The sequence below is a fragment of the Capricornis sumatraensis genome, chromosome 16 (genome assembly GCF_032405125.1).
Source record: "Capricornis sumatraensis isolate serow.1 chromosome 16, serow.2, whole genome shotgun sequence".
NCBI classification, from domain to species: Eukaryota; Metazoa; Chordata; class Mammalia; order Artiodactyla; family Bovidae; genus Capricornis; species Capricornis sumatraensis.
The window spans coordinates 67,537,173-67,609,261 of record NC_091084.1 but is presented as its reverse complement, the minus strand read 5'-3'; the positions used below and the strand labels follow the sequence as shown (position 1 = coordinate 67,609,261).

Below are 72,089 nucleotides of genomic sequence, written 5' to 3'. Positions count from 1 at the left end.
AGCTGCAGCACTGCCCCCACTCCCAGCCCAGCCCCCTACTCTGCACACACACACATGCTAGTACTTGGTCCACAATCCCTCCTCTTAACGTCTTTGGTCCCCACACAATGCTTGAGTGACTACTGTGTGCCCAAGCGTGACCCCTTGTTGTCACACCCGTTGCACTCATTCTTTCATTTATTCATTCACTCCACAAATAACTATTGTCTACTTTTTGCCAAACACCAACATCAAAAACCTGACAGCATCAAAAGCCTTTTTATGTCTCAAGGCATCTACAAAATGACCTGAAGATTCTTGCTCTTCCTCCAGGCAAATTCTTGCTTGAACTACTTCAGAAAGAGAAGTGCACTGTCACAGCCCCTGTTCAGGAATCCTGCTCACGAATGTAACCTCTGGGTAGGGTCTCTACAGTGGCAGTTCTCAAAATTGCCATGTGCTAGCATCACTAGGGAGCTCGTGTGTTTTAAAACAATGATGCAAATCATCAAGTCCCAGAGAATCTGATTCTCCATCTGGGACAGAGTCCATAAATTGTATTTTTTTAACAAGCATTTCAGTGGCACTGCTACTAGGGGCCCGCAGGTCATGCTTTGGGAAATACTGGTCCCCTACTTAATCTGATGCAGCTCAGGAAATTCCTGGCAATTCTTGGCAAATACCTGGGCAAGTACATATTTCCTCCAACCCTGAAATTTGTTTGCTCCTGATTATTTTTCCTGCCTGGATCAGCACAGTACTTTTTCCAAGAGACTCACTCCTTTCCTTCTGCTGATTCGTTTTGCAAATCCTTTCAATAGGCACTACTTGGGAAATTCCTGGCAGTCCACTGGATAGGACTCTGAGCTTCCACTGCCTGGGGCACATGTTTGATCCCTGGGTCAGGGAACTAAGATCCCCATAAGCCACACACTGCAGCCAGATAAATAAATGACACACTCCCTAAGCCCTTCCTCTGCCTACAGCCCTCATTTACAGTAATTCGGATATTTTGCATCTTCTCTATGAACCTACAGTGTCTTCCTCAACTTGGTCCTTGTTCCTTTCTTATTTTAAGCACATTAGAGAGAAAAACCAAACATACGTCAGCTTCCCTCGATCCCTCCTCTCATTCCCCACAAGGGAAAAAGCCCAGGTATTTCTAGGTAGCAACATAAAAATATAATAAATACTGTGACTCAAGGCATGAAAGGCATGAGTGTTACCTTGCTCAGCAGGCTGCCTGGGCAAAGTGTTGGGAAGACTGCAACTCAGTTGTTATCACTTGATACCAAAGAGAAGGCAGAGGGTGCTCTCCTGTCTTTCAGGCAGGCCGCTGCATTATTTATCAGTCTCCACTGCCTTTCCCAGCCTCCCCCCACCACACAGGGCTAACCACAAGTGACGGCAGCCAATCACAGCCCGTGAGCCCCCTAGCTCCAGCTGGCACCTGGTTCTTCAGGAAGCTTAGCTGGGGGACCTGAGTGTAGAACCACATGCTGGTGTGTGCTGGAGCCCTGCCAGAGCTGCCAGGTCACTCCCCAAGACTGGTTGGAAGTGATCTTGTCAACATAATTTTGGACTTCTGCCAAGGTTCTATACCTGTGCCTCAGTTTCTTCATCTGTAAGATGAAAATACATATACCTCAAATAGTCAGTGAGCTTCTACAGTGAGAGTTATCATAGGAAAATACTTGCAACAGCATCTGCCCTTGTTGTTTAGTCTCTTAAGTTGTGTCCAACTCTTTGCAACCCCATGGACTGTAGCCCACCAGGGTCCTCTGTCCATTGGATTTCCCAGGCAAGAATACTGGAGTGGCTTGCCATTTCCTTCTCCAGGGGATCCTCCCAACCCAGAGATCAAACTCACGTCTCCTGCACTGCAGGCAGATTCTTTACCACTGAGCCATCTGGGAAGCCCAGAGATCTGCCCTTAATAGGTACTTATCAAATGCTAACTCTGTGATCACTTTTATTATAATTTTGAAATGACCTCAGTAAGGGAAGTCTGTGCTCCTCGAAACAGCACTACATTTACATCACTAGAGTTTTGAAGGAACAGACCAGGATCTGTGCCTTCAGTTGCTTTGGGTCTTGGATATATTACTGAAATCCAAGTAACAGATTTATGAGATGCTATCTCCTCGTCTACATCCCAATATTGATTATATTAGCCCCATATTATCCAGAGCAATAGGCCAGGCTTCCAAGCGCTTTACTTTACTTACTATCACTTATTTGTCACCACAACGCTGTGCATTTGACATTATTTTTTCTAAAGAGAAGCCACAGAAGTTTAAAGCAATGGAGAAGCTTACCCATGGACACACACCACTAAATAGTGAAGTGGGATTCAAAGTGCGTGTTCTCAACCACTTCACTATTCTGTAAAAGGAGAATACTGAGCGCCATCAGCAGCAAGAGTGTGAGGATGACTCAGAAACAAACTTCAGTCTGCCTGCAAGGTCTCTGTTTCAAATCCCCTTTATATTTCTTAGACCAAGTACCCCTGTGCTCAGCTAATATGTGAGGGGCGGCCTTGTTCTCATCTTCAGCAAAACCTGTTAGCATCAGGAGCGAGGATTTCTCTGTGCTCTGCTGCCCTCTCTAGACATTACTCAGTTCAGTTCAGTTCAGTCGCTCAGTCGTGTCCGACTCTTTGCGACCCCATGAGCCACAGCACGCCAGGCCTCCCTGTCCATCACCAACTCCCAGAGTGCACCCAAACCCATATCCATTGAGTCAGTGATGCCATCCAGCCATCTCATCCTCTGTCGTCCCCTTCTCCTCCTGCCTTCAATCTTTCCCAGCATCAGGGTCTTTTCAAATGAGTCAGCTCTTCGCATCAGGTGGCCAGAGTACTGGAGTTTCACCTTCAGCATCAGTTCTTCCAATGAACACCCAGGACTAATCTCCTTTAGGGTGGACTGGTTGGATCTCCTTGCAGTCCAAGGGACTCGCAAGAGTTTTCTCCAACACCAGAGTTCAAAAGCGTCAATTCTACGGCGCTCAGCTTTCCTCACAGTCCAATTCTCACATCCATCCATGACCACTGGAAAAACCATAGCCTTGACTAGACGGACCTTTGTTGGCAAAGTAATGTCCCTGCTTTTTAATATGCTGTCTAGGTTGGTCAAAACTTTCCTTCCAAGGAAGGACATGTCTTCCAAGACATTCCTAGTATGTTGTTGTTGTTTAGTCAGTCTTATCTGACCCTTTTGCAACCCCATGGATTGTAGCCCGCCAGGCTCAACGAGATTTCCATGAGATTTCCCAGGCAAGAATACTGGAGTGGGTTGCCATTTCCTTCTCTGGGGGATCTTCCCAACCCAGAGGTCGAACCCATGTCTCCTGCTTGTCAGACAGGTTCTTTACCACTGAGCCACCTGGGAAGCCCCCCTCCTCATGTATCCCCATTGTTTTTTACTCAGGCTGTCCAACCACAAAACAGTCCTGGGGGACACAGTTTCCGCTCATAAAGACTGAGCAGGAGCCATTGCAATTAATATTGGGAGAGATGACCTGAGTCTTCCAGGAGCTTCTGTGTTTATACCCAAGATTCAAATGCCATCATGAGGCTAGGCAGGTGGAAGCTGAGAAGTTCCTGGAGAACGAAGCCCATGTTCAAATCAGCAGGAAGCAGGGCCTCCAGGATGTGACTTATGGTCTCGATGTCCTCTTTGTATGATGGGGTCATGTAGAGCGGGGTCAGAGCATCGCTGATGCGGAGGGAGTTTCCCTCCCCCTCCACGCTCCCACGCTGTAAAAGCCTGCATCTCCACTGGACTCACAGAAAGAGGAAGGGAGGGCCACCTCACCTTACCTCACCTTGAAGGAACCAAGGAAACAGCCATGTCTCACAGAACTGGAACAGAGCAGCAAGTCCCGGCTTCCAAGGGTTGGCTTCAATTCCACAGACCCACTTAGAATACATGTAACACTAGAGGGCCCGTCTGTTCCACTCTCCTGGAACTTTCCTGGGTTTGGCCCTGAAAGTCCAAGGCAAGCAGAGTCGGTGGGTCATTCATCCTTCAACCCCAAACCAGAGCTGGAAAATTTCTCTAACCTCAAATATTCATAAATACAATCCTTTTCAATTGTTCTTAGGAAAATTAGATGTTCAAAGAGACTCATTAAAGACTATCCATCAGGCCATAGGGACCAGGGACAAACCAAATTATACAAGAGCTTTATCTTTTATCATATTTGCCAAGGATTTCTGTGTTTTTAAGTTTTTATCAGTCATATGTCTCTTTAAAAATAGAAAAAATCAAGATATACAAATAAAATATTAAAAATTTAAAACAAGGCAAAATAAGATATTGGGTACATGTAAAGAAACACTTCTAATTTTTTATATTTGAAAATCTAGATTTTTATACATCAGATTCTTCAGGGACAGGATTTCCAATATTTTCCTGTCCCTCCCCATTACACCTGGGGACCTCTTTTTCCTATCCATGTTGAAATCTTGAGGCAGTCTCCTGTTCTCTGCTGAGAGATGACACCTCCATTGGATCACCAGGAAAACACGCTGAGCCATGAATGCATGCCCCCTTTCCCTGGCCACTAAAATTCCACCCACTATTCCCGTTTCAAGTCTTTGCCATGTGACAGACCCCCACCTGGAACAAACCTTGATTTCCATCATGAAGCAGCAAAGTCAGAGCTGCCAAGGCTTCCACGTTGTTCCAAGCAGATTAAAAATAAAACATGCCAGACAGATCTTGACCAAGTTTATCAGGAGGAAAAGAATGAAAAGGGCAACTAAAATGAAACTAGAGTTTGGACAGTTCAAGGCCAGGCAGGTCCCAGCACTGAGTAGAGCCCTCCTGGCTGAGAGACAAGCTGTGGTTAATCCTAGAGATGTCGAAGGGGCCAGCACTGGCCCTGCTCTGTATGGTGCACAGACACCCTACTCTCACTTCACCTGCCTCTCCACCCAAGCCCCAAATCCTCCTTAGCAGATTGCCTCCACTCATTCCCCTGGATTCCCTGCAGGCCCTTTTAAAAGACCTTTTCAAATTCAATTTCCTCCCAGACTGCCGGGAGCTCCAGTTGCTGATATCAATCAAAATCTACTCCTGCAGCTGTGGTCTGAGTGTGTGAACACTGCCTTCTCTGCTCTTATCATAACCCAGCAGATGCTGTTTACCGACACGGGGATTACGTATATAAGCATGTATCTGCGTATCTCCAGCTCACAAAACTTGTCTTCCAACATCACTGAATCGAATGCCAGAGCTGGAAGGGAAATTAGAGGTTATCTGACCCAATGGATGTCTCTTAAAAGTGAGAAACAGTCCCTGAAGGGCAAAGTGTCCTACTCAATGTCATAGAGGGAATGAGAATTAATAGCAAAAATAGCATTACAAACGGGTCTCTGGAGCCCTAGGACAAGATTCTTTCCAGTACATTGAAAAGGGAGCATCCCTCCCTCACCCACCCCTTGCCTTCTTGCTTTTCTTAGCCTGGAAAGGAACTCCAGTTGGCAATGAAGCAAAACCGTAACAGGCCACTGCTAGACTAGAGCCTTCAGTGATAATGCAGAATGTCACAACGCCGGTGGTGGAGAGGTGGCACCCCACCCGCTCATTTCTCCCCCACTTCCCCAGTCTTGAAATTGCTTTCTAATTAACTCAATGTGGATTATCCCTGTTAGTAAATTTTCTAATACATTATTAATTGCTGTAAACGTCAACTGCAGCTCATTCCCCACAAATTCACAAGTGCCTTGGCGGGCTTTCTGGCATTAGCTAAGCTGTTTTCTAAACAACTAGTGCCATCGTGTGGGCAAAAAAAGGCTGTATCATTGAGCAATCAGAAAAAGCCATCAGAAAAAGTCTCAAGAAGTTCATGAACTGGTTCAGAAGCAGTTTGGTTGTCTTCTCTCTTCACGTGTCCCGACTTCTGTCTTCCTTACCCATCCCCTTCACTATCCCCTGCCTCTGTAGGAATCTCCTGCAATTCCTATAGACTAAGAAACATCATCAGAAGTTGAGATGGTCAAAGTAACTTGCTCCGAGACCTCAGACCTAGTTAGCTCTAGTCTTCCACCAAAGTCAAAGCTCTGACGTGGAACTCCACTTTGCTACTGCTAACTGGTCCCAGAAAATATTTAATGAGTGCCTTCTCCCCCTTCCTCAAGAAAGTGAAGACCTCAGGATCGTGTCTTCATGAGGGAGTTTGAGGACTGAGAAGTGTCATCCAATGTTTCAGACTTTATTAGATATCCTTTCTAAACTGGAGACACCTGTTCCACCTTCCAACCCCAAACATAGAAAGGCATTTCTTTCTGCCTCATCTCATTCAGCTGTACAGGGTCTAAGAATGAGTTCAAACATCAATGTAGGATGAATTTGATCCAAGTGTCCAGGAGTTAGAATTCAAGTCTGAGGAATGAGCTTTCTTAAGCCTAGAATAAACATAATGGCTTGAAACCACTAATTGCAGGACAGCCACAGATATGTTTACAAAAAGCCAAACTGGGCATCTGTCTTAAGCTCTAGATTTGGGGGCTCCAAAAATTTTATAATTGTTTTTGGAGAGTGAGAAAGGAATACTCTTAAATGAAGGGAATTTAACTGTAATTTAACTGTGTGTCTATCTAGAGTTACTATGTAGCTTAACTTTTTATCTAATGAGAACAGTTGCGAAGTTTTTAATAAATTTTAGTTAAAATTATATTGTTTTTCAACTTATGAATAGTGTTTTGGAAAGACCTAGGTAGAATCAGCTTCTAATTATATTTGTACAAAAAACTGTCATTGACTTGTCTATAATATGTTTATCAAAAAAGTTGAAAATTTATATGATTTAAATGTATATCTTATAAATTTTTTTCTGGGACATTTCTCCCACTCAAAAAAGGGTACTGTTTTCAAATGCAGATGAAAGCACACTTTACCACTATCGTTACAGAAAAAAAAAAATTGTATCTTTATTTCTATATCTGAAGATACTGTTTTCAAATGCAGATAAAAGCACACTTTACCACTATCGTTAGAGAAAAAAAAAATTGTATCTTTATTTCTATATCTGAAGATACTATTATTATTACTCATTTATTTATTTCATTATATAAGTTTCTATTAGAAAGTCTGGATTCTATTCTTTCCTGTCCACATGTCAATTTTAAAAAATAACTCTGGGGAATTCCCTGGAGGTCCAGTGGGCAGGATTCCATGCTTCCACTGCCTTGGATGGTTTAATTCCTGGTCAGGGAACTAAGATCCCACAAGCTGTGTGCAGTGAAGCCAGTAATAATAATAATATACATTTTTAAATAATAAAACTAAAACATAACTTTGCTTTGTGATAAATAATGGGAAACCAGCTGAATTCAGATTGAATTGAGATTGGCCATGCTTTTTACTTTCATCAAAGCAGAATTCACCTTCATTCTCCTCAGGCCCCCCCTCAACTTTTCCAGTCTCTCGAATGCTCCCCCTACAATTCCCCAAAATCACCAGCCACAACAAAACCCATGAATACCTCTAATATGTACATATTGCAGATGTTATACTAGAAAAAGAGAGAGGTTCTCAGTAGCATGACATCAGAGTAGTGCTCAGACTTCCTTCGTGACTTTGTGGCTTCTCTGTTTCTCATGGACCACAGACCATTACGTAGAAATTGCTGTAAGTTTCCAGGCATCTCCCCCCCGGGTTCCTGGGCCTTTTGGCCACCTGGACTCACAAATCCCTTTTTCTGACAAAGCTATTCCTCCAGGTGGCAATCAATAACAATATAGTATAATGCTGAAGTAACCTGTGGTTTGTGTCTGTCAATTTAAACGTGGGCTTTAGATTGAAATGTGGATGTGATTGTGCTGAAATGTTCACCCCTCGTACCTCAAAATGTGACTAGACTTCAAGACAGGGTTTTGAAAGAAGCGATTAAGTTAAAATAAGGTAGCCGACTTATCCCTGGGCTTCCCTGGTGACTCGGTGGTAAGGAATCCTCCTGCCAATGCAGGAGACATAGGTTCGATCCCTGGTGAGGGAAGATCCCACGTGAGGAGGAGCAACTTAAGCCCGTGAGCCCCAGCTACTGAGCTCTAGAGCCCGGGAACTGCAACTACTGAAGCCAGAGCCCATGCTTCACAAGAGAGGCCACTGGACCGAGACGCCCACACATCACAGTGAAGAACAGCCCCTGCTCGCCACACTGGAAACAGCCCTCGCAATGCACGAGGACGCAGCACGGCCAAAAATAAATACACAAAACTATATGTTAAAAATTTTTTTAGAGTGATCCCTAATCTAATCTGACTGATGTCCTTATGAGAAGAAATTGGGACGCACCAAGGCTCCTCCGTCCATGGGATTTTCCAGTACTCTTGCCTGGAAAATCCCATGGACGGAGGAGCCTGGTGGGCTGCAGTCCATGAGGTCGCGACTGAGCAACTTCACTGTCACTTTCCACTTTCATGTATTGGAGAAGGAAATGGCAACCCACTCCAGTGTTCTTGCCTGGAGAATCCCAGGGACGGGGGAGCCTGGTGGGCTGCCGTCTATGGGGTTGCACAGAGTCGGACACGACTGAAATGACTTAGCAGCAGCAGCAGCAGCAGCAGCAGCAAGGCACATGCAAGCACAGAGGAAAGACCACGTAAGGGTGCCAGGAGAAGGCAGCGTCTACAAGACAAAGAGACAGGCCTCAGGAGAAACCAACCTGAGGGCTCCTTAGTATAGACCATCCAGCCTCCAGCCCTCTGAGAAAATTAGCTTCTGCTGCTTAAGCCACCCAGTCTGTGGTATATTGCTCTGGCAGCCCCAGCAGACTAAGAAAATAGGGATCAGTCTCTCATCTTGGATATTCCTTTCACCCTCCCTGTGTGTCAGGCATTACCATTATGAAGGTCCAAGCAGATGCCACGGCCAAACTCAGGTTACTTCTGGGGCAGCCTCTTCTTCCTTTGGGGCATCCTAGTCATAATAGATCCACACATGTGTGCTAAGTTGCTTTAGTCATGTCCGACTCTTTGTGACTCTGTGGACTGTAGACCCCTAGGCCCCTCTGTCCAGACAAGAATACTGGACTGGGTTATCATGCCCGCATCCAGGGGATCTTCTGACCCGGGGTTCGAACCTGTGTCTCTTAAGTCTCTTGCATTGGCAGGTGGGTTCTTTACCACTAGCGCCACCTGGGAAGGCCCAGTCATAACAGATGCCACTACTCAATGGCCTCGTCTCTCCCAACTCAGCCTCTCAGTGAAACATTACAAAAGAGGCCTCTGTCTCTTCATTTGTAGAAGCAAAGGGGAGGGAATGGGATAGCAGTATCTCCATAATTTCACTCTGACCACATTCACGACTTTTGCCTTATCCAAATACCACCTGCACTATAATTTGTTTAATATTTGTCTTTAAAGGAAGCCACCTTCTTTACTTATTAATTTACTTAGAGAAGGATTTTTATAAGCTATCAAATGTTTGTAGCAGAAATATAATGTAGAAAAAAAATTATCTCTGTGTTAGAAAGGAAGGTTAGTGACTATAAAGATCTACCAAATAGATACTTTTTCCTTCCCAAATTTAGACGGATTGAAAGAAAACAGGAAAAGCAATTCTACTGTTAACTTGCACACAAAGCTACTGTCTCCACCTGAAGTCATCTCATGTGCTACCTAAACTCATTTCATGCTCCGAAATGAGACTTTTCAGGACACCAAAGGATGTGATATTTAAGAATCTTCCCAATTCCAAGAAGCTGCGACTTGTGTCTTACAAATCGTGACACACCTGTCACGGAGCAGCTGACTGTGAAAAGTCAGTTCAGGAATCCGCCCAGTAGGGGGCAGGGTTGAGACAGTGCCGCAGATGGAGAGCTTTCTTAATATAGCGTCGCTTGTTTACAGCTCTCAGCCTGCTCTGCCTCGGCTCTTCCTCCTCACCTGCTGTTTGTCTACATCTGCCTGGAGGTCCCGGAGGAAAACAACAGACCAGCACATCACTTCATGTGGAAACCAGACTGGGGACTCCAAAACACTCACATTTGCTGGAAGAAGCCCTAGGTCCCTCAGTCCCCACGGAATCTGCCTTCACCATCTAAACTGGGGAAACAGGATCCCTGTACCCTGGAACCAATCGACCAAATCTCCAGCACTTTTAAGCATAAGCATTGTGTTAGACAGAGATTACAGAATTTAATAACCTGCTGCTTGCAAGCTAGATTAATTGGGCGGATGATATGAAAGCTGTTGCTATTAATGAATGGAACAGATAGGGCATAACTTCTAAATTGGATGCTAGAGAACATAAGAAATGTGAAGTGTCAGAGGAGATTAAGGGAAGGCCAAGGAGACCCTTCTCCAATGCCCCCTTGAAAATGCCCATGAAAACATCCAAGACGAGAGAACAATGTCAACAGGACCAGATAGAAGTGATAAAAATTAGCCTTATCCCACGATCCCCAGGAGAAGTCTCTTTAGATTAGGAGAATGACAGGTAAAGAGGGTTGCATTCGTTTGCTAGGGCTGACATAACAAAATACAAACTGAGGGACTTAACCAGTAGAAATTGATTTCTGACAGTTCTGGAGGCCGGAAGTCCCAAGAGCAAGGTGTCATCAGAATCAGTTTCTCCTGGAGCCCCTCTGCATGGCTTACAGGCTGCCTTCTTGCTAGATCCTCACATGGTCTTTCCCCTATGCTTACAGATTCCTGCTGTCTCTTCTATTTCTGAAAAGGACTCCCATCCTATTGGATTAGGGCCCATCCACATGACCCCATGATCTCTGTGTAGTTGTTCAATCACTAAGTCATATCAGACTCTTTGTGACCCCATGGACTGCAGCACGCCAGGGTCCTCTGTCCTTCACCGTCTCCCAGAGTTTTCTCCAATTCATGTGCATTGAGGCAGTGCTGCTATCTAACCATCTCATTCTCTGCCACCCCCTTCTCCCTTTGACGTCAGTCTTTCTCAGCATCAGGGTCTTTTCCAATGAGTCAACTCTTTCCATAAGGTGGCCAAAGCACTGGACCTTCAGCTTCAGCATCAGTCCTTCCAATGAATATTCAGGGTTGATTTCATTTAGGATTGACTTGTTTGGTCTCCTTGCAGTCCAAGGGACTCTCAAGAATTTTCTCTAGCACCACAGTTTGAAAACATCAATTCTTTGGTGCACAGTCTTCTTTATGGTCCAATTCTCACATCTGTACGTGTGTGGGGTGGGGGGGTGGGGGGGTGGGGAGGTGTTAGTCACTCAGTCATGTCCAACTCTTTGTGATCCCATTAACTGTAGCCCACCAGGCTCCTCTGACCATGGGATTCTCCAAGCAAGAATACTGGAGTGGGTAGCCATTTCCTTCTCCAGGGGATCTCCCCGACCCAGGGATCAAACCCAGGTCTTCTGAATTGCAGGCAGATTCTTTACCATCTGAGCTAGAGGGGAAAAACCATAGCTTAGACTATATGGACCTTTGTTGGCAAAGTGATGTCTCTGCTTTTTCATATGCTGTCTAGGTTCTTTATTGCTTTTCTTCCAAGGAGCATCTTTTAATTTCATGACTGCAGTCACTGTCTGCAATGATTTTGGAGCCCAAGAAAAAAAAATCTGTCACTGTTTCCACTTTTTCCCCATCTATTTGCCATGAAGTGATGGGACCAGAGGCCATGATCTTAGTTTTCTGAATGTTGAATTTCAAGCTTTTAATTTCCTCATTAGTGAGGTAATTCAAATTTTCAATGTTGAATGCTGAAATTCAACATTGAATTCAACGTTGAACTTCCACTCTTCTTTCACCCTCATCAAGAGGTTCTTTAGCTTTCTACCATTAGAGTGGTGTCATCTACATATCTGAGGTTGTTGATATCTCTCTAGGCAATCTTGATTCCAGCTTGTGCTTCATCCAGCCCAGCATTTCACATGATGTACTCTGCATATAAGTTAAATAAGCAGGTGACAATATACAGCCTTGATGTACTTCTTTCCCAATATTGAACCAGTCAATTTCATGTCTGGTTCTAACTGTTGCTTCTTGACCTGCATACAGGTTTCTCAGGAGACAGGTAAAGTGGTCTGGTACTCCCATCTCCAAAGAATGTTCCTTTGTAGTGATCCACATAGCTGAAGGCTTTAGTGTAGTCCATGAAGCAAAAGGAGATGTTTTTCTGGAACTCCCTTGCTTTCTCCATGATCAATGAATATTGGCAATTTGATCTCTGGTTCTTCTGTCTCTTCAAAATCCAGCTTGTAGACCTGAAAGCTGTTGGTTCAAATACTGCTGAAGCCTAGTTTAAAGGATTTTGAGCATGACTTTGCTGGCATGTGAGATGACCACAATTTAATGTTAATCACCCCTTTAAAGGCCTTATCTCCAAATATAGTCACACAGGCAGTTAGGGCTTCAACATAAAAATCTGGGTGAGGGTGTGGATATAATTCAGTCCATAACAGGGCTGCAATCCACTTCTCAATTTTTGCAGAGAAAATAGCCTGGAAGGAAAACAGGCAAGAACGGGAGAGGGAAGAAGTAGAGAAGGGGAAAAGTGAGAACAGGGAAAGCTCAGTGAGAAGTGACGTGAAACCCCTTTCTTGACAGCCTCAGGTATACCTTCCAACTTGGAGCTGGGAAGGGAGGCTGCCCTGATGAACAGGATCACCCAAAGCACAGAGGCTTTGGAGCTTAGAGGAAACTAGAGAATCTGCACAGAGAAGCAGCTGTTCCAAGTATCTAGAAGCAAATTCCAAAGGCATGAATGAAAATCCATTTCAGGCAAGCAGCAATGCACTAGCCAGAAGTCAGGCAGAAACGACAGGTTAAAGAATGCCCCAAGAAGCCTCTCCCTAAAACCTCTTTTGCCTGACCAATGCTTCAGAGGCATAGAAAATTTACTCTCAGTTCAATGACAGTGTATTTGTTTTCCCACATTAAATTCATGCTAAGAGACTAAAAGGAGCCTGCAGAGTATAGTCCTATCCCTATTTGCCTTCGTATCCTATCAAATAAGAAAGAACTTGCTGAATCAAGTAATTTCTCTTTGCATTTGCATTGAAGAGCTTTATGTTCAAAGAGAAAGTTAGCATTGTTTTTTATTGTAAGGAGACCTCATTTTTATTGTGCTTCACTTTATTGCACTGTACAGATGTTATGTTTGTTTACAGATCAAAGGTTTGTAGTAACCTTCCATTGAGCAAATCAGTGCCATTTTGCCAGCAACATTTAGTCACTTTGTGTCCCTGTCACAATCTGGTAGTTCTCATGATTTTTCGTATTTGTTATGATTGATGATTTTTTTTTTTTTTGGCCGAGTAGCATGTGGTAATCTGTTTCCTGACGGGTATTGAACTCGCCCCTCCTTCATCAGAAGCACAGAGTCCTAACCACTGGACTGCCAGGCCACTCCCAATCAGTGATCTTTGATGTTACTACTGTAATTGCTTTTGGGCTGCCATGAGCCATCCCCAAATGAGGTAGTGGACTTAATTGAAAAATGCCATGTGTGTTCTGAGTGTTCCTCTGACCATCTCTTCTCCTACTCCTCTCCCTATTCTTGGGTCTCCTTATTCCTTGAGATACAACAGTATCAAAATTAGGCCAATTAATAACCCTGCAATGGCTTCTAAGTGTTCAAGTGAAAGGAAGGGTCACACATCTCTCAGTTTAAAAAACTAGAAATGATTAAGTTTAGTCAAGAGCTGAGACAGGTCTAAAAACTAGGCCTTTGATATGAAACACTTGGCCAAAATGAAAGGTGATACTCCAGTGAACACACAAAACAAAACAGCCTTACTGCTGATTTGGAGAAAGTGTTGCTGGTCTGGATAGAAGATCAAAGCAGTCACAACTTCCTTTTAAGCCAAAACCTAATCCAGAGCAAGACCCTAACTCTCCTCAATTCTCTGAAAGCTGAGAGGTGAGAAAGCTGCGGAAGGAAAATTTGAAATAGCACAGGTTGATTGGCGAAGTTTAAGGACTGAAGTCATCTTCATAACATAAAAGTGCAAAGTGAAGCAGTGAGTGCTGATGCAGAAGCTGCAGCAAGTTATCCAGAAGACGCAGCTAAAGTAAGCAATTAAGATGGCTACACTAAACAACAGCTTTTCAAGATAGACAAACAGCCTTATAGAGGAAGATGATGATACCTAAAACTTTCATAGCTAGAGAGGAAAAATCAATGCTTGACTCCAAAGCTTCAGTACTTGGCTTCAAGCACCGGAGCTCCCTTTTGTTAGAGGTTAATGTCGCTGGTGACTTGAATTTGAAGCAAGTGCTTTTTTACCATTCCAAAAATCCTAGAGCCTTTAAGAATTCCGCTAAATCTACTCTGCCTCTGTTCTATAAACGGAAGAACAAAAACTGATGACAGCATGTCTGTTGACAACACGGTTTACTATTTCACGCCCACTATTGAGATCTAATGCTAAGGGAATACTTAAAGTGGCTACGCTAAACAACAGATTCTCAAGGCAGACAACACAGTTGCCTTTCACAATATTACTGCTCGTTAACAGTGCTCCTGGTCACCCAAAATCTCCAATGGAGATGCACCATAACTTTAATGTTTTCGTGACTGCCATCACACCATCCATCTGAAGTCTGTGGATCAAAGAGTCATTTTCACCAATCGACGTTGGTCATAGCTTTACTTCCAAGGAGCAAGCATCTTTTAATTTCATGGCTGCAGTCACCATCTGCAGTGATTTTGGAGCCCAAAAATATAAAGTCTCTCACTGTTTCCATTGTTTCCCCTTCTATTTGCCATGAAGTGATGGGACCAGAGGCCATGATCTTAGTTTTCTGAATGTTGAGCTTTAAGTCAACTTTTTCACTCTCCTGTTTCACTTTCATCAAGAGACTGTTTAGTTCTTCACTTTCTGACATAAGTGTGGTGTCATCTGCATATCTGAGGTTATTGATATTTCTCCCGGCAATCTTGATTCCAGCTTCTAAGATCAAATTGCCAACATCCGCTGGATCATTGAAAAAGCAAGAGAGTGCCAGAAAAAAACATCTATTTCTGCTTTATTGACTATGCCAAATCCTTTGACTGTGTGGATCACAATAAACTGTGGAAAATTCTGAAAGAGATGGGAATACCAGACCACCAGACCTGCCTCTTGAGAAACCTATATGCAGGTCAGGAAGCAACAGTTAAAACTGGACATAGAACAGCAGACCGGTTCCAAATAGGAAAAGGAGTACGTCAAGGATACTGTTATTCAGCCTTAAAAAAAAAAAAAAAGGACATTTTGACATATGTTACATCGATGAATCTTGATTCAGTTATGCTAAGTGAAATAAATCAAATACACAAAACAAATACAGATTGATTCTACTTTTATGAGGCACTCAGAAGTATTAAAGATGTTAATGAATTAAAGCCCTTAACTCGTTACATTAAAGCCCTTAATATTGTGAATTCTCTTTATCAAGTTACAAAAGTTCAAAGTGCTGATGAAAGAAATCATAGATGATGTAAACAAATTGAGATATATTATGTAAATTAATTGAAAAACTCAACATAATAAAGATGTCAGTCCTCCCAGAAATTGAAACATAGGTTTAGGACAACTCCTATCAAAATCACAAGATTTTTTGCAGATAGACAATATTATTCTAAACCAATATATATGGAAAAGCAAGGGAACTAAAACAGTTAAAGCAAGTTTTAAAAAGAAATCAAAAGTAGGAGTAGCTCATTTATTTGATTTCATGACATTATATAACTATAAGAATCAAGACTCTTTGGTAATATTGAAGAGATAAACATACCGATCAATGTAACAGAATAAAGGAACCAAAAATCGATCCATACAAATATACCCAACTAATTTTTCACAAAGGTGAAAGAAACAATTTAGTGGAGAAGGGCTTTTCAACCAAGTGATGGTGGAGTAATTGGAGATCCAAACGCAAAAACAGAAAGTAGCAAGAAAGAGAATGAGGGAAGGAAGGAAACCTAGTTTCACAAAACTTACACAAAAACTAATTCAAAATGGGTCACGGTGAAAAGACTAGCAATGTAATTAGAAAATAGGCAAAAGAAGTGAAGAGACATTTTGCCAAAGATAATGTACAGGTGGCAAATAAACACATGGAAAGCTGTTGTATATCATGAGCCATTAAGGGAATGAAAATTAAAAGCACAGTGATATATCACTATACAGCTATCAGAGTGGCTAATATAATAAACCTGAATCACTACATTGCTGGTGAGAATGTACAATAGAGCCACTCTGGAAAACTATTGAGAGGTTTCTTAAAAAGCTAAAATGCAAATACCATATGACTCAGGGATTGCACTCCTGGACATTGACCCCTAGAAAAAAAACATTTATGTTCACACAAAAATCTGTTTAGGAATGTTTATCGCCAATTCCAATGCAAAAGTTTCCATGTTAAGTGATCCCATTAGAGTAACATTCTTTCTAAAATTTGTTTTTATTGTTTAAATCTGTATTTATTTATTTGACTACACCGGGGCTTCCCTAGTACCTCAGCTGGTAAAGCATCTGCCTGCAAAGCAGGAGACCCGGGGTCAATCCCCGGGTTAGGAAGATCCCTGGAGAAGGAAATGGCAAGCCACTCCATTATTCTTGCCTGGAGAATTCCATGGCAGAGGAGCCTGGAGGGCTATGGTTTTTGGGGTCACAGAGAGTTGGACACGACTGAGTGGCTAACACGCACACACGCTGGGTCTTCGCTGCCGCACACGTGATCTTCAGTCTTCATCGTGGCATCTTTAGTTACAGCACGCAGGATCTTTAGCTGTGGTGTGTGGGATCTAGCGCCCCAATCAAGGATCGAACCTGGGCCGCCCACACAGAGGGTGTGTAGTCGTAGCCACTGGACCATCAGGGAAGTCGTGTGTGACATTCTTAAAATGGTAAGATTAGAAATGAAGAACAGATTACTCGTGGTTCCCAGGGTTGAAGGAGGGGGGAGGGAGAAGGGAAGTGGGTGTGGCTATAAAAGGGCAACATGAGGGATCCTCCTGGTTATGGAAATAGCCAGTATCTTGACCAGATCAATATCAAGATATTGTGATATTGTGCTATGTTTGTACGAGATGTTGCCATTGGTGGAAATTGGGTAAAGGGTAAAAGAGATTTCTCTGTATTATATCTTGTAATTGCATGAGAATATACAATTATCTCAAAATTACAGTTTAATTTTTTTAAAGGTTCTATAACCACAAGCAAATACAATTGCAAACTTGGGCTGGATCCTAGACGAAAAACCAAACCAAACTAAGAGCTCTAAAGGGTTATTTGGAGTAGAATTGGGGAGATTTAAATACAGTTGTATGCTAAACAGTATTTATTGCACAAGTTAAATTTTTGAGTGTGATCGTAGTGTTATGATTATATAGGAGCCTATATAACTCATTGTTACACTGAATTATTTAGTACAATAAATTATTTAGGGATAGCATGTAACAACATCTATACCTAAATCTCAAGTAATTAGTAAATAAGTTTTTTTAACTCAAATAATTAAGAGAGAGAGGGGGAAGGAGGGCAAGAGTAAGCAAGCCAAGCGGCGAAATAAAACATTCCTGAATTATGAATAAATAGACAAGAATGGTGATGAGGAAAACAGCCTCCATAATCAATAGTTATGAAATTTATGAACTCTGTCCCGTAATAGGAATCTTTCACGCCCTGCTTGCCTAGACAAACATTGCATACTTTTCCAATCCCCTATAGGTAAACGCTGTAGACTTTTTATAAACCATTTTACTGATCAGATACTGGAAACTTTTTCAAATGTACATTATCAGTATCTTTAAACAAAGTTTTTCAAGTTGGCCAACTAAGAGCTGCAAAGTTTACCTTCCCCTCCTGTCCAAATGCCCTGGGGTCTCATCTTCCCCAGTGACTTTCGATTACCCTCTCCTTGAAGTGTTGTGACAGTGATAAATGCAGGCATTGGGATGTAGTGGTCCCCAAGTCCGAGCAACAGACATTCTCCTCCTTCCATAACGTAGTCAGATGAGGACCAAGGCCTTGTTTAAAAATTTTAAGTGAGTCATATTTTTTCCTTCACAGTGGTTTCCTCAGGAAAGTAGAACTGAGTTTCAAAAATGCAAGGAGAAATCTTTTTTTACCTTCTGTAATGAATAATTTATCTTGTATGTGTGTCTTAATTTCTTTTCAAAGTTATTGGGATATGTGGTATGTGTTTTGTGTCTCTCTCTGTGTATGTGTTCATTTGTTTTTTAAAGTAATACTCTACCCTAGAATCCTAGGGAGAATGAGTAAGAGACATACCAAGAACTCAGTGGAACAAAAATTGAGTCTTTCAGGGAAGTCATTTGAAACAGTCATAAATATCCATAGCCTCTGACCTGCCAATTTCCATGTAAGGAAACCTCGTAAAGTTATAATTTAAAATGTGGACAAAGATTTATCCACAAAAGTTCACTGACACATTATAAAAGCTATATGAATAATATACTATATGAATAATCTGATGTTCCAATTTAGAGGAATAGTTAACTGATTATACATGCAGGCATTTAGATAGGAGACTGTGCATTCTTTATTATTATCTTATAATCAATAAAAGTAAGTATTTTAATTACTTTGGAAATGTTTTATATGAGAAATAAAATAAATATAAACTATTTTATGGGCAACAGAAAACTGATGCATCATTTCCAGTTTCCAATTGTATTCTAATCTCTCATACTTTGTTTCCTCTTTGGAGTCTGTTACTTGGCTCTTTCCCAATTTAGCTTTGAGGAATTTCCTATCAGAAAACAACACCTCTCTGGTCATGGGTGTAATGATACCTTGTTCATTGATTCCTTTTACTGACCCTTATATCCCTAGTTCACTGGCACAGAAAAACAGAAAAGTGTAAATGATGCTTAATAAATGCCTTGAGAAGAAATTACCACCACCATCCTCAAGAAACCATTTTAGAAAAAAGGATATGTACATGTAGAGTTTTGAAAGATCATTATTAGTTTAACATAATTCTTATATGCTGTATCCCCTACAGAATCTCCTTCAGGAAAGCCTGGAGGATTAGCCATAATTCAGAACATGAATATTACTCTGTTACAAGAAAGTAATCAGTCCCATGTTATTCATCAAAGCCATGTTTTACTTAGGAAATCCAGAAACAAATTCATTTTGGTCTGGCAGAAACTGGGGTGAAAGTATGATATTTTTGGTGGATGAAATGCTGAAAGTTCTATTTGAAACTGAAAATTGTTTTGCCTTAACAATCACAGGCATTAATGACAGCACCACATGAAAAAGAAAAATATAGACAAAGGTTTTAGAAACTGAGAATGTGTCTTACTGGATATGATAAAAAATTTAAACGAGTGACACCATTACCAACACACACACACACACACACACACACACACACACACCCTTTCCATTCCCTTTTATAGTAAAGCAGCTTTCAATTTACTTGATTTTGTCATTGTGATAATCCTCATTTAGGCTGTTTCCAAGCTATAAAAAATTGTATATTCTCCTCCAAAGGAATTTTATTGAGCTGTTTCCAACAAACTACATATGTTCTATGAAAACATTGTTAAAATTGGGGCTCACTTTCCCCCTCCCCACTTCCACCTCTGTCTGCCCCATGAAAGACAATTTCACTCACACTCATATCTGAAAAAATGTTTGCAATGAAAGAGATATAGTTATGGAAAATAATACTGTTGCATAAAAGACAAATTATGTCAACGTCAGTTGTGGACAATCAGGGAAACGAAACATTTATTTAACTGCCTTTTGGGGAAATTATATTATAAAATCTAATGAGGAACACTGGAAATGTATCTCCTGTTCTTCCCACCAAGTTAGCTCAGACCGCAGTTCTGGACACTTCCTCTTTCGTGTCTCAGATTTTCTCTGCTTTCCACTGCAGCTGTGAGAATTTTCACACCTGGCAAGCAGCAGGAACTCACACATAAGAGGCTTTTGAACTCATAGCCTTCCAAATAGCAATCCTCTGTTTGTTTCAAAATGTAGATAAGCCAAACAACTATACAGTGCCATGATTAGGATTGTTTTAAGGATCCCATGTCCTGAAAGGTTTGACATTGTTGCATTCAAACATCAACCCTGCAAAAATCTGACCAAGAGATTCAATATGCAAACATTGGACAGAAGCAGAGTTAAGCAGGAATGTTGTAATGCTAAAGCATAATTTTCAAAAACTTCAACATGACTGCCACAGAAATCAAGAATGAACATACTGTAAGATTTTATTCAACCCATTAATTATTGAGAGAATTACTAAGATGATAAAGCTGGTCCAAAGGAAAGTTGGAGAAACAGAGATTTTATAGTCAGTCAAAGGAAAGGGGAAATGGATTTACCAGTTTTACAGATACGAACTGGTTAATAGCCTACAGTGAGCTAATCTCTGGGAGTATTTTTTTTTTTTGCTAAACAAATCTATGAGTTAATGTTCAACTTCAGTGTCTCATCTCTAATCAAATAGTAAATAGCAAAGCCAAACAGGTGAATTCTCAGACACAGATGTGTGTTGTGTGTTTAGTCGCTCAGTCGTGTCCATTCTTTGCGACCCCATGGACTGTAGCCCGCCAGGCTCCTCTGTCCATGGGGTTTCTTCAGGTAAGAGTACTGGAGTGGGTTGCCATGCCCTCCTCCAGGGCAGACACAGATAGTGATATGTAATAGTTATTAGGTGAGCATGTTAAACAATGACACGGTTACCTTCTTACTGTGTTTCAAGTTTTGGTGATCCTTCTTAATAATAATGCCTTCAAAAGAGTTTAGAAGAGAATGTACCAAGAAAAATCATAATGTATTATTTACCTTGGTAAAATATTCTCTTAGCTCTGTCAGCTCAGAAACTGATTTTTTTTTTTTTTTCCACTCAGTGTGCTCACAGGAAACTGTAACTCAGCTCACAGGAAAAACAAATCTACAAATCAAACAAAAACAATCTGTTTACATTAAAAACGTAACTCTTATATCCTATGGCTGGTACATTCTTTCCTCGAAGGAAAGCAGTAAAATGGGTCAACTTATCATCTCAATGGGGCCTCCCTGGTAGCTCAGCTGGTAGAGAATATGCCTGCAATGTAGGAGAGCCGGATTTGATCCCTGGGTGGGGAAGATTCAGTGGAGGAGGGCATGGCGACCCACTCCAGTATTCTTGCCTGGAGAATCCCCACGATAGCACAGCATCATCTCAATATTGCTTGATGAGCTGTAGTGAAACCAACTAGGAAAATCAGGCTGCAAAGCAGTAAAAATTCCCCCTACCTCCCCATTTTTCCCAATGAAGGTGGGGGGGGGGGACATCTCCTTTCTTCAAGAGCAGAAAAAAATGAGTATGGCCACAAAATGTCCAGATTCTTGACTGGTATTTGGGAAGAGGGAAGCACAGTGAAGTGAAAGTCACTTAGTTGTATCCAACTCTTTGAGACCCCATGAACTGTAAGTCCATGGAATTCTCCGGGCCAAAATACTGGAGAGGGTGACCTATCCCTTCTCCAGGGGATCTTCCTGACCCGGGAATTGAACTGAGGTCTCCTGCATTGCAGGTGGATTCTTTACCAACTGAACTATGAGGGAAGACTAGAGGAGGAAGGCAAGTACTTTTACTTCTTGCTAGTGGACAGGTTTTACCAAAGAAAACTCATTGTCAAGGACAGTATTGGGAACTTCAATAGATTTGAAGGCAGTTTCCAAAACTAAGCTTCCGCCTCCGGGCTCAGAGTCCTGCTCTCAGTCTAGATACTGAAATGAGCCAAGGGCATAGTCGCAAAGCCTGTTATTGTTTGCAGTCTCCCCAGGAGCCTCCCCATACAACCCGTGTGTCCACACACCCCACTCCCTTTACCACCCGCCCCCTTCATCCTTCACCACGCATGTCCTCCTCCCTCTGAAGACTGTCCCTTATTTCGGTGGCGTGGGGTGGGAGGAGAGGGAGAAACAGTGGAGGCTGCCCTGAGACTTCCTGTGCTTGGAGTGTATCCCAGGACCAGAGTTCTGTACGGGGTAACCTCCCTCCTGCACCCCTCTGGCTTTCTTTAGCCAGTATTGTGCTTTGTGTGCTCAGCTGTGTCCGACTTTTTACAACCCATGGACTGTAGCCCACCAGGCTTCTCTGTCCATAGATTCTCCAGGCAAGAATACTGGAGTAGGTTGCTGTTTCCTTCTCCAGGGGATCTTCCCAACCAAGGAATCGAACCCACGTCACTTGCATCCCCTACATTGGCAGGCAGATTCTTTACCACTGCACCACCTGGGAAGCCCAAATCATTCAATAATTGAATTGCTTTTTCAGTTCAGAAGTTAAGGACATCAAGACATCTCCAAAATCCTGCCTTCAAAAAAGGATAGCTAGGGGGAGATTATAATCCAGGGCTGTTCCTTCCCCAGACAGAATAAACATGGGAAATGCCACACTGAATCTCTTTGACCTTTTTCTAGGTTTCATCAGATCTAATGCTTCCTCTGATTGACTGTCTTTCTTGGTCTGTGATCTTATCCAAGGTTAACATATTTACTTTCTTACTGCGTCTAGTGTGAGAAAGGTTATGATTCTTGAGTGCTTTTGTAAGTTGGTATATTCCATCACATGGACTTCCCTCGTGGCTCAGACAGTAAAGAATCCGCCTGCAGTGCAGAAGACCTGGGTTCAATCCCTGTGTCTGGAAGATCCTCTGGAGTAGGAAATGGTAAACCACTCCAGTATTCTTGCCTGGAGAATCCCATGGACAGAGGAACCTGGTGGGCTACAGTCCAAAGGGCCACAATCAGACATGACCAAGCAACTAATATACACACGCACACACACACACACATGCAAGCATGCGCACATACACGTTCCATTGCCAACTCTAGATTGGCATGTGTAAAATTTTTTATGATAAGTTCAAATAATTGCAAAAGATAACAATTCTGCCATACTGTTTACCTAGTACCCCACTCATGTTACTAGAGAAAAGTGTGAGCATCAACAAAGGCCCTATACAGCTAAACATAAATAAATATATAAATAAATAAATAAAACTTTTTTAAAAATCTAATAATATGCATCATGAAAATGATCTCATTTTTTAATTTTAACTTTAAAATAGACATAGAGATCATAGATGGGTAGATAGACAAATGAATGAAAAAAGAGAGAAATGATAGAGCACTGAGTCTTGTTTTGAATTTGTTATCTAGATAAAGTAAGATGGAATCACTTAGAAAATTTCCCTCTGGATCTGTCCTTTTTCACCAAGAAATTCTCCCTTAGCAGCTATGAATTCTTTAATTGGTTCCTTCGGTATCTTGGAGACTCCTGGTGTAGGAAGTTGCACTCTGTTGTTTTCAGAGCATCCCATTGGTTGCAACTCGGTGCACTCTGTTCTTGTGGAAGGGGATCACACAAGGGCCTAAATATCATCTTCAAGGCTGAATGCCATACATGCATGATGGTTGTTCAATATATATGTTTTGAAGTAAATAATTGTGTTCTACCTTTATAATTTAAGACTTAGAGACCCATCTTATCTCTGAATAACACTTAGAGACCCTCCCACCCCCATACTGGACAGCCTACAATGTGAATCATTTCAATTTTCAAATAGAAAGTGAAAACCAGCAGCCCAGAAATGATATAGTCATGATATTTTTGCTCACTTCGAATACTTACTTATACAGGACACTGGAAAATATTTTAGATTAGTAGCATTTCAGGAAACTTAGGTAGTGTGGTTGCTGTCATATCAGGTAACCCTATTAATCAGAATTTTCAGATCCTTCCACTTGTATAGAGCTTCCAATTGTAGAAAACATTTTCACATAAATGATCTCATTTGCACTCATAAAAGCTCTGAGAAGACAGAACAGATTTTATTCCAACTTTACATATGAGGATATTTGACTAGGTCCCAATTTTTTTTTTTTTACTTTTTTGGCCACATTTTGTGCATTGCAGGATCTTAGTTCCCCGACCAGAGATCAAACCCTTGCTCCCTGCATTGGGAGCTCTGAGTTTTAACCATGTGTGTGCGTGTGTGTGTGCGCGCACACATTCAGTCATGTCTGATTCTTTGTGACTCCATGGACTATAGCCCACCAGGCTCCTCTGTCCAGGGAATTTTCCAGGCAATAATACTGGAGTGTGTTGCTACTTCCTACTCCAGGGGATCTTCCTGACCCAGGGATCAAACCCACATCTCTTGCATCTCCTGCATTGGCAGCAGGATTCTTTACCACTGGGCCACTGGGGTAGGTCCCAATTTTAATAAGCATAACCAGGAGTAAAACCTTGTTTTCTGATTCCTATTCCAGGAAGGGTATGAACTATCAGAAAAGACCTTGAGGAGGAACTTGCATAGGATAGGCAGGTTTTGCTACAGAAAACACAACCCCAACATCTCAATGGCTCAAAGCAACAGAGATTTGTCACATAAGTCCAACGCAGGTGGGTTGACTTTTCAGGGCAAATGCCCTCCATACCGCACTTTAGTGGTCCACCCTTTTAAAGCTGCCCCATGGTTACCAGGTGGGGAAGAGGGTCTTTCAATGGAAGTCAAATGCTTTGGTTTTACAATAATATTTACTGCCGCCTTCCGCCACCATAGCCTGTGGGCCAGAACTAGTCATAACATGCTATCTGACTGCAAGTTGTCGGTGTGCAGGTTGGAAAAGAATTTCCAGACAGGCGGCATAATGAAAGGAGAGTAAAATTTATTAGAATGGGGGAAGAGGGCGGGTTGCTGCCAGTACAGCAGGGCAGCTTCCTGATAATCAGGGAGAGCTGACCCCTCATGTGGGCGTTTAGTCTGCTTTTATAGCTGGAGAACCAAGGAGCGGGGTAGGGGTCTTGAAAACCATTTGCTGATGGGATGAGGTATGTGTGCATTCCTATATAGGGGTGAATGAAGAGTAAAACATACCTTTCGTTGTATGGGACAAGAAGGGGACAGGCCATGTTACACAGGAGGGCTCAAAAATTCTGCAATGGTTACAGCATGGCGGGAAGGGCCATAAAGGTCTGGGTTTTTTCCTGTTCCTACACTTCAAGACCTTTCTTGCTCATCTTGTTCTTTTTTTAATATTTATCATTTTTTAAAATTTTGGCTGCATCAGGTCTTGGGCTTCCCAGGTGGCCCAGTGGTCAAGAATCCACCTGCCAAGCAGGAGATGCAGTTTTGATCCCTGGGTCGGGAAGATTCCAAGCATACTGGAGTATGCTTGCCTGGAAAATCCCAGGGAAAGAAGAGACTGGTGGGCTACAGTCCATAGGGTTGCAAAGAAGTCAGACACGACTTAGTGACTGAGCATGCCCACATCAGGTCGTAGTTGTGGCACACAGAAGCTCAGTTGCTGCTTGTGGACCTCTCTATAGTTGTGGCACGGGGCTTGGTTGCTCCAAGGCCTGTGGGCTCTTAGTTCCCTGACCAGGAATCGAATGTGTCCCCTGCTTTGCAAGGCAGATTCTTAACCACGGGACAACCAAAGAAGTCCCCTCGTCTTGTTCTTTTGTCCTCAGGGCACCATATAAGGGGACAGGGAAGTATAAGTTTCCTGTGTCCCAAGGGCATGGGTGAGCACCCACACTCTCCACCATGAATAAATATCGAAGAATAAATAGCGTTTGTAGAAGTAGGAGGAGGCCCCTTAAGGACCTGAAAACGGTGAAATACACACACAACATAGGACCTTTTTGAAAGCCCAATGCTGGGTTCTCTCACATACATTTTTATTAGTTGATCCTGACAATGGCCTGGAGGGTGAATATTGTTCCTTGTTTTATGGTTTAGGAAACTGAAGTTTATAGATGTGAGAAATGGAATATTTCCTGCCATATCATTAAATAAGGATGTCACAATCATCAGCAATTGCAGCCCTCCAGTGTGGGATGGTGAACCCTGAGGGAGCTCAGGAACGAGAATACCTGCTATCTAGATGTTGGGAAAGACTGAAGGCAGGAGGAGAAGGGGATGACAGAGGATGATATGGCTGGATGGCATCACAGACTCGATGGACATGAGTCTGAGTAGGCTCCGGGAGTTGGTGATGGCCAGGGGAAGCTTGGCGTGCTGCAGGCCATGGAGTTGCAAAGAGTTGGACATGACTGAGCTGAGCGACTGAACTGAGCTGAGCAGCCATCTGACTGTAGCCACTCCCCATGGTGAACCCTGAGGCAAAGAAGCTCAGGAAGTGAAAACAAAGGATACTGGCCACAGATTAACTAAGGTCTTTATCAGAGGAACAAATCTGGTAGAGGTGATGGAATTCCAGTTGGGCTATTTCAAATCCTAAAGGATGATGCTGTGAAAGTGTTGCTGTCAATATGCCAGCAAATTTGGGAAACTCAGCAGTGGCCACAGGACTGGAAAAGATCAGTTTTCATTCCAGTGCCAAAGAAAGGCAATGCCAAAGAATGCTCAAACTACCACACAATTGCACTTATCTCACATGCTAGCAAAGTAATGCTCAAAATTCTCCAAGTCAGGATTCAACAGTATGTGAACTGTGAACTTCCTGATGTTCAAGCTGGATTTAGAAAAGGCAGAGGAACCAGAGATCAAACTGCCAGCATCCGCTGGATCATGGAAAAAACAAGAGTTCCAGAAAAACATCTACTTCTGCTTTATTGACTACGTCAAAGCCTTTGACTGTGTGGAACACAACAAACTGGAAAATTCTGAAAGAGATGGGAATACCAGACCATCTGACCTGCCTCCGGCAAAACCTGTATGCAGGTCAAGAAGCAACAGTTAGAACTGGACATGGAACAACAGACTAGTTCCAAATTGGGGAAGGAGTACGTCAAGGCTGTATATGGTCACCCTGCTTATTTAACTTCTATGCAGAATACATCACGTTAAATGCTGGGCTGGATGAAGCACAAGCTGGAATCAAGATTGCTGGGAGAAATATCAGTAACCTCAGATATGCAGACGACACCATCCTTATGGCAGAAAGTGAAGAAGAACTAAAGAGCCTCTTGTTGAAAGTGAAAGAGGAGAGTGAAAAAGTTGACTTAAAGCTCAACATTCAGAAAACTAAGATCATGGTATCTGGTCCCATCACTTCATGGCAAATAGAAGGGGAAACTATGGAAATAGTGAGAGACTTTAATTTTGGGGGCTCCAAAATCATTTCAGATGGTGACTGCAGTCATGATTTTAAAAAAGGCTTACTCCTTGGAAGAAAAGTTATGACCAACCTAGATAGCATATTAAAAAGCAGAGTCATCACTTTGCTAACAAAGGTCCATCTAGTCAAAGCTATGGTTTTTCCAGTAGTCATATATGGATGTGAGAGTTGGGCTATAAAGAAGGCTGAACGCTGAAGAATTGATGCTTTTGAACTGTGGTGTTGGAGAAGACTCTTGAGAGTTCCTTGGACAGCAAGGAGATCCAACCAGTCAATCCTTAAGGAAATCAGTACTGAATATTCATTGGAAAGACTGATGCTGAAGCTGAAACTCCAATACTCTGACCACCTGATGTGAAGAACTGATTCATTTGAAAAGACCCTGATGCTGGGAAAGATTAACGGCAGAAGGTGAAGGGGATGACAGAGGATGAGATGGTTGGATGGCATCACCGACTTGATAGACATGAGTTTGAGTGAGCTCCAGGACAGGGAAGCCTGGCATGCTGCAGTCCATGGGTTTGAAAAGAGCTGGACATGACTGAGCGACTGAACTGAACTGAACTGAACTGAACTGATATCAAAGGAATGATTTCAATGAGCACAGACTCTTGCATTTTCCCATACCTAGAAAAGCGCTAAATTCCTTAACTTGGGATATCTGGTTTTAATCAACAATAATCTTTTGATGTTTGGACTATCTATCCTTTACTGCAAAACTTCTAGATAACCTGTCTCCTTTCCTCACCTCTTTGGAGCAGTTCTCTCAGAGTCACTTGAGGTGCTGACTCCCAGGCTTGAAGTCCTAAAAATCCCCACTGAGTAAAATATAAGTCTCAACTTTTAGGTTGTGTGCGGGGGACTGCCCGTGAAGGGTTAAGTCTTGGGAGCTGCTCGGCAGGTATGCAGAGCCTTAGGCATTGTCCTAAGCTCCCTGTCCCGCCACCCTTAGAGGGGAGCTGCGGGGGACTGCCCGTGAAGGGTTAAGTCTTGGGAGCTGCTCAGCAGGTATGCAGAGCCTTAGGCATTGTTCCTAAGCTCCCTGTCCCGCCACCCTTGAAGAGTTTTTACAGCCCTTAAGGTCAGGGTGTCCTGCAACATGTCATAGAAGATAGATTACTTATTATACTCTGTACACAATGGTAAGGGTCTAGTGATTGTATCCTGAAGTTAAAAAATAATCCTGTACATGTCTTAAGTCACGTACATTATCCTATAAATACTATAGCCTAATAAAGAAAGGCATCAGCCATTTGTGGTCTGATCCTCTCAACCCCATCTTTTGTCTCTCTCTTATTTTTCTTAGCGGGGACGCTCCGTTCTCTCCCTGTGCAGGTGCAACTCTTGCTTGTGCTGGCCGCGGCAGGTGGCGCCCAACGTGGGGCAGTTCGACAGTTTTCCTCGCCACTACTCTTATTAAGCTGAAAAGAGTGAGTATATAAGTATACAAGTGATTTAAATTAAGGAGGAGTAGTAAGGTATATAGTTGAGAGTATAAATATGGGACAGACGCATAGTCGTCAATTGTTTGCACATATGTTATCTGTAATGTTAAAACACCGGGGAATTACTATTTCCAAACCTAAATTAATCAATTTTCTTTCATTTATTGAGGAAGTTTGCCCTTGGTTCCCCAGAGAAGGCACAGTAAGTTTAGAGACGTGGAAGAAGGTAGGGGAACAAATTCGGACTCATTATACTTTACATGGCCCTGAAAAGGTTCCTGTAGAAACTTCATCCTTTTGGACACTAATTCGTGATTGCCTGGACTTTGATAATGATGAATTAAAACGTTTAGGAAATTTATTAAAACAGGAAGAAAATCCTCTTCATGTTCCTGATTCGGAGCCCAAGTATGCTGTTCCCGAGGAAATTAAAGGTGACCCTCCGTTTTGTAATTTATCGCGTCCGCCAGATACTGATGATTCACTTTCCTCCACAGATGAGGCGGAATTAGACGAAGAGGCTGCTAAATACCATCAAGAAGATTGGGGTTTTTTGGCACAAGAAAAGGGGGCGTCAACATCTAAAGATGATTTGGTTGAATGTTTAAAAAATCTCACTGTTGCTTTACAGAACTCAGGGGTTGGGCTTCCTGGTAACAACTCAAAATCTCCTGCTCCACCTCATCCCCCTGCCTATGCTCCTTCCGTTGTTGCTGGTCTCGATCCCCCTCCAGGGCCTCCTCCTCCGCCATCTGAAAATGTGTCTCCGCTACAAAAGGCATTGAGACAAGCACAACGACTTGGTGAGGTTGTCTCCGATTTTTCTCTTGCTTTTCCTGTCTTTGAACATAATAACCAGCGTTTCTATGAAGCGCTGCCTTTCAAGCAATTGAAAGAGTTAAAGATTGCTTGCTCACAATACGGTCCTACCGCTCCATTCACTGTTGCTATGATAGAAAATTTAGGTACTCAGAATCTACCCCCAAATGATTGGAAACAAATAGCTAGAGCTTGTCTTTCGGGGGGAGATTATTTATTATGGAAATCTGAATATGTTGAACAGTGTGCTCGTATAGCCGATGTTAATCGGCAGCAAGGTATACAAACCTCCTATGAAATGTTGATTGGTGAAGGCGCTTTCCAGGCTACTAACACTCAACTTGATTTCTTACCTGGTGCATATGCACAAATATCAAATGCAGCCCGACAGGCATGGAAAAAACTCCCTAGCTCCAGTACTAAGACAGAAGATCTTTCAAAGGTCCGACAGGGACCTGATGAGCCTTATCAGGACTTCGTGGCACGACTTTTAGATACTATAGGTAAGATAATGTCAGATGAAAAGGCTGGGATAGTATTAGCAAAACAATTGGCTTTTGAAAACGCTAACTCTGCCTGTCAAGCTGCTTTACGACCTTATAGAAAGAAGGCAGATCTGTCTGATTATATTCGTATTTGTGCTGACATTGGACCCTCCTATATGCAAGGCATCGCCATGGCAGCGGCATTACAAGGAAAAAGCATTAAAGAGGTACTTTTTCAGCAACAAGCAAAGAACAAGAAAGGATATCAAAAGTCAGGTAATTCGGGTTGTTTTGTTTGTGGTCAATCTGGCCATCGGGCTGCAATGTGCCCCCAAAAACAACAAATTCCTGTTAACACTCCTAAGTTATGCCCACGATGTAAAAAGGGGAAGCATTGGGCCCGAGATTGTCGTTCTAAAACGGATGTTCAAGGTAATCATTTACCCCCGGTTTCGGGAAACTGGGTGAGGGGCCAGCCCCTGGCCCCGAAACAATGTTATGGGGCAACACTGCAGGTTCCCAAAGAACCATTGCAGACCTCTATCGAGCCACAAGAGGCAGCGCGGGATTGGACCTCTGTGCCACCTCCTACACAGTATTAACTCCCGAGATGGGGGTTCAAACCCTTGCCACAGGAGTGTTTGGGCCTTTACCTCCAGGAACTGCTGGACTGCTTTTGGGGCGCAGCAGTGCATCTTTAAAAGGAATACTTATTCATCCTGGTGTAATTGACTCTGATTATACAGGAGAGATAAAAATATTAGCCTCCGCTCCTAACAAAATTATTGTAATCAATGCAGGACAACGTATAGCTCAACTCCTTTTAGTTCCATTAGTTATACAAGGAAGAACAATTAACCGAGACCGTCTGAACAAAGGTTTCGGGTCCTCTGACGCCTATTGGGTGCAAAATGTTACCGAGGCACGACCAGAATTTGAACTACACATTAATGGTAAGCTTTTCCGCGGAGTGCTTGATACAGGGGCTGATATTAGTGTCATTTCTGAAAAACACTGGCCTATTACATGGCCTAAACAAATAGCCATTTCCACTCTTCAAGGTATTGGCCAAACTACTAATCCAGAACAAAGTTCATCCCTTCTTACTTGGAAGGATAAAGACGGCCATACGGGCCAATTTAAACCTTATATTCTGCCCCATCTTCCAGTTAATCTATGGGGGCGTGATATATTGAGCAAAATGGGTGTATATTTATATAGTCCTTCACCCACCGTAACAGATTTAATGTTAGATCAGGGTTTACTCCCTAACCAAGGTTTAGGTAAACAACATCAAGGCATCATTTCACCCCCTGATCTGAAATCTAATCAAAGTCGAAAGGGCTTGGGGTGTTTTCCCTAGGGACCTCTGATTCTCCTGTGACACATGCCGATCCTATTGATTGGAAATCTGAGGAACCGGTATGGGTTGATCAGTGGCCCCTAACACAAGAAAAACTTTCTGCCGCACAACAGCTGGTGCAGGAACAGCTGAGACTTGGGCATATTGAACCCTCTACCTCTGCGTGGAATTCCCCAATTTTTGTTATTAAAAAGAAATCGGGAAAATGGAGATTGCTACAAGACCTTCGCAAGGTAAATGAAACAATGATGCATATGGGAGCCCTACAACCTGGGTTACCCACCCCTTCCGCTATACCTGACAAATCCTTTATCATTGTTATAGATTTAAAAGATTGTTTTTACACTATTCCTCTTGCACCCCAAGATTGTAAAAGATTTGCCTTTAGTTTGCCCTCTGTTAATTTTAAAGAACCTATGCAACGTTATCAATGGAGAGTCCTTCCACAAGGAATGACTAATAGCCCTACGCTGTGTCAAAAGTTTGTTGCCGCAGCGTTAACTCCCGTTCGTCAGCTTTTTCCTCAGCTATATTTAGTTCATTATATGGATGATATATTACTAGCTCATGCTGACGAACACCTATTGTATCAAGCCTTTTCTATTCTAAAACAACACTTGAGTTTTAATGGTCTTGTCATAGCTGATGATAAAATTCAAACTCACTTTCCCTATAATTATTTGGGCTTCTCCTTATATCCTCGGGCTTATAGCACTCAATTAGTTAAGTTACGGACTGATCATTTAAAAACTCTAAACGATTTTCAAAAGCTCCTGGGAGATATTAATTGGATACGCCCTTATTTAAAATTACCCACTTATACCTTACAACCATTATTTGACATCCTTAAAGGTGACTCTGATCCTGCGTCACCCCGAACACTTTCTTTAGAAGGACGATCAGCCTTACAATCAATAGAAGAAGCTATTAGACAACAGCAGATTACTTATTGTGATTACCACCGATCATGGGGTCTGTATATACTTCCCACCCCTCGAGCACCCACAGGGGTTCTTTATCAAGATAAACCTTTGCGATGGATATATCTATCGGCTACTCCAACTAAACATTTGCTCCCTTACTATGAGCTTGTTGCAAAAGTTGTAGCAAAAGGACGTCATGAAGCCATCCAATATTTTGGTATGGAACCCCCTTTCATTTGTATTCCTTATGCTTTGGAACAACAAGATTGGCTTTTTCAATTTTCAGATAATTGGCCTATAGCGTTCGCAAATTACCCGGGACGGATTACTCATCATTATCCTTCTGATAAATTGCTACAGTTTGCTAGCTTTCATGCTTTTATTTTTCCAAAAGTAGTTCGCCGACAACCCATTCCTAAAGCGACTCTTATATTTACAGATGGATCTTCTAATGGTACTGCTGCTTTAATTATTAACCATCAAACCTATTATGCGCATACCAGTTTCTCCTCTGCCCAGGTTGTAGAATTATTTGCAGTCCATCAAGCATTGTTAACTGTACCCACTTCCTTCAATTTATTTACAGACAGCTCCTATGTGGTCGGTGCTTTACAGATGATTGAAACTGTTCCAATTATCGGCACAACCTCTCCTGAAGTTCTTAACTTATTTACATTAATTCAACAGGCCCTTCACCGTCGTCAATACCCGTGTTTTTTTGGACACATTCGTGCGCATTCCACCCTTCCTGGTGCCCTGGTACAAGGCAATCACACTGCGGACGTTCTTACTAAACAGGTGTTTTTTCAATCGGCTATTGATGCAGCCCAAAAATCTCATAACTTACATCACCAAAATAGTCATTCTTTACGGCTACAATTTAAGATTTCCCGTGAAGCTGCACGACAAATCGTAAAATCTTGCTCCACCTGTCCTCAATTTTTTGTTCTCCCTCAATATGGAATCAACCCTCGGGGTTTACGCCCTAATCATCTCTGGCAAACAGATGTTACTCACATTCCTCAATTCGGGCGTCTTAAATATGTTCATGTCTCTATCGACACTTTTTCCCACTTTCTCATGGCCTCCCTTCATACTGGAGAATCAACTCGTCATTGTATTCAACATTTGCTCTTTTGCTTTTCTATTTCAGGAATCCCACACACCCTTAAAACAGATAATGGACCCGGTTATACTAGCCGTTCTTTCCAACGTTTTTGTCTTTCTTTTCAAATTCATCATAAGACAGGAATTCCATATAATCCACAGGGACAAAGTATTGTAGAACGAGCCCATCAACGCCTTAAACATCAATTATTAAAACAAAAAAAGGGGAATGAACTGTACAGCCCCTCACCGCATAATGCCTTAAATCATGCTCTTTATGTTCTAAACTTTTTAACTTTAGACGCAGAAGGCAATTCAGCAGCCCAACGTTTTTGGGGAGAACGGTCTTCATGCAAAAAACCACTTGTACGATGGAAGGATCCACTTACCAATTTGTGGTATGGGCCAGACCCTGTATTAATATGGGGACGGGGACATGTTTGTGTTTTTCCACAGGATGCCGAAGCGCCGCGCTGGATCCCGGAGAGGCTGGTACGCGCGACGGAGGAACTCCCTGACATATCAAATGAACCGCATGACATTGGGCGAGCCCACGAGTGAGCTGCCTACCCAAAGGCAGATTGAGGCGTTGATGCGATATGCTTGGAATGAGGCTCATGTACAACCTCCAGTGACACCTACAAATATATTGATTATGTTATTATTATTGTTACAGAGGACACAAAACGGAGCGGCTACGGCTTTTTGGGCATACGTTCCTGACCCGCCTATGATTCAATCATTGGGCTGGGATAAAGAAATAGTACCTGTCTATGTCAACGACACAAGTCTTTTAGGAGGAAAATCAGACACTCATATTTCCCCTCAGCAAGCCAATATCTCCTTTTATGGTCTTACTACGCAATATCCTATGTGCTTTTCTTATCAATTACAACATCCTCACTGTATACAGGTGTCAGCTGATATATCCTATCCTCGAGTGACTATTTCTGGCATTGATGAAAAAACCGGAAAAAGATCGCACCGTGACGGAACTGGACCTCTCGACATTCCGTTTTGTGGCAAACATCTAAGCATCCGCATAGGAATAGACACTCCTTGGACTTTATGTCGAGCCCGGGTTGCGTCGGTGTACAACATCAACAATGCCAATACCACCTTTTTATGGGATTGGGCACCTGGAGGAACACCTGATTTTCCTGAATATCGAGGACAGCATCCACCCATTCTCTCTGTAAACACTGCTCACATATATCAAACAGAACTGTGGAAACTTTTGGCTGCTTTTGGTCATGGCAATAGTCTATATTTACAACCCAATATCAGTGGGAGTAAATATGGTAATGTAGGAGTTATGGGGGTTTTATATCCCCGAGCTTGTGTCCCTTACCCATTTATGTTGATACAAGGCCATGTGGAAATAACATTGTCATTGAATATTTATCATTTAAATTGTTCTAATTGCATACTTACTAATTGCATAAGAGGTGTTGCAAAAGGAGAACAAGTTATAATAGTAAAACAACCTGCTTTTGTAATGTTACCAGTTGAAATAACTGAAGCTTGGTATGACGAGACTGCTTTAGAATTGCTACAACGCATTAACACGGCTCTTAACCGCACTAAAAGAAGTGTGAGCCTGATTGTTCTGGGTATAGTATCTTTAATCACCCTTATAGCAACTGCTGTTACTGCTTCTGTATCTCTAGCACAATCCATTCAAGCTGCTCATACTGTAGATTCCTTGTCATATAACGTTACTAAAGTAATGGGAACACAAGAAGATATAGATAGAAAAATAGAAGATAGATTATCAGCTTTATATGATGTGGTTAGAGTTCTAGGAGAACAAGTTCAGAGCATTAGCTTTCGCATGAAAATTCAATGTCATGCTAATTATAAATGGATTTGTGTTACAAAAAAGGCTTATAATGCATCTGACTTTCCGTGGGATAAGGTGAAGAAACATCTACAAGGGATTTGGTTTAACACTAATGTTTCTCTAGACCTATTGCAATTACATAATGAAATTCTTAATATTGAAAATTCTCCTAAAGCTACTCTAAACATAGCTGATGCTGTTGACAATTTTTTACAAAATTTATTTTCTAACTTCCCTAGCTTGCATTCACTGTGGCGAAGCATAATTGCTGTGGGCGCGGTTTTGATTGTTGTGCTTATCATGATTTGTTTGGCTCCTTGTTTTATTCCTAGTATTGTTAAAGAATTCTTACACATGAAAATTCTGATACATAAAAACATGTTGCAACACCGACACCTTATGGAGCTTTTAAAGAATAAAGAGAGGGGAGCTGCGGGGGACTGCCCGTGAAGGGTTAAGTCTTGGGAGCTGCTCGGCAGGTATGCAGAGCCTTAGGCATTGTCCTAAGCTCCCTGTCCCGCCACCCTTAGAGGGGAGCTGCGGGGGACTGCCCGTGAAGGGTTAAGTCTTGGGAGCTGCTCGGCAGGTATGCAGAGCCTTAGGCATTGTTCCTAAGCTCCCTGTCCCGCCACCCTTGAAGAGTTTTTACAGCCCTTAAGGTCAGGGTGTCCTGCAACATGTCATAGAAGATAGATTACTTATTATACTCTGTACACAATGGTAAGGGTCTAGTGATTGTATCCTGAAGTTAAAAAATAATCCTGTACATGTCTTAAGTCACGTACATTATCCTATAAATATTATAGCCTAATAAAGAAAGGCATCAGCCATCAGCAATTTGTGGTCTGATCCTCTCAACCCCATCTTTTGTCTCTCTCTTATTTTTCTTAGCGGGGACGCTCCGTTCTCTCCCTGTGCAGGTGCAACTCTTGCTTGTGCTGGCCATGGCAGTTGTGAATATTTTTTAAGTTGACAGAAACTACAAAACTTGCCCGAGTTCATATTAGTAAGTGGAGGAAAGTCTAACTCTCTTGACCTTGCTTTCCTCCATCTATCAGCCTCACATCATGATCTCTTCACCATTGCACACAGTTCAGTTCAGTTCAGTTCAGTTCAGTCGCTCAGTCGTGTCCGACTCTTTGCGACCCCATGAATCGCAACACGCCAGGCCTCCCTGTCCATCACCAACTCCCGGAGTTCACTCAGACTCGTGTCCATCGAGTCCGTGATGCCATCCAGCCATCTCATCCTCTGTTGTCCCCTTCTCCTCCTGCCCCCAATGCCTCCCAGCATCAGAGTCTTTTCCAATGAGTCAACTCTTCGCATGAGGTGGCCAAAGTACTGGAGTTTCGGCTTTAGCATCAGTCCTTCCAAAGAAATCCCAGGGTTGATCTCCTTCAGAATGGACTGGTTGGATCTCCTTGCAGTCCAAGGGACTCTCAAGAGTCTTCTCCAACACCACAGTTCAAAAGCATCAATTCTTCGGCGTTCGGCCTTCTTCACAGTCCAACTCTCACATCCATACATGACCACGGGAAAAACCATAGCCTTGACTAGACGGACCTTAGTCGGCAAAGTAATGACTCTGCTTTTGAATATACTATCTAGGTTGGTCATAACTTTTCTTCCAAGGAGTAAGCGTCTTTTAATTTCGTGGCTGCAATCACCATCTGCAGTGATTTTGGAGGCCCCCAAAATAAAGTCTGACACTATTTCCACTGTTTCCCCATCTATTTCCCATGGAGTGATGGGACTGGATGCCATGGTCTTCGTTTTCTGAATGTTGAGCTTTAAGCCAACTTTTTTGCTCTCCTCTTTCACTTTCATCAAGAGGCTTTTGAGTTCCTCTTCACTTTCTGCCATAAGGGTGGTGTCATCTGCATATCTGAGGTTATTGATATTTCTCCCGGCAATCTTGATTGCAGCTTGTGTTCCTTCCAGTCCAGCGTTTCTCATGATGTACTCTGCATATAAGTTAAATAAGCAGGGTGACAATATACAGCCTTGACGTACTCCTTTGCCTATTTGGAACCAGTCTGTTGTTCCATGTCCAGGTCTAACTGTTGCTTCCTGGCCTGCATACAGATTTCTCAAGAGGCAGGTCAGGTGGTCTGGTATTCCCGTCTCTTTCAGAATTTTCCACAGTTTCTTGTGATCCACACAGTCAAAGGCTTTGGCATAGTCAATAAAGCAGAAATAGATGTTTTTCTGGAACTCTCTTGCTTTTTCCATGATCCAGTGGATGCTGGCAATTTGATCTCTGGTTCCTCTGCCTTTTCTAAAATCAGCTTGAACATCAGGAAGTTCACAGTTCACGTATTGCTGAAACCTAGCTTGGAGAATTTTGAGCACTACTTTACTAGCGTGTGAGATGAGTGCAATTGTGCGGTAGTTTGAGCATTCTTTGGCATTGATTTCTTTGGGATTGGAATGAAAATGGACCTTTTCCAGTCCTGTGGCCTCTTCTGAGTTTTCCAAATTTGCTGGCATATTGAGTGCAGCACTTTCACAGCATCATCTTTTAGGATTTGAAACAGCTCCACTGGAATTCCATCACCTCCACTAGTTTTGTTCATAGGGATGCTTTCTAAGGCCCACTTGACTTCACATGCCAAGATGTCTGGTTCTAGATGAGTGATCACACCATCATGATTATCTGGGTCGTGAAGATCCTTTTTGTGCAGTTCTTCTGTGTATTCTTGCCATCTCTTCTTAATATCTTCTGCTTCTGTTAGGTCCATACCATTTCTGTCCTTTATCGAACCCATCTTTGCATGAAATGTTCCCTTGATATCTCTAATTTTCTTGAAGAGATCTCTAGTCTTTCCCATTCTGTTCTTTTCCTCTATTTCTTTGCATTGATTGCTGAAGAAGGCTTTCTTATCTCTTCTTGCTATTCTTTGGAATTCTGCATTCAGATGCTTATATCTTTCCTTTTCTCCTTTGCTTTTTGCTTCTCTTCTTTTCACAGCTATTTGTAAGGCTTCCCCAGACAGTCATTTTGCTTTTTTGCATTTCTTTTCCATGGGCATGGTCTTGATCCCTGTCTCCTGTACAATGTCATGAACCTCATTCCATAGTTCATCAGGCACTCTACCTATCAGATGTAGGCCCTTAAATCTATTTCTCACTTCCACTGAATAATCATAAGGGATTTGATTTAGGTCATACCTGAATGGTCTAGTGGTTTTCCCTGCTTTCTTCAATTTAAGTCTGAATTTGGTAATAAGGAATTCATGATCTGAGCCACAGTCAGCTCCTGGTCTTGTTTTTGTTGACTGTATAGAGCTTCTCCATCTTTTGCTGCAGAGAATATAATCAATCTGTGCAGAGAATATAATCAGTCTGATTTCAGTGTTGACCATCTGGTGACATCCATGTGTAGAGTTGTTGGAAGAGGGTGTTTGCTATGACCAGTGCATTATCTTGGCAAAACTCTATTAGTCTTTGCCCTGCTTCATTCCATATTCCAAGGCCAAATTTGCCTGTTACTCCAGGTGTTTCTTGACTTCCTATTTTTGCATTCCAGTCCCCTATAATGAAAAGGACATCTTTTTTGGGTGTTAGTTCTAAAAGGTCTTGTAGGTCTTCACAGAACCGTTCAACTTCAGCTTCTTCAGCGTTAGTGGTTGGGGCATAGACTTGGATTACTGTGATATTGAATGGTTTGCCTTGGAAACGAACAGAGATCATTCTGTCATTTTTGAGATTGCATCCAAGTACTGCATTTCAGACTGTTCTGTTGACCATGATGGCTACTCCATTTCTTCTGAGGGATTCCTGTCCACAGTAGTAGATATAACGGTCATCTGAGTTGAATTCACCCATTCCGTCCATCTTAGTTCACTGATTCCTAGAATGTCGACGTTCACTCTTGCCATCTCCTGTTTGACCACTTCCAATTTGCCTTGATTCATGGACCTGACATTCCAGGTTCCTATGCAATATTGCTCTTTATAGCATCAGACCTTGCTTCTATCACCAGTCACATCCACAGCTGGGTATTGTTTTTGCTTTGGCTCCATCCCTTCATTCTTTCTGGAGTTATTTCTCCATTGACCTCCAGTAGCATACTGGACACCTACTGACCTGGGGAGTTCCTCTTTCAGTATCCTATCATTTTGCCTTTTCATACTGTTCATGGGGTTCTCAAGGCAAGAATACTGAAGTGGTTTGCCAGTCCCTTCTCCAGTGGACCACATTCTGTCAGACCTCTCCACCATGACCTGCCCGTCTTGGGTTGCCCCCTGGGCATGGCTTAGTTTCATTGAGTTAGACAAGGCTGTGGTCCTAGTGTGATTAGATTGACTAGATTTCTGTGAGTATGGTTTCAGTGTGTCTGCCCTCTGATGCCCTCTTGCAACACCTACCATCTTACTTGGGTTTCTCTTACCTTGAATGAGGGGTATCTCCTCCCGCCGCCCTTCCTGACCTTCAGCATGGGATGGGTCCTCTAGGCCCTCCTGCGCCCGGGGAAGCCACCACAGGATTTGTTTATGGAGCTTAGGGAATCACTGGGGAGTGATACAGGAGAGCTGGCAATGCTACTGGCACTGATTTCTTTAGCAAGCTGGGTGGTGAGCAGATAAATGTGTGTCTAATTTCTTTTATATCTTAAATATTTCAAAATACTTTTTTAAAAAAGAGAAGGGGGCAGATAGAATTGAAAACTTGTGGCAGTTTCTTAAAGACACAACATTTTTTTAAATAGATCAGCAATGAGAAAGCAGGAAATACATTATTGTTATCATTTATTGAGCACATACTACATCCTGCTGCTGCTGCTAAGTCACTTCAGTCGTGTCCGACTCTGTGCGACCCCATAGATGGCAGCCCACCAGTCTCCCCCGTCCCTGGGAATTCTCCAGGCAAGAACACTGGAGTGGGGTGCCATTTCCTTCTCCAATGCAGGAAAGTGAAAAGTGAAAGTGAAGTCGCTCAGTCATATCCGACTCTTAGCGACTCCATGGACTGCAGCCTACCAGGCTCCTCCATCCATGAGATTTTCCAGGCAAGAGTACTGGAGTGGGGTGCCATTGCCTTCTCTGATATCTACTTCATTGGTAGCGTGTTGGAGTGAGATGTTAGTACATAGAAATAAATTTTTTAGAACTATAGTTAGAACAACTAAGGATATTATCATTATCTTTATGTTAATATGAAATCAAAAACTAAAGAAAGATTCAATACATTATTTAAAGTTAAGTAATATAAAGCAGAAAAACTAGATTGTAACGAAGCACTCTGGTTTCAGGATGTGTACACATAAAATCCATCACCTGGCAATACCTCCGCTAAAAAGGTGAAGACTGAGTCAGGTTTGCAGCGGTGGGTCAAAATCTTTCAGGCATCTCCTGCTTGTTACATTCCTTAGAGGTCTGCATGTTGTTCTGCGGGGAATTCAAAACAGCTTTCTTGTGACACTGATAGAAAAAGAGATGATGTGCTTGGCAGAAGTTTCAAAAAAATATTTAAATATACGGGTTTGACTCCCTTGGACTGGTTGAAGGGGAAGGTAATAAGAGGGTTCTACTTTTGATGAAAACTTCCTTGGCAAGTCCGGTGGAGTCAGGGAAGGATTTAAGAATTCTCGAAGGTCGAGTGATTTCCTTGAGTTGGCATATCTCTCCTGCTTGGATAGGTAATTAAACTATAAGAACAGTGTGGAATATACACACACACCAGTACACACACACACACCACTTCAGGAACACACACCCCAGTTCACAGACACACACACACACAGCAGTTCAGGCACACACACACACACACACACACACACGAGTTCAGGACTGCGGTGTAAAGAACCCGGGTGGGATTCCCACCACGGAGGCACAGAAGCACAGCGGGAGAGCGCTGGACGGGCCGCCCCGCGCCTGCGCCACAGCGCGCTCGCGTGGAGGACCGCCGCCAGGGGACGCCCCCGCGCGGCTCGGCCCCTCTGTCTCCTCCCCGCCCGCTCCCCGCCCCTCGCTCCCCCTGCGAGCAGAGAAGGCGGAAGTAGGGGTGTCCACCGCTGGGGCTCGGGCTCCGGCCGCCCAGGGGAGGTAGCAGTGGCAGCCTTCAAGTTAGGAGACTGGCTTTCCGGCCACTTCGGCGCGGAGCGCGGCGCCTTCCTCTCCTGGCGCCGTGGTGGAGCGGAGTCGTGCGGCCGGGTGGAGTCGGCGGCCCAGCGAACCCGAACGGTGAGTCTTCTGACGGCTCTTGGAGGTCGCGGCCTCGCTCCCCACGAGCTGGGACGTCTCCTTCTCTCCTCTCGCTTCCCACGGGTTGGGGTCGCTGCCCCTGTCCCCTGGCTTCTGACGGGTTGGGACTGCCGCCCCTGTCCCCTCGCTTCCCAAGGGCTGGGGACGCCGCCTCCTCTCCCCTGGGCTCCTACGGGTTGGGGACCCCGCCCCCTGTCCCCTCTGCTCCGCCGGTCTGCGGGCACCTCCTCTCCGAGTGACTCCATCCCCCAGCGGGAGTCGCGCGCCAGCCTCCTCCGCCCGACCTGCCCCACTCGGCGCATTCCCTTCCCAGAAGAGGAAATCGTCTCCTGGATTTTCCCGTCGCTCGGATGTTGACCAGCTTTAAAAAAAAAAAAAAAAAAAAATCCCTCTTAAGTCCGTAGCGACTCCCTCTGTCACTGTCATGGGAAAGCTATTTTGAGGCTTCGTGTTGAACTCGGTAGACTTCCCAGGCAGCAAGCTTTTTTTTTTTTTTTTTTTTATTCAGCTGACACGAATGTTTCCTCCCCCGCGCCTGCACTTGGGAGTTCTAGCGATTGTTCCTGACGCTGGGTTGATAAAGCTGTTCCTAGTATTTGGCTTCAGGGGAACTCCAGCTGAGAGTTAGGACTGTCTTGAGTGAACAGAAAGTACCTACAAGTTTTAGCGGCTTGAACCTGTAATATCTGCGTGTTTTCTCTGGTTTCTCGGGAGAGTAACTTACTAAATGCCTTGCTGTACACAGGCATAGAAACAAGAAAAACTTTCTGAGTGTTGGCCTTGAGAATCTGGCCACAGGCCTTTTATCCATCCACTTGTGATTGCTAGGGAAGGGAGAAGGGGCTTTTCTGATCTTAAGGCGGGGGATGGGGTGAGGACGTTGTGGCCCCTTTCATGACTCAAGGAAGGACTGTGTCTTCGGCACTTGGCACTTGCTGCCGATGTGAAAATCAGAGTTCGAACCTGCGCGCGCTGCATACAGCAGTGTTTCAGAATGGTAACTTGAGGGCTTTTCTGTGACAGATTTGAATACCTGATAAATTTGTGGCCTCAGATTTTGAAAGAAGTTGTTCAAATCTTTGCCTCTTGGAGAACAAATAGTGCCTAGAAAGGGGAATGCCCCTCAAATGTGTGTTCCAGAATAAGGCATAGCAGTTGACTCTGGGCCAGCACTTCTTGGCCATTGCAACACTTTTGCAGGTCTTTGCAATTTTAGGAATATATTTTAAAGACCTGGTAATAGTTCTTGTTTCTAAAGCTAATAGCAAATTAGAGGTGATTTCTCAGTGTTTTGTATTACTTTATGTGAGTTACATGTTTAGCTATGAACGAATTTCTGTTGACTTAAAATTGACCATTTCAAGATATAACATTGATTTCTTTAGCTTGGCGGGTTTCTCTTCCTAGCATCTGTAGATCTTAGAGAAACAAATTTTTGTGCGTCACCCTACTCCCCCTCCCACAAGATGTTTAACAGTATACTCTTTAGACTACTATACACACCCATGCTAATAGGGGAATGTAAGCTATGATTTCTTATAAGGCTATTTTCAATATTCATTTTGCAGTCAAAATAAGTTGGCAGGGAATACAGCCTACAATATTTAATTAATGCAGTGCTTACTAGGTTCACAAAAAGGGAATTATGCATGAAACTCTTAACCTACTAAGGAACCATGAACTTTGTACTGTCTCTTCTATTAATTCATGTAGAAAGCCCCATGAATTCTAAATGAAAAGAGGCTGTAAGAAATCTTTATTTGCAAGTAAGAATATCTGTTAACTCTATTTTAGCTTATGAAGAGCCAAGCCTACCTCTGTAGCATCTCATGCAGTGGATACCTGAGGCACCATGTGAGGTTAAAAAAAAAAATCCTAATAGAACATAATATTTTCTACTTGGTTGCCAGATCATCTTCCATTCACTCCTGTAGCTGACTGTAAGCACTTGTTTTTTCATTGGTGTTAATTAAAACAGTTACTCCTTGTAGTTAGGAAAATGATTTTCATTTAAGTCATCACAATCCCGAAAAGCAAAGGGAAAAACTGTTTGAACTTGCCAGAAAGAAAGAGTAAACCTAAAAATACTGAATGGCACTCAAAATACTGCCTTAGCTTAATTTTCCCTTTGCAGTATAGTTACATGGGACTATATCCTGTAGACACAGTGACTACCTAAAATTTATTTGAAAGGTGTAAAGCTTCTGTATTCTTAAAAGCTTGAAAAGTAGTGGCAATTAGATTTTTAAGACATGCCCACTTTCATGTCTTAACACTGCATTCCTGCAGTGGAATTCTTTTTAAGGAATTGTGACTGACTGGACAGATTTTCTTAATAACATATTTGCTATAAAAGGTCTCTTTCAACCTTCCAAGTCTTTTGAACTGGACAGCAAGCGGGCAGTATATAGACTATCCAATAAACTAAGTTTTAACTGGACATTTGGCAGAGAAAGTAGACTTGGCTCAGTGACTTTTGCTTTTGTCTTCTGACTAGCACTTTGATATATGCTGTATAACCCAACAAACATTAATTTCTCAAAAGTGATTTTACTTTAAAAAAATGAATAAAGTTTCAAAAAGTAACTATACCTGGAATTATCAAAGGTATATAAAATGTGTTCTCTCATACTTAATCTACTCTTGGGAGTGGGAATTAGAAAGTCTTTGATATTGTGTATCAAAATGTAGCTCATGTTGGATAACCAGCATCATCTATAAGAAATCATAAAAAGTTATATACCTGAGCTAATAACTCTACTTCTAAGAAATTTACCTAAAGTAGTAATTAAACACAAAAGTGTGTGTGTGTGTGTGTGTGTGTGTAGTTGCTAAGTCGTGTCCAACTATTGAGACCCCATGGACTGTAGTCTGCCAGGCTGCTTTGTTCATGGGATTCTCCAGGGAAGAATACTGGAGTGGGTTGCCATTTCTTTCTCCAACAAAAATTTATATGGGGAAATAAAAACAAAGGATATAAACCCTAGTATAGCATCACAGTGTCATCTGTCCTCAGATTTGGAGGGTGTAACGGGGCTCTTTTACCCGCTCCTGGAGCACAGGTGTAAAGACTAATTCTGTTTGTTTCCATTATCTTGCCTTTCCTTTCTTCTCATCAACTTGTACAGCCTTCCCTAGGAATGTGCATTACGTATAACAAGGCTTCTTGAACTGTTTTTAACTCTTTGAAGATATATCAAAACTAAAAAAATGAAACAAAACACCAGCCTTTCTTTACTGATTTTTTAGAATTCTATCAACCCAACCTAATAGCACTGGACAGCTCATGTTTCATTAAACAGCTCATGTTTAATAGAAGCTGTTGTCAGCATCTTAGTCTAGAGTCATAAAAATAATTGGGAAAAGTTTTAATGCAGCTTGAGAGACAAAGTTGTCAAAATAGAGACAACTATAGGCTAGTACAAATTGCACGGGCTCTGGGGTCAGGTGATCTCGAGTTCTGATCCTAACCCTGTTTCTTATTAGTTGGTTAATCCTTGACAAGTTGCTTAGCCTTTTTTAAAGATTCAGAGTTTTCCGTTTGACAAGTGGGAAGGGGGAACAATGAAATTGTTAAATAAAATAACTCTTATGGAGCCACACAGGGTAACTGATTTTACTTCGAAGCGCAGTTCTAAGTGTTTTGCACATATTAATACACTTAATCAAATTCTGTGGAGAAGGAAGTGGCAACCCACTCCAGTGTCCTTGCCTAGAGAATCCCAGGGGCCTGGTGGGCTGCCATCTCTGGGGTCGCACAGAGTCGGACACGACTGAAGCGACTTAGCAGCAGCAGCAGCAGCAGCAGCAGCAATCAAATTCTGAGGTGGATTCTTTTGTTATCCCCATTTACAGATGAGGAAACTGAAGCACAGAAAGGTTATGTCATTTGCCCAGGGCATACACCAAATAATGGAGACGGAAGTTAAACTCGCATCATCCCATTCTAGCAGTAAGCTCTTCACCAGTTCATGGTATTGCCTCTCCAGCCAGAATACTGTTTCATCCTTTGTAGGTGCTCATCAGATGGTTCTCGGGATTTCTGAGAAGGAAAATAAAGATCTCTATCATGGTAAAAAGATTGAGGATTACTGTCTTAGTCCACTGTTTGTCATGGAGGCAGACAGGATTTTTATATAGAAATGAGACAGGCTGAGGATACATTGTCTACAACATTGGCCGGAGAGTTACATTCCGTTTTCTAGAACTCTGGTTGATACTTGAACACAGGTTTGAACTGCATGAATCCACTTACAGGTGGATTTTTTTCCCAATAAATACTACAGCATTATGTCATCCTAGGTTGGTTGAATAAGTGGGTATATACCGACGCAGACCATAAAGTTGTATGTGGATTTTTACCTGCGTGGGGGTCAGCGCCCCTAACCCCCATGTTGTTCAAGGGTTAGCGGTATATCTGGCACATAAACTGAGAATTTTCCTTCAGCGTAATTATCTACAGGAGGGACCTGGTTAACTAGACTGAATTGCTTTTAGACCTTAACTTGTTAACTTGTAAATTCCAGTAATGGTTTGAATTTGAAGGCATCCTTCCTACCCATGAAAGCCATAGTTTTCCATAGGCAAACAAAACCTCATTTTTTTTTCCAGTCATTAATAATGAAACATAGTCACTTGACTGAGGGCATGGGGACGTACAGATAATATGCTTTTAAATTCTGTTCTTCCTGTGTAATAGAAATTGCCACACTGAACGTTTGGAGGTACTGTTGACCCCTTGAACAACACAGGTTTGAACTGCACAGGTCCACTTATATGCTTTTTTTTTTTTTTTTCCGGTACAGGATCTGTGGTTGTTGACTTCAAGAATGTGGAACTCTGAGAACAGAGGGCCAACTTGGATTTTTTATCGTGTGGGGGTTGGCACCCCTTACACCAGGTTGTTCATGGGTCAGCTGTACCCAATAGAATTTTCGGTCTAGAGGAGGAAACTGATATCCAAATGGTTACATCACCCTAAATCACGTAGCTAATAGTTTCTCATGCTCCTCTGATCCCTCCTGCACTGGTCGTCTTTGCATTGCCTGCCTGTCGTACTGTGGCCTTCAGCTCTGAATACTTGAAGGAACTCAGCAGCATAACTAAGTTCATTTCAACTGCTTAATGAACACCTGATAGGTGAAAGAACTCATGCTAAGTACCGAGGAAACAAAAATTCTTGAAACTCCAGTCGAAGAAAACAGACATTTAAACAGATAATTATGCTAATTATTTTTACAACTGAGGTATTTTTCTTCTGTTAACCTTATATTGCGGCTTTCTACTGGCTCACGAATTTCTTAACTTGTAAAATAGTACATTTATGAGGCAAAGCTAAAAAAAACTTTGAAAGTTTTCTGTAAATGATATTAACATAGCTAATGTATTAATATAGCCACTAAAAGGTGGCTTGCATAGATAGCTATGATATATACGTGTGTGTGTGAATATATGTTAAGGGATTTTTTTTCCTTGCTGTGTCTACAGAGCAGTTGATGATCGCGTTACTATGAGTCTGCTACACTGTGAAAACAGCTGCGGATCCAGCCAGTCCGAGAGCGACTGCTGCGCCGCCATGGCCGCCAGCGCCTGTGGGACCGCAGCAAAAGACGACAGTGTGAGCGGGGCGGCCAGCACGGTGACTCTCTCCAGCTCCTTTATGGAAGAGATCCAGGGGTACGACGTGGAATTTGACCCACCCCTGGAAAGCAAGTACGAGTGCCCCATTTGCTTGATGGCTTTGCGGGAAGCAGTGCAGACACCTTGCGGCCACAGGTTCTGCAAAGCCTGCATCATCAAATCAATAAGGTACGTGAGCGTAAAGCATGAATCAAATGCTGTAACAACCAAATGGAACGTTATTACACAGAATAATCTTGCACATTTATAAAAAGCTGCCTCAGGGAAAAGAACAGTGGACAGAAAAGGGAGAAGTTTACATTCTTATTCCAATTCTTACTGTAGCGTGAAAGGTAATTACTATCTCCTTCCCTCTGTGACTCTTAGAAACAATAAGTAGCTCCTTCCACTTAAAGCAGTCATATTACAGTCTGGAATGTGTCTTGAAGCTTTAAGAAAATAATATAAAAAGTACCTTAAATGATGATGCATCTAGAATATGATCATCTCGATGGTACAAATAATGCTGACTCTGTAAGTAATCATTATTCTCATTTTAGCCACATTACATTTTTGTCTGCTACCTGAGGCCTATGGACCACTGTAAAATAACCACTTTTTTTAAGGTATTGATTGACGGGACTTTCCTGGTGGCTCAGTGATAAAGAATCCATATGCCAATGCAGGGGGCTTCCTTGGTGGCTCAGCTGGTAAAGACTCTAACTGCAATGCGTGAGACCTGGGTTCGATCCCTGGGTTGGGAAGATCCCTTGGAGAAAGGCTACCCACTGCACTATTCTGACCTGGAGAATTCCATGGACTGTATAGTCCATGGGGTCACAAAGAGTGGGACATGACTGAGCGACTTTCACTTTCACCTGAGGCGTTGATCGACAGGGCTTCCTCGACGGCTCAGTGATAAAGAATCTGCATGCCAGTGCAGGAGATACAGGAGACTTGAGTTCGATCCCTAAAATGAGACGATGCCCTGGAGAAAGAAATGGCAACCCAGTCCAGTATTGTTGGGAGAGAGGAGGCTTGCAGGCTGCAGTCCATGGGGTTGCAGAGTCGGATGTGACTTTGTGACAAAACAACACTGATTGATGCCTCTGCCACCATTCAGTGTCTCCTCACTGCCTCCCCGCTGCTGAATCCCCATCAGCGCAGGCTGCCCTGCTGCTGCCCTTGCCTGCTTCCAGACTGTTCTCGATATAGCAGCCAGAACAAACCTGGTGAGATACGTAAGATGATGTTATCTCTGCTCCAAACATTGCAGCCGGTCATCTGGCAGTACACGCCAAAGCCCTTGTAAGACCTCATATAACGGGTCCGTACATTTCTCTTGTCGTTGTTCAGTCACTAAGTCATGTCTGACCACCTTTCTATTAGACTCCGTTCCCTCCACCTGTTCACTCTTTTCTGTTCTTGAATTTGCCAAGTATGCTCTTGCCTTGTGTGGTTGGCTATAGCTGTTCTCTCTGCATCTTATCAGCTAAGTGCTTAGTCAATGCACTTAACTCCCTTATTGCCGCTCAAATCTCACCTTCTTGTAGGTACCCTGGCCTCCCTGTTTACACCACAGCATGCCTTCCCCCTCATCTCCCCATACTCCCCCTTTCTCCCTTAAGTATGTTTTTTCTTCAGCACTTTTCATCTTTAAAACTACAGATAATTTATGTGCTTCTTGTCTGCCTACCCCCCCGAAAGATAAGCTCCTTGAGAGCAGGGATTGAGAACTTTATTTCTTGATATTTCCTAAGTGCTGATACATAGTAGGTGCTCAGTAAGTCATGATTGCTTCAACTGAATGAAAGTATATGGGATTTCCACAAAGGAATAAAATTCATCTAAGAAATACATGTATTTTACTATTATTCAAAAGTAGATGGGAACATTTTTAGGAGTTCTGTACAAGACCGAAAAATGGAAGAAGTAGAGGAATTTTAGGTTTTTCAGCTAATAAGCATCTACTTACATTGGTGAGATCATTTTTAAGTAGGTTATCTGGCCATTCACTCATCTTGTAAGTTTTTCTTTTGACCTTTAAATAAATTATTTTTTTCTTGTGGCATCCCTTATCTGGTTTGGTGTCGGTAATGCTTGCCTCGTAAAAGGAGTTTGGAAATGTTCTTTCCTCTTCTGTTTTTCTTTGGAAGAGTTTGAAAAGGATTGGTATTCTCCTTTAAATGTTTGATGGCATTCACTAGTGAAACCATCTGCTTCTAGACTTTTGTTTGTTGGAAGGTTTTTTGATTACTGATTCACTCTCCTTACTGGTAATCTAGTCTGTTCAGATTTTCTGTTTCTTTATGATTCAGTCTTGGAGGTTGTATGTTTCTTGGAATTTATCCATTTCTTTTAGGTTGTCAAATTTGTCGCCATGTACTTGTTCACATGAGTCTCTTTGCATCTGTGGTATCAATTGTAATGTCTCCTCTTTCATTCTGATTTTATTTATTTCAACCCTCTTTTTTGTCTTGTGAGTCTAGCTAGACTTTTCTATAAAATTTGAATTTGTGGTAACCTCATCCATACTTGGGAATTGGCTTAATTTAAATTAAAAGGGAGCATGTGTCTCACTTCAGTTTTGGAGAAAAATTTGTTAACCAGTGGTGAATTGCCAGTGTCTCTTTAGGGTTGGTTTTCTCACCCTCCACACTATCAGCAGTTTGAGCTAGGTGGTTCTTAGTTGTGGAAGAATGTCCTGGGCGTTATAGGATGCTTAACTGCATCCTTGACCTCTGCTCACTGGGTGGTGAAAATAGGCCCACTTCTGCAGTTGTGAGACCCAGAGCATCTCCAGACATTGCCAGATGTCCCCTGGGGCTCAGAGTTGTCCCAGCTGAGACCACTGGCTTAGGGTATGCGTGAGAGTGTTAAAGGCTTACCTTTTTTTTTTTTTCTGTTTATAATGATTTTTAATTTATATTATATTTCGATTGAATCAAGAGCACATAATGAATTGTTGCTTTTTCTGTAGGTGAAAGGGTACAGTATTTTACCAAGTGTCACACATGCCCAGGAAGGTAACTAATCTTTAGCGGTTTTTTAATAGCAAGATATTCATGAAAGTAGTGGAACAGTGATCTGAAAAGGAAGTAAAACCCACAAAAGGAAGTTGAGGCCTTTTTTCTTTTTTTCTATCTCCTTCTAAACTAGAAATGACCACTAACTTTGACTTTAATGTTCTTAAGGAACGGCTCGGGAGTTTCTCGTCAGTATAATCATTCAGAGCATCAGAAGACATCTCAATCCAATTCCATATTCTTTTGGAGTGATTGCTTATGCAGTGGATAATTATTTTCAGTTCACTTTGAAAGGTTCTTCTTACTTTCTCTTAAACACCCAATCATCTAGGTTTGGGGAATATATTTCAGTAAATTTGTTTATGTCCCTGCTTCTCAAAAAGATATTTGACAGTGTAATAATAACATCATGCAATCTGAGAGCGGCCCCATAAACAATGACTGTGTCACACCATTTCTAGTTCTGAGACATTTGACAGCACAGCTTATTTTCAGCACCTTTACCTGCCACAGGAACCACCACTGTTGCTTTACACATAGGAAGTGCACAACCAGTGTCTGAGTGATGGGTGCTCTGTAGCCTTCCTGACCTGCCATGTTTTGTGAGTGAAGATTGAAACATCACAAAAAGTGAAAGGGGAATGACAGACACCCAAGCTTTTTGGGGATAGTTTTTCCCATCATTGGACAGAATAAACCATGGGGAAGCAGGAGATAGAGGTCCTTTTAACTCCCAACTGCATTGTACCCATGACACAGAGATACAAGAAGCTGGTGTTGTCCATGAGCCAGTGTTGATGACTTTCAGAGTAAACCTTAAAAATGTGGCCTCATGGGGTTACTGCTAATGGGTTTAATTTTTACTTATGACTAATAACTGTAGACATGTTATTAGTGTATTCTGAGCAGCATATATTTAGTTGCATCTCCCTAGGATGTTAAATGGCTGCTGTCAGAACACAGGCAAGACTGGTTCATAAACTGTCCATAAAAGGACAGTTTATTTTGGTGATATTATACAATACAATGCATTTATTTTCTATAGGAAATAATATATGAAGAATTTATATATGATGTATTATTGTTTTGTATTTTCTAAGGTGAATGTTTTAAATCTACTGAATAATGTATTTGTTTCTTTTAGGGATGCAGGTCACAAATGTCCAGTTGACAATGAAATACTTCTGGAAAATCAGCTATTTCCTGACAATTTTGCAAAACGAGAGATTCTTTCTCTGATGGTGAAATGTCCAAATGAAGGTTGTTTGCACAAGATGGAACTGAGGCATCTTGAGGTATTAAAGTTATTTTCTAGCCATGTACATTTATGCAAGAAGTTCCTGGAGAACGGGGACTTTGCTTTGTCCATCTGGATATTGCCACTGCTTAGCATATAGTGATTGGCTAGTAAATTCTTACTGAATTAACACCAACCCTTTCATTATTGAGTATAAATATAAGTAGAAGCCAGAAATTTCTTTTTCCATCTACTCTGGCTTTACACCCTGTGATAATAAAAAATAAATGAGTATTCTTCTAAAAGTCTTTTGGGTGAACTTTATCTGCAATGAAACTGAAGAGCATTTTAAATGTCTCACGTTTTAATCCCATAGCTTCATTTCTCTCATTTTGAAATAAGCAACAAGCCCCACATAGTCATCATCTTAGCACCCTCATCATACTTTTTTCTCTGGTTTTCTAAATTATTCATTTTATTTTGAAGTAAATGGAGTTCTCCTATAGCTTAAGATGAATTGAAGCCACCAGATAAAAGAATTTGTTTTTAAGTTAATCAGTCCTTAGTGTGGTGGTTTTTATGAGAAGTTAAATATTGCTTAAGTTCCATTTGAAATTAAGCATTTAAAATATACATGTAGCTTACCCCCTTAGCTTCTTTTGAAAGAATGGTATTTTGGACACAGCACTAAATTGACAATGAGAAAATCTGCTTCTTTCCAACCCTCTTCCCTAATTAGATAAATGAACCTGAGAAGTCAAGTCCTTTGTATAAACTTTCAATTCACAACCATTATTTGAAAAAAAAATCCATTAAAGCCTTCATATTGTGGTTCTGTGGTGTGTACTACACAAAGTAGGTTCAGTAGCCAATTCTGTAGAAGAGAACAGTATGTTCTTAGAATATATTTAGGAAATTTCTCAAGGACTGGCAAATACTGCTTATTTATTTTTCTTCATAGGAGCATCAAGCACACTGTGAGTTTGCTCTTATGAGTTGTCCACAATGCCAGCGTCCCTTCCAGAAATGCCACCTTAATTTTCATATTCTCAAGGAGTGTCCAAGGAGACAGGTTCCTTGTGAAAACTGTGCTGTATTAATGGCATTTGAAGATAAAGAGGTATGTACTAAGTTGGATTTGTTAATTCAACTACTGTTTTATTTTTTTAATGTACAGTGGAAGGAGTTAGCAGAGATGAAGATGTTAATCTAGTCCTGAGTCTGTGTTATCAATTGTGAGAAGACTGAGTTTTAAGAAAGTAAGTTAAGTAAACCATTTTAGTAAATGAATGCAGGGTTTATATTTTTGTCTCTTTCTTAGAAAACATTATTTCTGCTCCTTAACCACTGTAGATACAAGTAACAAAATCTTCTAGGAAAGTATGTGCTGATCTGTTTCCCTATGTGAATTTTAATAACCAGTTTTGGATTAGAGACAAATAGTTGCTGTATAAGAGTTAGATTTTTCTCTTTAAAAAAGAGAATGAGTTGTTGAAACTTTGAGGAGATTAAATTAAATCCCACAAAGTATGCTGCTTTGGTGATAATTCATTGAGCTGTACACATACAATGAATTCACTTTTCTGTACTTAAGTTATACTTCAATTAAAATGTTTATTTTTTAAAAGAAACTCCATGGCACCTGCCAGCATCATGATGATAGAACATTTTTTCCATTTATAGACACATTAAGTGATTCTATATAAATACTATCAATGGGAAGGCCAGCACAGAGATCCTAGATCCTGTATCCCCATCCTGTGTCCTTTTTACTAAAATAATGAATGTACAATTTATGTTCTTTTTACTATCAAGATATTTCCTTAGGCTTTATTTCTTGCAGATTCATCTTGGTAATGTCCCTACTTATGAGATCAAGCGTATTATGCTTATTAAGTTGATTAATTATTCAGACAGTGTCAGCTAACTTGCTAAAAACGGTGAAGTCTGAGGCATAATTATAGCAAATTGGTGTCTTCTTAAACTTCAGTAAAAATGGGCCTAACCAGGAGGGTTGGTTATTTCTTAAATTTATTGTATTCTAGAAAACAAGGCTCATTTTTCTGGGGCCTTCAAGAACCTAGGCCACCTGCCCCAATCATGCTTCTGTTCTTTACCCTCCTGATAAGAGTTTTAATTAAATCATCTTGCTGCTGCTGGAAATTTTTGAAAAGAGGTCTTTGGAGAATTATAGTATTGATGAATGATGTCCAAACAGTCACACATGCTCTATGACTTTCAGTCAGGTTTTTAAAAAGTGATTTAAAAGATTCTCTTTTGCATACTATCATATTCTTTCAAAGATCTGGAAGGTGAGATGAATCTCATTTCTTCACTGGCAAAGGGAGAGAAAATAACCATTATAGATTATTCTCACATTTTTATTTTATACACACCAGTGTCCCTAATTTATTCATAGTGAAGAATATTGCTCTTTATAAAAATAGGTTGTTTTAAGATTTTCTCATGTTTTTTCTTATATTTCGCCAATAAAATTTAGGTTCATGAGCAGAACTGTCCTTTGGCAAATGTCATCTGTGAATACTGCAATACCATGCTCATCAGAGAACAGGTACAGTGATTCTCTTTCATAAACCAATGTTTCCATAAGTAGGTTAAAGAAGTGAATTAGGTCTTTAATTGAAAATTTAAATCAGTAAGGCAAAAGGAATGCAGATGAAGAAGAATTAAAACTTTGTGAGTTTTAAATGCAAATCAAAGTCACAGTCAGTTGTCCCTTCACACCAGTCAGAATGGCTGTCGTTTGAAAGTCTACAAATAATAAATTTTCGAGAGGGTGTGGGGAAAAAGGAACCCTCCTACACTGTTGGTGAGAATGTACATTGGTGCAGCCACTGTGGAAAACAGCATGGAGGTTCCTTAACACAATAAAAGTAGGACTGCTGTGTGATCTCGTAATCCCACTCATGGGCATATAGCCCCCAGAGATGAAAAGTCGTAATCTGAAAAGGCACATGGGGAATTCCTGGCAGTCCAGTGGTTAGGACTCCACGCTTGCACTGCCAAGGGTCTGGATTCAACTCTTGGTTGGGGGAACTAAGATCCCGCAAGCCACACCATGTACCACAGAAAAAGAAAGCAAAGGTTCATGCCCCCCAGTGTTCATAGCTACTTGATTCACAGCAGGCAAGACTTAGAAACAAACTAAATGCCCGTCAACAGATGATGGGTGCAAGAAGATGTGGTGTATGTATATAGACGTTAGACTATTACTCAGTTCACGGGGTCGCAGAGTCAGATACGCCTGAGCGACTGAAGCATGGCAGCAGCCACAGGAAAGAGTGGAGCGCTGCCGTTTGCAGCGGCATGGATGCACCTGGGGAATCTCACACCAAGTGAAGCAAGTCAGACAGAGAAAGACACAGGCTACACGTCACCACGCACATAAGGGGTCCAGAAACGATGCCAGTGGATCTGTGTACAAAAAACAGGCCCAGCGATAAAAAACAAACTTAGGGTTACAGAAGAAGGGAAAAAGTGGGGAAGGATAAATTAGGTGTGTTGAATTAACAGACACAAACTACTATACATAAAATAGACAAGCAACAAGTATATACATAGCACACTGGGGAACTATATTCAGTATATTGTAGCAACCTATAATGGAAAGTAATCCGAAAAATATAAATATATATGTAACTGAATCACTTTGCTATCTACTTGAAACTAATATAATATTGTAAATCCACTATATTTCAATTTTTTAGAAAACTTGAGTTTTTTTCTGATATATTGATATAATACTTTCAGAAAGAACAAAGTATTCAGTCATAAGTACTTAAAATTCCTAAATCATTAACATAATATCTGTGTTTATATATATTCATAAAAGTTCCAAACAAAGCCAAGTAATTTTTAGGTAAAAATAATTAAAAATGCCCATTTAAAGAACAAAAAACTTTATAAGAAATACATCTTTAGATTGTGAAATAAGGATCTTAGGTATCCAGAAACCACTTTAAAAAAAGAAATAGAAGGAAACAAGTCTGTAGCAGAAGGTTATTTATTGCCATGGCCCCTGAGGCGTGTTGGGAGATTCCAGGATCTGTAGCCGCTCTGTTCAGTTGTCTGTAGACCCTTGATGGGGCATCATCAGAAGTAGTTATAATAGAAAACTATTCATTTTTATTATTAATAGAGAAAGGAAAGTTCCATCTGGTTGCTATCTTCTGACATTTGGAGAGTTTACCCACAGAATATGAATATTAGTCACTAAATATTTATATACCCATGAAATCTGCAAACCCAGAGATCATAATTGATTACCTTACTAAGTAGGAAAAGCAAAACCTGTCCCTCAACTAAATTTTTCCATTCATGTGTTAACAGAGTCCTTTAGTTTTTTTTCCAACAGGGCCTTAATTTGAAGGTGTTAAACTTCTTTTTGCTTATGAACTCTCACCTACTTAGTTTTTCTTTTTTGCTTTGTTTTGATGTTTAAAGGAAAGCACATCTAAAACCTAGCAGAAGTAAAACTTAATTTAGGAAAAAATGCTAGGTTTAGAGTCAAAAAACCTAGATTTTGACTCTGACTGTGCGATTGTCTTGCACGCTGATCTCTGATAAGAAAGTTGACATTCTGAGTTAGGGATTAGTAAACCAGCCCACCAGCTAAATCTGACTGCTACCTGCCTTTTTAAAATAAGTTTCATTGGAACACAGCCCTGCCCGTGCATTTGGGTCTTGTGTATGGCTGGTTTTGTACTGCAGTGGTAGAGCTGAGTACCTGTGACAGAGTCCATGGGCTTCCTAGATGAAGCTAGTGGTAAAGAACCTGCATACGAGACCTGGGTTCAGTCTCTGGGTTGGAAAGATTCTCTGGAGGAGGGCATGGCAACCCACTCCAGTATTCTTACCTGGAGAATCCCATGGACAGAGGGGCCTGGTGGGCTGCGATCCAAAGGGTCGCACAGAGTCAGACGCAATGAAGCGACTTCGCACACACGCACATGACAGACCCCATAGGGCTTACGAGGCTGAAAATATTTACTCCATGGCCCTTCAGAGACAGCTTTGCTGACCACTGTTACAGACTATGCGAAGTGAAGGTTGGAATAAGTGATCGCTGATGTTGTTTCTGAAGGGTCACATGGGTTGCTGTTTCCTCCTCCAGTTCAAGTTGCCTAGTCATCATTATTTTCATTGGAGATTTAGTTACATATTTGGTCATTGCAAGAAACAACAATCTTGTAAAACAGACAAGTATAAATAACATAGCAGTATTACTCAAGTCATAAGTGAGAATTAAGCCAAAAACTTCCATTAGGTGCAGCCCAGTATATTGTTAGGTCATCTGAGATTATAGCTAAACTAAATTTTTAGAGGAAATTTCGTACCACTTTCAAAAAACATAATTCTGCGTAATGAATCTTACCTTAAAGAATGTTTTTTTGGAGTCCCCAAATTAAAAGCTGAGACTTTCTTTAAAACTTATGTGCTTAAAGTGTCTTCTAACATCTGGGTCTCCCCGTTGTAGTCAGAGTATGCGCAGGTTAACAAGATAACAAGCTATGAAAGGTGGTCATGAGGGAAGCACAGGGTGCAGTCAGTGGCTCTGATGGACACAGTTTACTGGTCCCTCCTCACGGGCCTGAGAGTTGGACCATAAAGAAAGCTGAGCGCCAAAGAATTGATGCTTTTGAACTGTGGTGCTGGAGAAGACTCTAGAGAGTCCCTTGGACTGCAAGGAGATCAAGTCAGTCAATCCTAAAGGAAATCAACCCTGAATATTCATTGGAAGGACTGATGGTGAAGCTGAAGCTCCAGTACCTTGGCCACCTAATGTAAAGAGCTGACTCATTAGGAAAGACCCTGATGCTGTGGAAGATTGAAGGCAGGAGAAGGGGACGACAGAGTACCAGATGGTTGGATGGCATCATCAACTCAGTAGACATGAGTTTGAGCAAATTGTGGAAAGTAGTGAAGGACAGGGAAACCTGGTGTGCTCCAGTCCATGGGGTCCCAGAGTCAGACACGAGTGAGTGACTGAAGTGAACTGAACTGAATCAGTGGCATGGACCTCAGTGAGCGTTGCAGTTGCATTGAGGATGACCTCAGAAGGTGCTTTTTCTTTAAAATGCCGCTAGAGGGTGCCAGTTCTCCAACGATAGGAATAAACTCATGTTCTCAAAATGAATTTTGAGTGATTTGGGGGCACAGTATGAGATGTTGATATTTCCTTTCTCTGTGATTTTTGGAAGTAAATATCATTTTAATCTTTGTGGGCTAACTGGTTTCTGTGTCAGCTGCTCAGCTCACCCATTGTAACAAAAGCAGCCATAGACAGTATAATCTTGTTTAGATGAAGTGTTATTCTTTATTTTGAGTATGATCTTGTCAACTAGAATATTAAATGCAGGGAAAAACATTTCTCAGCCTTTGCTTTGGTTTTCAGATGCCCAATCACTATGATCTAGACTGTCCTACAGCCCCAGTTCCGTGCACATTCAGTGCTTTTGGTTGCCATGAAAAGGTAAGTTGTTTTTTTAATTCTCAAATATAGATCAAGAAAATTAAGTTATATAGTGTGGTAGAGGATAACAGTGGAATTGGAGATGGCTGACACGTTGTTGATGTGGTCTTTAGCTCCAAAGAGAAATTGGGACTCAGAATATTGATTTGGAGAAGTAGTTGGTGATTTCAGTGGGAGGTGTGATTGGGATTGCGTGGAGTATACTGGAAAGAGAAGTAGCCCAGGAAAGGAGCCATGAATGAACAGTCTCAGACGCTGGTGAAACAGGCAAGGAGTAAGTATTGTTATGATCTCTGGCATGAGTTTAAGACCTAGTGAGCAGTTTTGTCAGGTACCTGAGAGACAGCAGTGTGTATGGTAAGTCAGTCTTTCTGGAGAGGGTGAGTACGCTTTGGCTTTTCTGCTGTGCCTTTATATGAGGTTTTTTTTTGTTTGTTTGTTTTTACAGTAAGTATGCATTTTATAACTTAAATGAGCAAATAGTGTATAGTATGATTACACTTGATGGGAAAATCCTGTATGGCTTGTGTGCATAGAGAGAAAGACTTAAAATATATCAAAATGTTCATGGTAGGTGAGATAACAGGTAGCTTATTTTCTATTTGATCATCTACCCTTTCTTTCTATAATGTACTTGAATTACCCTCACAATAGAATTGTTAATTTTTTTTCATATAACAATTAAGCTATTCTTGATGATCTTAGAAAAATAGGAAGACAGGGAAGATTCCACTTTGCAGCAGATTTGTAAAACTAAGTGTGGGGTTGGAGACAGTGCAGGTGGATGACTCTTGGTTATAAAAGGAAGAGGAAGAAAATGGTATTAGCTTGAGGGAGACACAAGATGAATAAAGGGGTTGCTCCCCCCGCACCCCGGTTTTTTTTAACAGGAAAGACTTTAATAAATCTGTTCTTAGGGGAAGGGTTAAGAGGAGAGAATGTTTGAAGATAAAGGAGAAAGGAGATGGCTAAACAAAACCTTCTGAGGAAGTGAAAAGTGATGGATGCCACTTGGAGCCCAGGTGAAGCATTAATTTAGGACAAGAGGAGGGTCAGCTCTGAGTCCAAAGAGGACGGGCATGGATCCTGATACTTTTACAAGTGGGAGGAGGTTTGTCTGAGTGAAACCTGAATGAATATTCAGCAGATAGCCTCTCAGTTTTTCAGGGAATGAAGAGGCAAGATCATTTCTCTGGATGGAGAATCTGATGCAGTCAAAGAAGGGTGTAGGGGACTGAGGAAAGTGATGATGTGACCAGAACCTTTTATTTGACTTGGCTAGGTCCCTTTCCTGGTCCTCACATCTCTGTTCCTAACCTGAGGCCTGTGCTTGATTTTCAGATGCAGAGGAATCACTTGGCACGCCACCTGCAAGAGAACACCCAGTCGCATATGAGAATGATGGCTCAGGCTGTTCAGACTTTAAGCCTCGCAGTGGCTCCCGCACCTCAGTGCACCATGCCTCCGTATGACTCTGTCCCTCCCACCCGGCCTTCCTCTGGGCGTCACTCAGAAGTCCACAATTTCCAAGAAACCATTCAACAGTTAGAGGGTCGCCTTGTAAGACAAGACCATCAAATCCGGGAACTGACTGCGAAAATGGAAACTCAGAGCATGTATGTAAGTGAGCTCAAGCGAACTATTCGAACCCTTGAGGACAAAGTTGCTGAAATAGAAGCACAGCAGTGCAATGGGATTTACATCTGGAAGATTGGCAACTTTGGGATGCACTTGAAATCGCAAGAAGAGGAGAAGCCCGTTGTCATTCACAGCCCCGGATTCTATACTGGCAAACCCGGCTACAAACTCTGCATGCGCCTGCACCTGCAGCTGCCAAGCGCACAGCGCTGTGCCAACTACATATCTCTCTTTGTCCACACGATGCAAGGGGAGTACGACAGCCACCTGCCTTGGCCCTTCCAGGGAACGATCCGCCTTACAATCCTTGATCAGTCTGAAGCAGCTGTGAGGCAAAACCACGAAGAAATAATGGACGCCAAACCAGAGCTCCTGGCCTTTCAGAGACCCACCATCCCCCGGAACCCCAAGGGTTTTGGCTACGTGACTTTTATGCATCTGGAAGCCCTCAGACAAAGAACCTTCATCAAGGATGACACGTTATTAGTACGCTGTGAAGTCTCCACCCGCTTCGACATGGGCAGTCTTCGGAGGGAGGGTTTTCAGCCACGGAGTACTGACTCAGGGATATAGCATCCCCTGATTTGTTCAAGAAACAACAGAAAAGACATCTGGAGCAAACTTACCCTGTTCTCAATAATAATGTACAAACAAAAAAAACAATGGAAAAGATATAATACGAGTGAATTTTATTTGACTTCCTATAGATTTCAGGGGATTTGAGCCAAAATCCTTGGAAGCTTAAGTTCTCATTCACCCTGGTTTTTCCTCCAGGGTGTTATTAAGGATATTCAAGGACTATTTTAAACCCTAAATATAACCGTACTTATTAAATGCGACTGTGTTGTCTATCAAATAATTCTCCTTTAAGTTGTTTCATTCTACCTTGCTTATTATTTCCTTTAGGCTACAATGTAGCATTTCTCCAGAGTTAGAACTCAGAACCATGTGAAAACCAGCTGCTAGGTGTTAGGCTATACATCATTTTTTGTCTGTTCCAGACAGAGTGAATTACACAGCCCTTCCATGGTTCTTTGTTACCTAGTGGAGAAGGCGATGGCACCCTACTCCAGTACTCTTGCCTGGAAAATCCCATGGACGGAGGAGCCTGGTGGGCTGCAGTCCATGGGGTCATGAAGAGTCGGACACGACTGAGCGACTTCCCTTTCACTTTTCACTTTCATGCATTGGAGAAGGAAATGGCAGCCCACTCCAGTGTTCTTGCCTGGAGAATCCCAGGGACAGGGGAGCCTGGTGGGCTGCCATCTACGGGGTTGCACAGAGTCGGACAGGACTGAAGCGACTTAGCAGCAGCAGCAGCAGCAAGGTCTAGAACAAGGAGATGCACACACATAATCACCAACATAGAAAGTTTAAATGTCTCGCCTAGTCAGCCAGTATGGCAGCTCATTGGTGGTGAGAAAAGCTATTTGAGCCCAGAAATTTTCAGCTCTTTTGAACGCTGCTGTTCCTGTGATTGTCCAAAAATAAGTACCTGTCAAGGTACATGTAAAACAATAAAGTTGTTCTTGCTGCATAGGTAAAAGAAAGCCTGAAGGAAAGCTACTACTTTTCGATGACTTATTTTCTTCTTTGTGCAGCTTACCTGTTTTACATTTTTTTCTACAATAAACTGTCCTTTTCTCAGAGAAAAAAAAGTTGCATGTTGCCACAAAACATTCAACCGTAACAAAAAAAGGAAATAATATTTAAAAGCTTCCTGGTCAAATTTCTATTAAAAGTATGTCTGTGCATTAGGTACTGAGGTGAGTCATTTCCTGCTTTGGTTATGTTATTTTTTTTTCTACTAACTTGGGAGCCTTAAATCGAAACAAAAACAGGTTTTTACCTCACTTCAGCTTATCCTAGCTTCAGGTTTCCCTGAAGGAGTTGGATTAGATATTTCTAAGGTCCGTGCCAACCATAAAATTCTGTTTTAAGAAATGAAGTTCTAACCAGCAGACTGTTGACAGTAATTACAAAAGGATTTTGCCAGTAAAAAATTGGTTTATTTTTTGCTGACATAGTACTTAAATTTAGTATCAATTTAGGGTCTCCTTTTAATTTGAACAATTTTTTTAAACTCCCAACGTTTGGCATTTTGTAATAAACCTGCCACTTACTGTATACTCGTCATTCCTTGTGAATGTGGGATAAGAGTAATGATCAGACTGTCTTTCCACATAGACAGTTTTGTTGACTCCAGCTCAGAATCAAAACTTAGCTGGAAAGTGGATCTCTTCCTTTCATTTTTCATCCCTCCAGTCCCATTCTGAAACATGCTGGTTTGGACCCAGCTGACCTACAAGTATCTGGGCTGTGTATCTGTTTTATTAACCTTTTAACATTAATTTTTGGAAATTGTTAAAAATAATTTCTTCTTTTCCCAGAGATATCCAGCCCAGTGTTCAGTGAAACTTGCAGGTCGTACCCTTTGTTACTGGAAAACAAGTCAGCATGCTGACTGGTAGTTTGGTGGTTTTTTTTTTTTTTTTTAACCTGTCCTTTAGCTGTTGCAGCAATGACAGTTTCTGGCTGTTCTGCAGAATGATGGGGGGCACTAAATGCATGTGTGTGCAGCCGCTCAGTTGTGGCCAACTCTATGACCTCATGGAGGGTAGTCCACCAAGCTCCTCTGTCCATGGGATTTCCCAGGCAAGAATACTGGAGTGGGTTGCCATTTCCTTCTCCAGGGGATCTTCCTGACTCAGATTGAACCCAGGCCTTCTGCGTCTACTGCATTAGCAGGTGAATTCTATATCACTGCGCTACCTGGGAAGCCCTGAAATAGGATGAAAATTGAGGATTTTTTTCCCCTAATGACGGACTAACGCATTGGATGCTCTCTAGCAATTAGTTTTTGTGGCAGGTATAGAATTATAAAATTGTCCTTCATTACTGTTTTTATATACCGTAAGTCTTAGATAAACTAAGAGCATCCATGTGGGTAGAGTACATCCTCCTCAGAGGAGAGCAGTCACTGTCTTCCCTCTGCCCAGGGAATCCTTAAGTCTTTGGTGACCAGAAAATCCTCAGAGGGGAGCAGTTGCTGTCTTCCCTCTGCCCAGGGAATCCTCAAGTCTTTGCTGACCAGAAAATGTTAATTATTAGATTTTTCTAACTTACGATTTTGAAATATCTTTCCTTAATTCAGTAACTGCTATTCTTGTTTTGCCTCAATTAAATTATTGTTTTGTGTGAAATCCCATCAGGTGTTTTTGTGATATCCAGTTCCATAAATACCTAAGCAGTGCAGTGCCTTGAGGAAATGAAAAGCAATAGTTTTGAAGCTTTTTCCTCCTCTCCTCGCAATTCCAGTTGTTATAAAATTTCATTAAATGTGGGAAAGTAGTCCTGGATGGGAACACGTGGAGAAAGGAGACGTGCTCCTTTCAAGGGGCGTTGGCAGCAGGATGCTGGCCCTGCCTATGGGACAGGAGTGGTGAGGGGCACAGTCCGCTCCTCTCAGGGCTGGAGGCTCTGAAGGTCCATGCATTCCCTCCATTTCCTGGGAAGTCTGCAAAGCACAGCCGCCGTGCTGTATCTCAGAGGGAGAACCTCCTCTTAGAGCTTCCTTGTCTCTGCTGATTGCAGCTCCCCAACTGTCTCCTAGATTTCAGGATAAAAGCTAAATAGAGCGCCCATGGGAAAAAGGGCAGGTGGATTTCTGTATTCCAGGAAAGATGCAATCAGTGGTCCCGAAAGTACATAAGCACTTCCACTTGAGCCCTGAGGGGCATGTCAGCGATGAGAAGCAGGGCAAGGTTCTGTCCAAGGCAGAAACCCTAGACTTGACACCCTGCCTGGCACACAGCACACACTCAACGATCATGAACGTTGAAGTTCACCATTTTATGGTAGGTTATTTGTCATGAAATGTTTTCTGGTAAGGACTAGATATTGGGGAATTGTTTGGTGGTTTACTTTTCTCCCCCAGCACTTTATTATGAAATTTCTCAAAAATGCAGAATTATTGAAAAAATTTTACAGTGGTCACTACCTAGAATTCACAAATAGCATTTGGTTGCATTTGCTTTATCACTTGAGTGCTACTTTTAATGAGACTTGTTCAAGTTTCGTTTCTCTTTTAAAATTGCACTGCTAAAATAATTGAAGAGCTTTAAGTGAGTTGTTTTAAACTCTGTGGAAATGTGATATTTGCATTATAGCTGGAATTGTAGTCCTTTCTTTACACTAGTTTTAAACGTGTAAATCTGTCCTGTTGAATTTCAGACTTAATTATTTTGCCTGAAGGAATGTTTTTTTATAACAATTATTTTAAAGTCCTTGATCAATTGTACAGAATATTCTGATGTTGTTTTCACACTTGATAAATTATCTAATTAATTTTTCTGGTGAGAGTGTACGTGGGGCTCATTTTGCTTAAACAAAGTTTCAGGATAGTGTTCCCCAGAGGGCCTGAAGAAGCAGGGTAATTTAGCATATAAACCACTAAATTAGGAGCTAAGAGATTTAGATTTTACCCCTGACTGACTATGGACAAATCACTTCTCTTTATCTTTGTGTCAGCTTATCTCCTTGTAAAGTGGGGACTAGAATTTGATATTTAGGTTTTAATAAGTAATAGGTAACATTTATTAATGCTTGGACCAGTGAGGAAAGACTTTTTAGAAAAGAAAAAAAAAAATACACGATGCATCCAAGGAGGTTCTCATAATTATCTAACTGTATGACAAGCTTCGGAATGAACTCTGATTTGAAAAATTGAAGCATGGGCCATGGTCAAAAGTATCTTATCAAAAACCTGCTGTTGCTTAGAACTTGCTGTTGCCGCAGAATTTGTGAGTGGTTTCCCCAATCCAGCTGGACTGTGAAAATTATGTATTTTGTGAGAGGGTGATTGGGAGGCCATTTCCTCCTCTAGAAAATCTTCCTGACCCAGGGATAGAATCCTCGTCTCCTGTGTCTCCTGCACTGCTTTTGGATTCTTTACCGCTGATCCATCAGGGAAGCCCTAAAGATGGGAGGAGGCGGACATTAATCACAGCAAGATTGAAAATCAATGTCGAGTTGAAGAACAGGTTGTACGGAAGGGCGGGGCTTAAAGGAGTCATCCTGATTCAGTGCCACACACATTCCACTGCTCCCCAATCGACCCACACAACGCGGAACACCAGCCCTGCTCCTGCCAGCCCAACCTCAGGAGGTCTCCGTCAGGTCAATACAATTGAATTACAGGATCGACCAGGGGCTAAGCAGGGTCTCTCTGCTCCATTTAGCAGATGAGTGTGCCCTGTCCTTTCTATTAATAAACCCAGGTAATGAATGTAGATTCACATTTATCTCTTGGAGTTTTTGCCTTAGATCGCATCTTAGTAGTGATTGCAAAGGTTTGACCAAAACCATGCTCCTTGATTGGCGTCCTCAGTCAGTCAGTTCAGTTGCTCAGTTGTGTCCGACTGTTTGCTACCCCATGGACTCCTGTCACTCAAACTCATGTCCATTGAGTCGGTAATGCCATCCAACCATCTCATCCCCTGTTGTCTCCTCCTCCTGCCTTCAATCTTTCCCAGCATCAGGGTCTTTTCAAATGAGTCAGCTCTTCACATCAAGTAGCCAAAGTATTAGAGTTTCAGCTTCAACATCAGTCCTTCCAACACATACATATTCAGGACTGATTTCCTTTATGATGGACTGGTTGGATCTCCTTGCAGTCCAAGGGACTCTCAAGAGTCTTTTCTAACACCACGGTTCAAAAGCATCAATTCTTCGGTGCTCAGCTTGATTTATAGTCCAACTCTCACATCCATACATAACTACTGGAAACCATAGGCTTGACTAGATGGACCTTTGTTAGCAAAGTAATTTCCCTGCTTTTTAATATGCTGTCTAGGTTGGTCGTAACTTTTCATCCAAGGAGTAAGCATCTTAATTTCATGGCTGCAGCCGCCATCTGCAGTCGCCATCTGCAGTGATTTTGGAGCACAAAAAAATAAAGTCTGCCAGTTTCCACTGTTTCTCCATCTATTTATCATGAAGTGATGGGACCGGATGCTATGATCTTTGTTTTCTGAATGTTGGGCTTTAAGCCAACTTTTTCACTCTCCTCTTTCACTTACATCAAGAGGCTCTTTAATTCTTCATTTTCTGCCATAAGGATGGTGTCATCTGCATATCTGAGGTTATTGATATTTCTCCTGGCAATCTTGATTCCAGCTTGTGCTTCATCCGGCCCAGCGTTTCTCATGATGTACTCTGCTGCTGCTGCTGCTGCTAAGTCATTTCAGTCGTGTCCAACTCTGTGTGACCCAATAGACGGCAGCCCACCAGGCTCCCCCGTCCCTGGGATTCTCCAGTCAAGAACACGGGAGTGGATTGCCACTTCCTTCTCCAATGCATGAAAGTGAAAAGTGAAAGTGAAGTCGCTCAGTCGTGTCCGACTCTTCACCACCCCATGGACTGCAGCCCACCAGACTCCTCCATCCGTGGGATTTTCCAGGCAAGAGTACTGGAGTGGGATGCCATCGCCTTCTCTGGATATACTCTGCATATAAATTAAATAAGCAGGGTGACAATATATAGCCTTGACGTACTCCTTTTCCTATCTGAAACCAGTCTGTTGTTCCATGTCCAGTTCTAACTGTTGCTTCCTGACCTGCACACAGATTTCTCACAAGGCAGGTCAGGTGGTCTAGTATTCCCATCTCTTTCAGAATTTTCCACAGTTTGTTGTGATCCACACAGTCAAAGGCTTCGGCATACTCAATAAAGCTGAAGTAGATGTTTTTCTGGAACTCTTGCTTTTTCGATGATCCATTGGATGTTGGCAATTTGATCTCTGGTTCCTCTGCCTTTTCTAAAACCACCTTGAACATCTGGAATTTCATGGTTCACATATTGCTGAAACCTGGCTTGGAGAATTTTGAGCAATACTTTGCTAGTGTGTGAAATGAGTGCAATTGTGTTGTAGTTTGGCATCCTATTGAATATTAATTTAGAACAAATGCCAGACTGACACAACTACCCCCTTCTGTCAGTTTTGGATACTCCCTTAGCCTCTATGTTACACCAATATCTTTATCCTAAAAGTTGCTGTTCATTTGTTTGGCTATGTTCAACTCTTTGTGACTCCATGGACTGAAGCACACCAGGCTACTCTGTCTTCCACTATCTTCTGGAGTTTGCTCAAATTCATGTCCATTGAGTTAGTGGTGCTGTCTAACCATCTCATCCCCTGACACCTTCTTCTGCCCTCGATCTTTCCCAGCATCAAGGTCTTTTTCCAATTAGTCAGCTCTTTGCATCAGGTGGCCAAAATATTGGAGCTTCAGCTTCAGCATAAGTCCTTCCAGTGAATATTCAGTGTTGCTTATTAGGATCCAATACGATCGGCTGGTTTGATCTCCTTGCAGTGCAAGGGACTCCCAAGAGTCTTCTCCAACACCACAGTTCAAAAGCATCAATTCTTCAGCACTCAGCTTTCTTTGTGGTCCAACTCTCATATCCATACATGACTACTGGAGAAACTATAGCTTTTACTATACAGACCTTTGTACTTTGTCCTCCTCATGCGAAGAGTTGACTCATTGGAAAAGACTCTGATGCTGGGAGGGATTGGGGGCAGGAGGAGAAGGGGACGACCGAGGATGAGATGGCTGGATGGCATCACGGACTCGATGGACATGAGTCTGAATGAACTCCGGGAGATGGCGATGGACAGGGAGGCCTGGCGTGCTGCGATTCATGGGGTCGCAGAGAGTCAGACACGACTGAGCGACTGAACCGAACTTACTATACAGACCTTTGCTGGCAAAGTGATGTCTCTGCTTTTTAATACGCTGCCTAGGTTTGTCATAGCTTTCCTTCCAAGGAGTAAGTGTCAATTTCATGGCAGCAGTCACTGTCCACTGTGATTTTGGAGCCCAAGAAAATAAAATCTGTAACTGCTTCTACTTTTTTCCTTTCTTTTTGCCACGAAGTGATGAGACTGGATGCCATGATCTTTGTTTTTTGAATGTTGAATTTCAAGCCAGCATTTTCATTCTCCTCTCTCACCCTCATCAAGAGATTCTTTAGTTCCTCTTCACTTTCTGCCATTAGAGTGATATCATCTGCCTACCTGAGGTTGTTGATATTTCTCTCAGCAATCTTGATTCCACCTTGTGATTTGTCCAGCCTGTCATTTCACATAATGTACTCTGCATATGAGTTAAATAAGCAGGGTGACAATATACAGCCTTGTTATACTCCTTTCCCAATCTTGAATTAGTCCGTTGTTTCATGTCCAGTTCTAACTGTTGCTTCTTGACCTGCATATACGGGTTCCTCAGGAGAAACCTGAGTACTCTTAAAAAGTACCCTTAATCAAAATGAAAAATAGATATTCCAAGTATTTTTAATAAAATGACTACTTTTATTTTTGCCTTATCTTTGTTCTGTTTTGGAGACTATGTAACTCACTGTATTGGGATGAAAGAACCATCCTAGGCACTAGTTTTCACTTGAAATAAAATTAATATCTTGTTCTTTCAGGAAATAATAAGTGAGGTTTCATTCTCGTTCTTGGTTAGGCTCTGGTCTCTTCCCTGGGGCCTGTAAGACTACATCTCACATAATGAAATCAGGCCCAAAGAGAAAGGAACCAAACAGGTGAAAACGTGAAACCAGAAAACCAGATTAACTTACTCCCAAACAGATAAATAAATGAGAAGTCTCTGTTCTCCCCAGTTCCCGGGCAATGGCTACCCTCCTCTCTCCTTAGTCCGCAAACTCCCTAGATGAGTTCTATAAGTAATGGTTGCCTCTATTGTGGGGCAATTAAAATCATTTTTAGTAAGCTCTCAGTGGGTCTTGTTGTTCAGTCACTCGGTCGTGTCTGCCCCTTTGTGACCCCATGGACCGCAGCGCGCCAGGCTTCCCTGTCCTTCACTATCTCCTCCTGGAGTTTGCTCCAACTCATGTCAATTGAGTCGGTGATGCCATCCAACCATCTCATCCTCTGTCACCCCCTTCTCCTCCTGCCCTCAGTCTTTCCCAGCATCAGGGTCTTTACAGTGAGTCTACTGTTTCCATCAGGAGGCCAAAAGTATTGGAGCTTCAGCATCAGCATCAGTCCGTCCAGTGAATATTCAGGATTGATTTTCTTTAGGATGGACTGGTTTGATCTCTTAGGTGTCCAAAGGAAGAGTCCTCCAGCATCACAGTTCAAATACATTACTTCTTTGGTGCTCAACCTTCTTTATGGTTCAACTCTCAGTTCAATGGGTCTGTCTCTTCTAAAACAGACTCAGCTACCTTAAGTGGAATATAAAATCTGGTAAGACATGTAGTTGTTTTACAAAACTCCACCTTAATTTTTAAATTAATGTTCCAGAAATGAAATACTGGTATTATTCCCAGAGTAAGCCATAACAATTTTTAAAAAAACATTCTGCCTCTATTTTGGGTTACTTTTTTGACACTGTCAAAAGTTCAGGGAAAAAAAAAACAGAAGTAAAACCAATGAATCATTGAAGTAGCCATTGGTAAATGTTTATCACACACACACACAGAAAGCTTGCAAATCGGGCGCATTCAAACCAAAACATGGAATGAGGCTCAGAGGTATATTGTTATAATGCAGTTTATCTAGTGTGGAGACAGTGCTTATTCTGCAGTTATTGGTCACAATATTAGAATTTTCTTAAAGAGAGTTGTTTAGTGGTTACTTCATATTAATTTTGGGGAACAATTGAAGTTTCGCTTATGATTTTCAGAGGCATAAGCAAGAAGTGACTCAGGTCAAGTTTGCCTCGCTTGTCTTGCAAAATAAGCTAAATTAAGCTTCACTTGTATGATCAAACTGGTTTTGTCTGCTCAGGAAGTTTTCAAATTTGATCTTCCTTTGTCTTTAACAATACATCTCACTCCCAGTCCATCCCCATGGATGTATGTTACACTGTCGTCACAGTTTCAAAATTAACTTTTGTCCATGGGCCAGCAGGATTACAGTGTAAAGTGATGATGGTAGCCTTGGCAGAAAATGATGCATAATCAAAAAATTTTTTCTTGGTCTGGGTAGGGATCTGGACGTTTTAAAATAAAAGTGGGTCTGCAAGTCTGATCTTCACAGAATTTATAGTGCTGAAAGCTAAAGAATAAAACTGCACTGAAAAATAATCCTTATCCACCGCCTCTTCCTCTGGCTGCTCTAGCCTGACAGGAGTTGATTTTAAAATAGAGAGCGAGCCTCTGTCTGAGGAGGTCTGTCTCCCTGTCTCAATCCCCGTTTCCTTCCCCCAGGCTGGTCATTTCACTTGAGGTGTCTCGCTGAAGTACATGAAGCCCCACCAAAAGTGCTTAAAGGTGGTAACCAATCATTCCCTTTAGACTAGTTAGGAACTTGAAAGTAAAATTTTTTCCAAACACATCTGAAGTTCTTTGGAGCCATGGTGAAAGAAAAAGAGGAAAGAAGGAAGGTTTTCTGAATACATCTAGACTAATCGAACTGAAATTGACTGGGTTTTTGTTTTGCTTTTCAGCTGATTAAAGAAGTTGACTTTCTAATGCCTATAGGGCCAGTGTTTTGCCATCCTTTTTTATCCCTCACTACCCACAGTAAATTAGATAGAGATGAATGAATAAACAATATGTACACCAACTAACCTGACACGATAGGTTTCTGAAACACTTGTTTTCACAAGCAGCCCCCAGAACACAAATGAACTTTTAAGAATGAGCTTGCCTCTCGAGTCAAGATCTGAGAGCTTTAAAATAGCCCAGAAAGCTAAAGGTAAAGTTCTTTCACACACACACCACACACACACACACACACACCACACACACACACACACACACACACACACACACACACACACCACACACACACACACCACACACAGCACACAGCACACACACACACACACACACACACACACCACACACAGCACACAGCACACACACAAACACACACACACACACCACACACACCACACACACCACACACACACACACACACACACACACACACACCACACACAAACACACACACACACACACACACACCCCACACACACATGCAACTACAGCATCAGTTGTCCACTGGGGCTAGTGGGGCTTCCAGGCCGTGCCTTGCTCCTGTTCCATCCATCCTGACCCTGGAGCCTCGCCTCTCAGGGCCAGGTCCTGATGCTCCTGCCTCTGTCTCCTTCCCCCAGCCTGAGGCAACCTCACGGCTTTGTACAAGGAAAGGTCCAACTCCTGTTTCTCCAGGATGTGGGTCCTCTCCTGCTCCCCTGCTCCTCTGAATTCTTCTGTGGTTGATGCTTTAGGAAAACAAAGCCAAGAAAGATTTACAAAGTCCTTCATTGTTTTGTTTGTTTTGCTTTTGCCCTGTACCTCCCCTGAGGCAGGGCTTTCTCAGTGGCTCAGGCAGTAAAGAATCTGTGTATGATGAAGGAGACTCAGATTCGATCCTTGGGTTGGAAAGATCCCCTGGAGAAGGAAATGGCAACCCACTCCAGTAGTCTTGCCTGGAGAATCCCATGGATGGAGGAACTTGGTGGGCTACAGTCCATGGGGTTGCAAAGAGTTGGACACGACTGAGCAACTAACATTTTCCTCTGAGCCAAAGAGGTGGTATGCTGCCTGAATGAGGAAGGTGGGGAGTGGGGAGAGGAAGGAGCAGATTTCTTAATACTCAGAGTTACTAGCAAAACTGTCTTCTTAATCAGAATATGAACTTTCAAGGAAAGGAATCAGAGATCTCTAATATGATCCTGGCCTCTGTTAAAGAGTCAACTTATGGATCTCATACAGACCTGCCTCCGGCAAAACCTGTATGCAGGTCAAGAACCAACAGTTAGAACCAGACATGGAACGACGGACTGGTTCCAAATTGGGAAAGGAGTACATCAAGGCTGTATATTGTCACTCTGCTTATTTAACTTATATGCAGAGTACTTCATGAGAAATGCTGGACAGGAAGCTGGAATCAAGATTGCTGGGAGACACTCCTAGGCATATGCCCTAAGATAACCAAAAATGAAAAAGACACCTGTGTCTCATTCATTACAGCACTATTTACAATAGCTAGAACATGGAAGCAACCTAGATGTCCATCCACAGATGAATGGATAAAGGAGGTGTAATACATACACACAGTGGAATATTACTCAGCCATAGGAAGGAAGACATTTGAGTCAATTCTAATGAGGTGGACGAAGCTAGAACCTATTATATAGAGTGAAGTAAGTCAGAAAGATAAATATCGTATTCTAACACATATATACGGAATCTAGAAAAATGGCACTGAAGGATTTATTTATAGGGCAGCAGTGGAGAAACAGACATAGAGAATAGACATGGGACATGGGGAGAGGGGAGGAGAGGGTGAGATGTATGGAGAGAGTAACATGGAAACTTACATTACCATCTGTAAAATAGATAGCCAAAGGGAATTTGCTGTATGGCTCAGGAAACTCAAACAGGGGCTCTGTATCAACCTAGAGGGGTGGGATGGAGAGGAAGATGGGAGGGAGGTTCAGAAGGGAGGGGATATATGTATACCTATGGCTGATTCATGTTGAGGTTTGAGAGAAAACAACAAAATTCTGTAAAGCAATTATCCTTCAATAAAAAAATAAATAAATTTTAAAAATAAAATTAAGCTACAAAAAAAACATTGCTGGAAGAAATATCAACAACCTCAGATATGCAAATGACACCACTCTTATGGCAGAAAGCAAAGAGGAACTAAAGACCCTCTTGATGAAGGTCAAAGAGGAGAGTGAAAAAGCTGGCTTAAAACTCAACATTCAAAAAACTAAGATCATGGCATCCAGTCCCATCACTTCATGGCAAATAGATGGGAAGACAATGGAAACAGTGAGAGCTTTCATTTTCTTG

General features: G+C 42.0%; 1 protein-coding gene across 1 annotated transcript; it reads left to right on the top strand.

Moving 5' to 3' along the window:
* The first annotated feature begins 41,081 nt into the window (after positions 1-41,081).
* On the top strand, positions 41,082-60,049 carry TRAF6 (TNF receptor associated factor 6). The gene is made up of 7 exons (XM_068988768.1): positions 41,082-41,209; positions 46,718-47,038; positions 51,020-51,170; positions 52,074-52,232; positions 53,613-53,684; positions 57,528-57,605; positions 58,947-60,049. Exons 2-7 carry the CDS (start codon positions 46,740-46,742, stop codon positions 59,814-59,816), a joined length of 1,629 nt encoding a protein of 542 aa, XP_068844869.1. The 5' UTR covers positions 41,082-41,209; positions 46,718-46,739; the 3' UTR covers positions 59,817-60,049.
* Positions 60,050-72,089: the final 12,040 nt, after the last annotated feature.

Coding starts and splice junctions, on each gene's coding strand:
- TRAF6 (XM_068988768.1), top strand. CDS start 46,740: ATGAGTCTGCTACACTGTGAAAACAGCTGCGGATCCAGCCAGTCCGAG. Junction 52,233..53,612: donor TGGCATTTGAAGATAAAGAG/GTATGTACTAAG, acceptor AATAAAATTTAG/GTTCATGAGCAGAACTGTCC. Junction 57,606..58,946: donor CTTTTGGTTGCCATGAAAAG/GTAAGTTGTTTT, acceptor CTTGATTTTCAG/ATGCAGAGGAATCACTTGGC.